Genomic DNA, 50467 nt, shown 5'->3' on the forward strand with positions numbered 1-50467 from the left:
TTAACAAAAAAAAAAAAGGTGGCAAATAAGCAAAGAAACGATGGAGTAGGTCAGATTGATCAAGGATTTAAACGTTGCGAGTTCTAAGACAACATATTCAATGTTATATATACTTGTTCTTTACATACATTCTAGCGTTCAAGTAGAAAGCCATGTCTTCAGTCTGCCACTGGCAAAAGATATTATATCTAGTATGTCAATAATTTCTAAGTTAAGCAATTACTATTAAATATGAGAGACATCATGGTTTGATGAAAGATTAAGCTATTTAATCATGGCAAATTGGCAACCAGCAAAGCATTAACAGAAGAATTCATCAAGAAGCTCAGATTCCATGCAAATTAAATTGAAAGCCTCTAATGGCAACAGAATTTGCAAAGTTTAATCAAGTGCAATAAGCATACTTTCTCCACCTTTTATACCAAGTATTTTAACTAGATACAGAGTTTAAGATGTTAATTTGACATATTCCTATATATTAGAACTATTAGGTATTATGAAAAGTTGTTTAACAATTGGAAAAAAACATATCAAAATTTTGAAAGCCTCTAATGGCAACAAAATTTGCAAACTTTCATCAAGTGCAATAAGCATACTTTCTCCGCCTTATATACTAAGTATTTTAACTAGATACAGAGTTTAAGATGCTAATTCGACATATACATATTATATTAGGTATCATCAAAAGTTGTTTAACAATTGAAAAATCATATCAAAATTCAAAATTTAATTAATTTTAATAAGTTTGTACATAAAAATTGAACAATGTGGAACATTTTGGAACGCATAAATAAGAAAAAATGTCTATAAACTGGAACAAAGAATTTAATCGATAAAAACAAAATAAAATAAACAATCGGCAATTGGCAAAAGAATAAAATCACAGAATAAGCTAGTCCCTCCGTCCCAATTTATGTGGCACCTTTCGGCTTTCAAGAATCAAACAAGTTTTTCTTTGACTGCAAATCACATGCCTTTCATTAAAATATTTTTTTACTAGCTTTTCAAATATAGCACAAATTTTATTTCAAAAAACTTATTCACGGTCAAGATTAAGAATTTTGACTCTCAAAATCCTAACCGTGCCACATAAATTGGTACAGACACACACAATTTCAACTCTTCAAATTGGAATTAATGAAAAAAATGATTTAAATAAGAGGAATAACGAACTTTCGGCACGTGCAAAAGGGACGACGACGGTGGCGACGATTACGTGGTGTTTATAATACGTACGTAACGTAATAATGCATGAACATGATTTTGAATTTTGAAGAAGAAGAAAGGAGATCAGAAAATGCAGAGATCTCCTTTCATCTCAACATTTGCTCAATCAATATGACATTCTTATTCTTATTATGTACGTATGTACCAGCACTGCATGTGAGCCAAACACAATGACTCTATCTACACATTTGTTGTTTGGACAATTTTGGAAAAGTTTGTGCAAAAATTAATGAGTCAAACCAAATGTCTACAGCATTAGTTTATCATGTATATATATATATGGTAGTTATATGTATTATAGATTAATTCAAAATACATACTCCCTCCCCGTTTTATGTGAACCTATTTCCTTATTAGTCGGTGTTAAAAAGAATGATCTATTTCTATATTTGGAAACAATTTATCTTTATGCAATGATTTATAGCCACACAACATATATGTGACTCATTTAACACCACAAATTTAAAGGTCTTTTTTTTCTTGCTTAAACTTCGAACCCAGTCAAATGGGTTCACATAAATTGAAACGGAGAGAGTATTAATTAAACTATGAAATTGCATGTGTAATAAATTGAAACGGAGAGAGTATTAATTAAACTATGGCACTGTGTTCAGATGCAGTGTAAACGTGAAATATCACATCACAAATGGGAGAGAAAAAGAAGCCAAGAATCTCAATTCAAATGGTTAGTTCATTGCAGTCTAAAATTTGATTCATGACCAATTGCAAAACACAGATCAAGCTCAAGTGCAAATTCGTTGCATTCCCAAATTAGTAAGTATTCCTTTATTCATTTGACTACTACTTGTTTTCAAGAAAGAGGTAGCCTAACATACCCTTAGTGTGTTTGGTATGACCAAACTTATTTTTCACAAAAAAAAAAAATTCTTTTCTAAAAAGACATTTTTTTTCAGGAAAAATAATTTTTTATAAAATGTTTTTCCATTTCTGAAAAAAATAGTTTAAACATTAATAATAATATTAGCAATTTGGAGATTGTTTCAATGATATTTTTGAGTGTTTAAGATCAATATTAATGCCTTAATGTGAAGTTTTTGCACGTATTTCCCTTCAAACGTAATGGTCTTTAATTTTTGCCGCTGCTGCTCATTTAATGAAAAATCTAGACCTACTTCGCTCGGCATAAGTTTTGTAACATTTTTGTCTTTGAACACTGAACTTTTGCCTCGCTCAGCAGAAGTTCTATAGGAATTAAGATTATGTGGCATAAGTTGTGTAGTTTTTTTCCAGATTATGTTGAATGTTGAAAGCTTTGTCATATCTCGCATAACTTGAGGGATGCTATGTATATACATATGCCGGGTGAAATGCAAACTTTGCCAAGCGAAATCTAAACTTATGCCCTTTTTTTCGATTATGTTAAGTGTTGATAGTTTTGCTGTGTCCAGCATAACTTGTAGGGTGTTATGATACGTACGCCAATGTAAACTTTTTCGAGCAAAATCTAAACTTATGCCGCCCAAAAAGTGCTGAATGGCAAAAATAAAGACCAAAAATTTTTTAGGGACAAAAATTAAAGACCACCAAGGCCATTTGTCCAAATGACCCCTTAGTGTTGATTGGACCATGTAATGTGAAGTTGAATAAAGTTATAGGGAGAATGATGTATATATACATAGATTAAGGAAATGACTTACACAATTGCACGATTTGGCCTTCAAATGGATTGGTCTTTAATTTTTTTCCATCAAAATCGAAATTATGCCTAGCGGCTTATAAGTTCTCTTAGAGCGCGAGCATAACTTGTAAAAACTATGATGCGTAACTTATACCCCTCTAGGCATACATTTGATTTTGAAGGACAAAAATGAAAGACCAGCACAAAATAGGGACAAAGTGCAGATGACCCACTTCTATTCATTCTGGCCCAATAAAATAGTCTACCAGACTCAAAAAGGCTATTATATAGCCATTTTTTGTGCGGAATGCCCTTCAAAGGCACTGGTTTTTAATTTTTGTCCCTCAAATTACTGGTCTTTAATTTTTGCCTACTTCTCATTTAATGAAAATTTGTGGGCCAAAGTATCCTTATTCGCTGATCTATGAAATCAGAGATTCTGAGTTCGAACCCTAGCAGAGTAAAAAAAATAAAAAATAAAAAATCGCAAGGCAAGGTTTTCATAGAAAATATGCCTTAAGGCATAGTTCTGTAGTATCCTACACAACTATACGTACAAGATATAGTTTCTGTGAAACTACATAAGGCATAGTTCTATATAAATTATCCTACAAAACTATACTTTAAGGCAGAAAAGGCTTAGTTTCTATGTAACTTTGCCCGAATAGGCATTCTTTGCTTTGAAACCTTGCCTTGCAAAATTATTATTCTTTTTACTTTGGTAGGGTTCGAACCCAGAATCTCAGAGATATTTTCGGTCACTTTTTTATTACTTAAAGTGGCAAAAGTCAAAAATTAAAGACCGGCGATTTGAGGGACAAAAATTAAAGACCACCCCAAGATAAGGACAATTGTACGAATTGCGTAGGTTTAGGCTAAGATTTTTTGAGTATATTTAAGATCGAGGCTTTTTAGCTCGGGCCAACCCGTGACTCTTTTAGGGCTAGCTTCCATTTTTAAAGTCCATTCAATTGGTGGGCCAACTTGCCCCAGCACATCTCTAAGGCCCACTTGATATGATCCTAAATGGCACGAGGATGTTTAGAAGGACGTGGGACGTTTGGATGATAACATGGGAAGAGATTGTAGAGGCTTCTACACCAAGTGGCTAAAAGCGCAAAGGGCTAAAAGTGCAAATTGTGGCTATAAGATGCAAATCATGGCCAAGATCCCAAATTAAAGTCTAGGGATGTAATTTGGGCTACAATTGGAAGACAATTGGTGTTTGAAAGATGAAGATCCCATGTTATTATTTTCGCAAAGAGCACAGTGGCCTTTGTTGTAAGAGCTTTTAGTATAAATAAGACACTTAATCTTTCATTTCTTCCTCCGTTTATGAATGATGATGTATTGAGAATATTCTTTGGATATGAGAGTTTGTTTAGCTTGATAGCTATAGGGTTAGTGATAGTTATAGTTCATTACAAGTGGATTCTTTTGTTGGCTATGAACCATTTTCCATTGATTTCATGAAGAGTTGTTCATTTGTGGTTCTCAATTGAATTTCTCTTGCCTTGATTTCAAATAGTATAGGTTCTTTTAGGTTGAATTCAATTGGGAGGGTTTGGATTTCATATATCCAAGTTTGCCCATAAATCCAATCCTAATTGGGTCTTGTTTCTATCCTTCTTTTCTCATCCCCTTTCTTCAATTTTCATCCCTTGATTTCTTCGTTATCTTTATTTCCGCATATTTCTTGTTTGAATCCGTGTCTTCCACAAGCCGGATCGTATCATTTGGTATCAGAGCTTAGGCTAAAGTGTTGTTTTTACAATCATCAATCTTAGGTTCATCTTATTTTAAAAATCTCAACAAAAAAAAATGAAAAAAATCTAAAAATTTGGTTTGTTGTTGGATTTGTGCAAAATTAAGTGTAGATTTGAGTCCTTGCTATCAAATCTACTTAGATCTAAAGTTTTGAAACATTTGGAGGTGTTTTGAGTCATTCACTATTGTTGAGTTTGAAGCTTTTGAAGAACTTGAAAAACAAGCAAGTGGGTCTTCAATTTGTGGTGTTCAATTGGTCTCAATTTGGAGTGGGCTTTGTTCTCTAGGTTGAGGGGAGACTAGATCCGAAATTTGGGATCAATTGGAGTTGCAATTGAAGGGGTTGATAATTTGAATGTTCATAGTGTTCTTGAGCTTTTTCATAAATTCATGAGGAAGAAGACGACAAAAGAAGCCTTTTGATCCAAAATTTTAAGTACCAAAAGTGAAAAGGTATTTGTTGGGTAAAATTTAGCAAAACACATGATATAGTGGGCCCAAGGTACCTCAAATACAAGGAATATTTAGAAAAATCCAGCCTAAAAATCGAGGTACGAAATACAATACGTCATCACCGAAGGATTTTTACGGAGCCAATTTACGGACTGTAAATTGAGGCGTGAATTGGTTCCAAAATTTGAGCTCACTATTATGATTTTACAGTCACAAAATACGGACCGTAAAATGCACTCCTCAAATGCATTTTATGATTATGCTTGTACAGTTCCCATTTTACGGACCGTAGATCAATTTTGACCGTCAACTTGACCCTAAATACTTGTCCACTGTTGCTAATTTAGGGTCACAAAATACAGAGCGTAAAGTACACTCTTCAAATGCATTTTATGCTTCCGCTTGTGGGTCAGTAATGGCCCTTTGTAGGGTCATATTACATGTCATTAGTAATTCATATGCAAAGCCAAGACCCCTAGATGTGGATGGATTTACCGAAATTGCATTGCAAGTTTGTTCTTCAACTCGGTTTCACTTCATTTTAGTTCTAAGTTTCGTTAGGTATTTGTTCATCCTTCCTTGATCTTCCAAACTAATTAACGCTAGTAATTAACCTTACTTAGTTGTTGATTAGTTCTTGAGTCCCATTTCTTTTTGTGCTAATTCTTTTTCAAGCTTTTCTCATTTCAACCTTATTGAAACCTCTTTGTCTCAAGTCCTTTAGTTTGATCGAGTCGTCCGTCTTTCAATTGACAAGAATCTACTCTTCCACAAAGATTAACAACCTTGTGAATTGATTTGGATAAGGGGTTCCTGACCAACTTTGGAAGAAGCTTTAGGTTTAGAGGTAAGCTTAAGTGCAAATACTAGTGACGTGAGGAACTTTACTACTAATCTTGTTTCATCGTTTTGTAGGTACAAGAAGGGCAGTCATAAGGATAGGAAATATAAGGATGTGATCCGTAGCTTCGGAATATTGTGGTGATGATTTGGAGAGTTATGCCTCTAGCAATAGAGGGTATGACTATGATAGTGAAGGAGGTTATGAGGGAGATGATGTGACTTATGACAATAGTCTATATGAGGGTGAAGAGTACTATTTCGAAGGTGAATATGAGATAAGTGGATCTCATGGGCCTTATGAAGATGATGATGGAGTAGAGGAGCTTAATGAAGAGTCCTATAGTGAAGACGAGAGCAATGAAGAGCCTCATGTTACACACCATGGACATGGAGGCGACTTGAGGTATATTCCTTCCTCACACTTACGATATGAAATAATTGGTGGAAACTTGCATGAATTAGAAAGTTGTGATGAATATGAACCTTATGGTTATGCGCTTTGTGGTGACTATATCTTTAAAGATAGTAATGTTGAACATGATAATTGTGAAGAATCTTCTAGTGGCTATTCACGTACATTGAATTGTGAGACCTCCTATTCTAAGCAAAGTGGTATAAATGTGTGGGTTAGACCAAGTAGGAGTCGTACTAGAAAGAGTAGAGAGTATACATTTCCTACTTCAAGAAATACAATGAATCATACTTCTAATCCTAATACGAAGGTAACATGTTCTCAATATGGTTATGATGTCGAAGGAAGGAGGAGTAGAAGGGAGGTATTGAAAGGTGATAGAAGTGGAAGAAATGTAAGGTCTCAAGTGAGAAATGACTCGAAGAGGCGAATTCTTGAGACAAAAGTGAACTTACTTGGTAGTGTGGGTTATGTCCTTGTGTTGGATGATTGTAGCTACGGTAACTACTTTGTCCCTCAAGTGGTTGAGACATTCGGTATAGAGTGTGTGATGAAATGATACCCTTACTATGATCAATTAGGGTACTTGGTTGATAGGAGCGTAAGGGTGTTCTTTACCCATGGCAAATACCAAGAAGAGCTTTGGTGTGATGTACTTCCACGAGACAATTGTCACTTGTGTTTGGGGAATCCTTGGTTCCAAGAACATAAGGTTTCATATGAGCAAAAATGGTACAAGTAAGTAGTGGACAAACAATGAAGACCTCTCTTTCCACCTGTACTTCCTAAAGATGAAGCAATTGCAAGTGAACCTCGTCCTATAGAGAGTGGTCCCGAAATCCCACAATGGGCGAAGAAGAATTTCTAAGAGATTCACTTAATGATGGAATGCTTATGCAAGTAACAACAAATGAGGTGAAAAAATCTAATCCTTGTGAAGCAAAAGAGAAGAGCGAAGTGGAGGAATCCCTTAATCCTTCTAAAGAAATACTTGGCACTTGTCCAGCTCCCATGAAATTGAGAGAGAAAAGATTGAGAGCAGTAAGGGAGTGAAAAGTGACAACTCTAGAGTGGAAAAAGGAGAGGTTGTGAGGAGTGATGTGACTCATATAACTTTGCTTTCTTCTCTAATTGAGCTTAATGATGGTGCAGGTATTCTTGGAAGTAAACTAAATAATGAGCCTCAAATTTTGAAAGTTATGAGGTATTTGAAAGCTTCCTGAATGATCAAATGGACTCCTAAGTTGAAATCTGAGGTAAAGAAGATACTTTCTGTGCACTTCGAGGTAAAATAGCTAAACTTAACACTCCAAATGATGTGAATGATCATACTGTTGAATTGAGTGTGAGTGAAAGCTTGTCTTTAAGTGAGCTTAATAGGTCTTTACCATGTGATAAGCTTAGTTCTTTTAAGATTGTTGACAATGTTGTTGATATGGGTGATCCAATACTAGTTGATCTTATTGATGACCGAATTGCTTCTTCTTGTGAGGTCCATTTGTGTCCACCTCGTGTTGACCCTTATGATTTTCATGTTAGTACATTGTCATGTGATATTGTATCTCACCCACTAGTTGATCCTAGTGATGACCGAATTGATTCTTCTAGCAAGATCGATTTACATCCAACTAGTGTGGATACTCGTGTTGATCAATTTATTGGCTATGATAGTCTACTAACTGAGGAATCTTGTGATGTGTTTTATGAGACTCAATTTAGTGATGAATTTAGCCAAGTCAATAGTATGGAAAAAAGTGAATATGACACACCACCCTTATTTGATACATATGGAGATGAGTCCCATGATCTTACTTTGTTAACATTTGATAAGACTCAAGATTTTGATAGTGTTGTGTGTCATGTACATAGTCATATGAAGGAAACTACATTGGAAAATGACGTTTATCTTTCCAAGAGTGAAACCACATGTTTTAAATCTTCATCATTTATTGATTGTTCTCTCTTTAAATATAATGTCTTATTTGATGTTGACATGACTATTGTAGATGATGTGCCTAGTGGGACATATGGTAATGTTGACAAAGTAGTCGCCTTTGGAGACTACAAGGTGTTTAGTAACCCACTATGGAATGATAACACTCTTCCCTGTAATGAAAATCTTTCCTTGAAGAATTGTAATACACTTATGGGAAAGGGAAGTGTTGAAAAAGAAGGTAATGCTTGCCTACAAATTGCTAATTCTTCATTGCATGTTCGAAATTTTGGTAGCCCAATACATGATATTGTTCTTGAACCTAGTGAGGCTACATTGGAGGATGACATAGGTGAAGAAGTTGTTTTCGTGACACCTTTCTTTATAACTAATTTGCATATGATGGCACTCTTGTGTGTGATAGGGGTGCATCTTATGTTCAAAGGGGTCTTTATGGACTAGATGATTTTGCTCTTAACTGAGATATGTGTATACTCTTCGCTTTTGATCCCGGTGATACCTTGTGTGATCTGGTCTTGACACTACCTTAAAGGAATCAACTTCTTGATGCCTCATATGTGGAACTTTTATTTTCGGTAGTGGTTGATGTGTGGTTGCACCACAAGTTTATCCCTCTTTGGGGTGAGATTATGATTTTTGCCTTTTGTGCTAACCCTTATGCGTTGAGGATATGTCTTCGTATGTCTTCCCTTGGATTTTGCTAAGTTTGGATTCGAGGACGGATCCTTTTGAAGAAGGGGAGGATGATATGATCCTAAATGGCACAAATGGCACAAGGATGCTTAGAAGGATGTGGGACGTTTGGATGATAACATGGGAAGAGATTGTGGAGGCTTCTACACCAAGTGACTAAAAGCGCAAAGGGCTAAAAGTTCAAATTGTGGCTATAAGATGCAAATCATGGCCAAGATCCCAAATTCAAGGCTAGGGATGTAATTTGGGATACAATTGGAAGACAAGTGGTGTTTGAAAGATGAAGATCCCATGTTGGGCTATTTTCGCAAAGAGCCACTTAGGGCCTTTGTTGTAAGAGCTTTTAGTATAAATAAGACACTTAGTCTTTCATTTCTTCCTCCGTTTATCAATGATGATGTATTGAGAACACTCTTTGGATATGAGAGTTTGTTTAGCTTGATAGCTATAGGGTTAGTGATAGTTATAGTTCATCATAGGTGGATTCCTTTGTTGGCTATGAACCATTTTTCATTGATTTTATGAAGAGTTGTTCATTTGTGGATCTCAATTGAATTTCTCTTGCCTTGATTTCAAATAGTATAGGTTATCTTAGGTTGAATTCAATTGGGAAGGTTTGGATTTCATATATCCAAGTTTGCCCATAAATCCAATTTTAATTGGGTCTTGCTTCTATCTCTCTTTTCTCATCCCCTTTATTCACTTCTCATCCCTTTATTTCTATCTATCTTAATTTTCCGCGTTTCATTGTTGATTCGGTGTTTATCCCAATCCGAATCTTATCATTTAGGCTGGGCTGACCCATAGTGACAAATCTACTCAAACTCTTGGATTCTCTTGCCTCATCTTTTCCTCATGTTCGACCTGCTCTTTCTTCTTGCGAACTATCGGATCAAGTTCGATTGGGTCTTATAACTATAGATAATAATAACAAGTTATATATATTGGCATAATATAGCTTATTAGTTACAACAACAATACTAAATTAAGGTTTATCATATTGTATAGTAGCAAATTTAAACACCATCTAAAAAAGGTCTCTTTGTGAAACAGTAATAACAGCTAGCAAAAAAGTACTCTACTTATTACCTATTTTTCACTTATGACTAGCGCATCCAAATTTTTTAAAGACGGCAAACAAAGTAAACTTTGTAAGGAGCTTACAAGAATTCAAAAAAATGGCAATGTGGTCAAATACAAAGTAACTATGAAATATCACATCAAATATGGAAGAGAAAAACATGCCAAGTATATCAAAATTCAAATAGTTAGCTAATACTTAATTGCAGTCTCAATTTGGTTCATGAGCAATTGCAAAATGCAGATTTTCAAGTGCAAATTCATTGCATTCCCAAATTAAGTATTCCTTTATTCATTTGACTACTACTTGTTTTCAAGAGGTTGCCTAACATTACCTTAGAGTGTGTTAGGTATGACCAAATTTATTTTGATTAAAAAAAAAAAAAAAAACTTTCTAAGCAATCATGTTTTTCATTCCTGAAGAAAATCGATTTTCAAGGTTAATAATCATATTAGAAAATTGGAGATTGTTTTGATGATATTTTTGAGTTTTTAAGATTAATATTAACGCCTTAATATTGGTTGGACCATGTAACGTGAAGTTGAATAAAGTTATTAAGGAAAACGAATTTAACTCCTTTGACAAAAAAAAAAAAAATTATGATAATCAAACACTAAAAAATGACTTTTCCGATGAAAATATTTCTCCAAAAAATGACTTTCATCATATCAAATACGCCCTAGTGAATTTCTTTTTCTCTTTTTGTTCTTTTAATTTTTAAATTAATTGTAACCAGGTTCATGAGCATTTTTAGTGGTTAAGCTTGATATACCGTAAACGTAAATGATATTTTACACCATCAGGTCATCTAAAAGATATTTATAGATAAGTTTTCTTAAAATGTGAAGTTTAAAATTTATAAATAGAATCATTACTAGCTACAACAAGTAAACTAACCTGATAGTATTACAATTATTTATATTAATGATACATATTACTTAAACTCTTACTTTCTCTGTCCCAAAAAGATTGTTTTAATCTGATTTGACAAAGAATTTAAGAAATAAAAGAAGACTTTTGAAATGTGTGATCCAAAACAAGTCTTAGATAATTATGTGGCTGCGAATCATCTCACAAAGTTAAATTGTTTCTAACTATAGAAATGCGCCAAATTTTTTGGATAAACTAATAAGGAAAGTAAGATAATTTTTGGGGACGGAGGGACTATTTTTAAGTACTAATAACACTCTTAGGGCTCGTTTGGTATGATGGATAAGCAAAAATAGTCTGGGATAAAATTTAGTGCCGCCTTATCCCACGTTTGGTTGGAATAAAAACTCGGGATAACTAATCTCGGGATTAGTTATCCAGGGATTATAGTGTTTTTTTATCCCACCTTGAGGGTGGAATAAGTTATCTCGGGATAAGTTGTTTCCGACCAAACGAGCCCTTATACATAAAAGTACATACGTCATGTGTTCAGGATCCATCATTAGTCGACCTAGTTTGATGCCGTGAGCATGTTCTTTTTCTTTCTTAGCACAGTGAGCATGTTCTTGCATAGACACATAAATAGGAAAATATAAATAAAAAAATTGCAAAAGTTACAAATATGATTTGGGAGTTACGTTGCAACATGAAGAATATTATTTCATTCCCTTATGAATAAAGGATGCATGACCAAGAGTCAAATATGGAGCCTACACGCATCTTTTGAAAGAATTATAAAGCATAGACAAATTTAAAGTTAATAAGTTTATACAATAATATTGAATTAATTATAATAATAATAATAATAATAAATATTTATAGATATTTAATAAATTAGAGAATTCTCTACACTCATAAATTATAAGCAAGTAATGGAGTTTAATTAAGTATATTAAAAGAGAACTAGAAATTTAATGCAACAAGGTCGGTTATTGTACGAGGAAGAAGAATCATTTAATTGCTTCAAAGGTTTTGAATGAAAACTCATTGAATCAAAGGTCGGTCACATGCACATGCTTTATATGAATTTCTTTTTCTTTTCTACTATTAGAGCAACATACTAAAAATAGAAAGCATTTAAATATTAAGTTTTAACGAATAGGAATCCTTTTTTTTTTTTTTTTTTTTAATTTCGAACTATGTCCATTAATTTGAGTTAATCTAATGTTGCTGTCGAGACATGTATCATGTCAACGCCTCGATGGGCCAAGACTAATTTAATTTGCTTAGTTTTCATTTATGTTTCACTTATATATTAATTAAAATATTATTCTTACTTTCAAGTTTGGTCGGCAACTATAACATCAATAGGAATTTTTGGAACAAATTAATAGATTGACAATCAAGTGAAGCATAGCAAACATGTAACATAAGAAAGATTATATTGTTTGTAATCTTGGTTCTAGTCCTATTTCTAGATGAATTCATTGTTTCCAAGTCAAAGGATTTGATTGCTTAATCAAATAGATTTATTTATTACTATCTTTTTCAAGTGCAATTCTTGACTTTTCTTAATTTCATTTTAGGAAATATTCATATGTATTCCATCAAACAAATTTGAGAATAAATTAGGAATTTCTTTATTAGGGCTTTAAATTATAGTAGTAAGTTTTTTGAATTTTGAGATATAAATGAATTTAAAAAAATAACTTCAATTGTTTGAATTATTAGTAAATAATTTTGAAGTAGGAAACAAAAGAGTATTGTCATCTAGATACAACTAGCACACAATTCATTGTCCCTTGAAGTCGCAACTTTTATCCCCGATTTTGAATTCTTCATTGGCCAATGGGTATTTAGGTTGTTAAATGAAGGTTGAAATGATTTGAAATTATAAAAAGGTCCAAGACTTAGATTATTAGAATTAGTGTGTTTTTTATATCATATGGTTAGTAAAAAGTTTAAATTGCAATTGTTGGAGGTAAATACCACCAAGAAGTGTGGGTGGAATATTGAGATTCTTCTGCCCTTAAAAGATCTCGGATTCAAATTTTAGGAATGAAGATCTTGGCGCTTATCCTTGATTGGATCTACCGAACGCGAAGTATATTAGCCGACAGTGAACGTTGAATACCGTATGGTTAAATCAAAAAAAAAAAAAAAACAAATTATCAAAGATTGTGATGGGAGCTGTTAACTAGCGATTTTGAGTTTAAGTTTTAAGAAATCGAATTGTCTTTAATAAAAAAATGTTTTTACAAAATGAGTCTTTTTGGCCCAAATTCATATTAGAATGGGAACCAAAAAAAGAAATTGAAAGAAGGAAAAAGGTTGAAATGATTTGAAATTATGTCGGAGGCTTTAGTCGGTCTGAAATAACTACTCCCTCTCTTTCAATTTGTTTGAACCTATTTTTTTTAATCTGTATCAAAATAAATAATCTCTTTCCTAATTTGAAAATAAATTCACTTTATGAATAATTTACAGCCACACAAATTTTCAAGACTTATTTTGAACCATAAATTTTAAAAAAATTCCCTTTTTTTTAAATATCATGCTCAATTAAATGAGTTCATATAAATTGAAACGGAATGAGTATTTTTTTCTTTTTCTTTTGTTCTTTGGAAAAGACAAGGGGACAAGACGAAAGACTGGTGGAAGGGTGTAAGAAACAAGTTGTCTAGGGGTGAAGAACCTTGGACAAGGTGAGACATCCCTTATTTTACCAGATACAATCAACATGCAAATCATGTTGCCCCACTTGATTTCTTAATTCACTGAATCCACCCAAATTCCACCCCGACACCACTCCAGCCCCCTACCCCACGCCTCTCTATTTTCTCCTATCTCTCTCTAATACTATAATGAGGCATACTATATAATAATAGCAGAAACCAAACCAGTATACTATATTCTTCTCAAAGATACAGTGTAACCACTATTGATCCATCAAATCTCAACCAAAGGCCAGATCCAAGAATCCCCCCAAACCAAGAAACATCACTGTCAAAAAAAAAATCAACATTTTAAATCAAGAAAAGACCAAATACCTGCTCCATCTATTCTTTCACCTTCCTCATTCCAAATCTTCAACTTTCCTTCTCTTTCCTTTAAATCATACACTTTAGTGAATACAGCAAACAACACTTATTAGTTTCTCCATTTAATTCTATATATCTGCTGGTCTGTGATTGAATTTTCAAGAATCTTGCTGAAGATTAGATTTTTGGAGTTGATTTTAAGGAAATACAAGGGAATGGTGGAGAATCTTGGTCATTTTCTACACCCTTACTGGTTTTCAAGTTGATTTTTGCATTTCTTGCAAATTCAGCTATACAATTTTATATGTAGTAGCTGTTTGAAGAGAAACTAGTTGTTGCTACGGCAGATTCATTTCGTCAATATACTGGAGGTTTACATTTTCTTTGCTCTCTTTCAAAGAAAGACAAGATTTTTAGGAAATCACAAAGATTCAACATCAAATTTGAAGATATTGGTTCAAGTCAAAGAAGTACAAGAATCTAATACAGAATTGTTCACTGTACCGACTAATTCAGATTTGTGTTGCAACTGGTAACTGTTGTTAAGAATCTGAGCTGGAACTCAGAACTCTGGTTAAGGGCTGCAACTATAATTGAAATAAGCATGCACATGGAATCATCTGAGGCAAAGTTGAGATCATCTAAAGGCTTTATTAATTTGGAACAACATCAATATTTCAACAACATGATGGATTTGAAGACAGTGAAGAACTCTGGTGCTGTCCAAATGCAAGGGAAAAAGATGGAATATAGCAGATCATTCACACAAGGGCATAGCAAAAAGATGTTATCAATGAGTTATTTCAGTTTAGAGTCAATGATTTTGCTACTTTGTCTCACAGCATCTTTGTTACTCCTGCCATTGATCCTTCCACCATTGCCACCACCACCTTTTATGCTATTGCTAGTCCCAATTTTTATTCTTGTTGTTCTATTGATCTTAGCTTTTATGCCTTCAAATGTTAGAGAAATGTAACTTATTCATACTTGTAATATTGCTTAGAAGGAATCATCAAATAGAGCTCTTGTTTTAACATAATGTAAACACATTTTTTCATCTCTCATTCATCTATATTTTTAATAAATGTGGTGTGCGAGTCAATTTGAGTGCACTTCCATTAATTACACCGGTACCTGCTGTAATAATCTAATTTTTAAATAAGGGTTTATGTGGTAATTTTAGCTAAAAGAAATTAAAAAAAAATTGAAATTAGCAAAAAAAAAAATTGAAAAGAGGAAATTTAGGGGGCCAAGCCCAAAAAGGAAAAGGAAAAAAAAAATTGAGACTTTAAAAGTCTAATGGTCTAAGCCATTAGACGTGACAACTAACTGAAATAAAAAAAAAAAAAAAAAAGGACGAGCAACAGAAAAGGGAAAAACGTGACAACTAACTGAAATAAACAAAAAAAAAAAAAGGACGAGCAACAGAAAAGGGCAAAACAGTAGAAGAAAAGAAAAAGAAAGGGAGAAAAAAAGGAAAAAAAAGGGTATAAAAATAAAACCTTTCATCCTAAATTATCAAGGTAATGATTCTAATCTTTTATTTAAGTTTATTATATAATTATGGGTGAATCTTTATGGTGAAAATATGGAAATATTTTGAGAAATTGAGAAAGTTTAGCTCTAGAGTTCTTCAATTAAATCATTGATTTAAAAGGGCAAATAGCGTCAGATTTTAGACTTCTATATATCTTTGGAATCCTCTCGTTAAAGCCTTTCCGAAAACATAAGTCTTGTCGGGTTTTAAACACATTGACCAGAGGGCATTTTTGTCCTTTAAAATTTGACTTTAACCGTTTAAGCCTCTAAAAATATAGAAGTGGTTTACCCTAAGGGTTTTGATCATTCTAAATCCGTTTTTGAGTAGTTTGAGACAATCCGGAGACTCGAGAATGCAGTTTTGAATTATTGGGAAGTGTGCTTGAATTGTGAATTTGAGATAAGTGAGACTTTAAGCTTTGGATACTTGTTTTTCAAAACCCGTTTTAAAAATATGTTTTGTCTGCCTGGTCCATGTATTGGGGCGAGCGTGTGCTTAGCAGAATCGTGGTCCTTAAGGCCAGCCGCATATATTTTATTTTCAAATAATCTAAAACTCTCTTTATAAATTATTTTGTGATGTGATATAGGCTGTGAGCCATGATATTGGGACATTGTGTATCTTCCCTTAGCATTGTGTATTTGTATCTTCTTGATGATATTGGGCATTGTGTATGCTTTTGGACATATTTGGATTCATGGTGTTGATTAATTCTTTAACTGCTATTTATGACAGGTCCTTAGTGTAAACTGTGTTGAGATATATAATATACTTAATAAACAGTGGTTTGGGCTTTGGTTGCTATTATATAATGATATATTCATGAGCGTAATATTTTGTGCTTGTTATGTGTTTGTATTTTCTAACACTTGTTCCAGGGGTATTTAAAGTGGCAGGTCGATGATCTTATTGGGTTATATTTATGTATAACTCACTCCTTACCTGTATGTCCATGCAGATACTATCATTGAGAACGAGGCTAGTAGTTGAAGATTTCGTGAGTGGATTCATTCTTTGAGGTGAACACCGCATTATTCGTGAGAGCGAACATTTCAAACTTTATTTAGTTTACTTCTAGTTATTTCTTTTATCTTGGGATTACATGCCCGACATTCATGCTCATGTAATTATGTTAGATGCTCCATGGTCTTAGCGTGGGATGTGGGCTAGAGATTCTTTTTATCTTAGCGTTGGTTGGTTTTCATAAATTGATTATGGATTTGGTTGGCGACTATTTCGCATTTTTATCATTAATAACGTTGTTGGACTTGCACTTATTTTCTTTTAGTGCTTTCGTAAATGATTAAGGATATGATATATGGTTCGCCTAGCGGGTGGTGTTTGCTAGGTGCCAATCACGTCTAGCGGGTATTTTGGGACGTGACAAAGTTGGTATCAGAGCTTAGGCTTTAAGTCCCGGGTCATGGAGCGGTTGTTTAGTAGAGTCTTGTTCATGGGTATGTAAGAGCCCATACTTATGACCTCGAGGCTGCGAACGTCTAGGAAGTTTCCCTTTTTTCATTCCTTGTTCGTGCGTGAGTTAAATCAAGTCTAACCTTGTAATATTTATTTCGCATGAGATGGCTAAGAAACGCGTATCTTAAATGCCGCTAAACGTGGTCTTTGGATAAAGTGCTACCCACGGTAGTAACAAGTACTAAATCGGACTAGAGCTGTACTAGGACTCGGGCTACTCATCGGCCCCGAAGTTGTGAATGAGGGTCACCACGAGTTGCGTGAGCAAGTGCGAGAACAAGTGCTTGAACACTCGCAAAGACCACTTGCGCACCTACTATTTCTTTGCCTACAGATGTGGCGACCAGATTGTTGAATGTGTTGGAGGCATTGGCGCCCAATCATGGTGAAATTCCAGGTCCTCAGGCTACTTCACAAGCACAAGCTCAAGTTCAGTTGAATGTTGCAGCTAATCAGACACCTCAGTTGGCCCCTCAATAGGTTGTCCAGTCTGTAGGCAATCCAAGGATTTTAAGAATTTCATGGATCTTAAGCCACCAGAGTTTGATGCTTCACCAACTTCTATTGAGCCTCAGAAGTTTATTGATCGCTGTGAAAAGATTTTGACTACGTTGGGGCTGAAGGAGACTCGTGGTGTGAAATTTGCCACTTTCTTATTCTCAGGGTCTGCAGAGTCTTGGTGGATTTCGATTCGAGAGGTAGACAACGGGGTTACCACCTATTACTTGGTCGGAATTTTTAGCACCTTTGTTTAAGGACAAGTTTATTCCATTAAGCAAGCAAGATGACATGAGACGTCGGTTCGATAATGTCTGCGAGGGGAACTATGACCATTACGAGTATGAGGCCAAGTTTAACCGATTTATCCGGGTATGTGCCTTCTTTGGTTGAGGATCCGAGAGAGAAGGTGAGACAATTCGTGGATGGACTTGAGCATCGCTATCGTGGTCCTGTAGTATGAGATGTGCGATATGGTACCTATTCAGATGTAGTTGACACTGCTCTCTGTTACGAGTCCTATCTAGAGATGGACAAAGTTAAGCGTGAAAGCAAAATGTCACGTAACACGGGTAGGTTTAGTGGTGCTCCGTACGGGGGCAAGAGTGGTTTTTATCGTGGGCGGTCCGGACTGCTCGGTCGGGAATCGGTGGTGCGATCTTCTAGTGGTTTTCGGTTAGACGGGGCCGGCGGATGCGAGAGGAAGGGTAGCGGCTCTGTCGGTTGGGTTATCATCCGAAGTGTTCTAAGCGTGGTAGAAATCACAATGGTCGTTGCTTTGGGGCAGATGGGGCTTGTTTTACTTGTGGTGAAAAGGGGCATATTACTAAATACCGTCCTAAAGGAAATTAGGGTGCTAGTCGAGCTACGGCGTTGCGAGGGGAACTACGGCTACGCGGGGGTCGGATTCGGCCCGGTAGGGGCGGCTCGGGGTGCTCGTGGACAAGGTCGATAGGGTGCTCAGGTTGCTCAGGGAGGTGGTGGACCGCCGAGATTCTTTACTATGACCCGACAGGATATCGAGGCATCTAATGCAGTAGTCACAGGTATTATTACTATCGATTCTCATGGTGCATATGCTCTTATTGATCCCGATTCTACGTATTTGTATGTATCTCCTTCTTTTGCTATATTCTTAGAACGGGGAGTTGAGTCTATTAATGTGCCATATGTGGTGGAAACCCCAGTGGGGGAGAGCATATTAGTGGATAGAGTTTATAGAGATTGTGTGATCTATTCGGGGCGGGACACGTAGTTGATCTATGTGTGTTACCGATGTCGCTTTCGATGTGATTATGGGCATGGATTGGTTGGCATCATGTTATGCATCGGTTGATTGCTATGCTAAGCTTATACGTTTTAATTTTCTTGAAGAACCTTTAGTGTGGAAAGGAATGACTCCTGTGACTCAAGGAAAAATAATATCTTATGTAAAGGCACGCCGAATGATTAATCATGGGTGTTTGGGTTTTATTGCTACCGTTCATGATACTCGAGCGGAGAATGTTACTATTGACAGTGTTCCTGTTGTTCGTGAATTTGCGGATGTGTTTCCGGAAGATTTACCAGCTTTACCCCGATAAGAGAAATCGAGTTCGACATTGATTTAGTTCCGGGGACTCGACCTATCTCTGATTCCTCCCGCTATCGTATGGCTCTTGAAATTTGTGAGAGAATTAAAGGTTCAACTCAAGAGTTACTTGATAAGGGTTCATTAGGCCTAGTGTATCGCCTTGGGGTGCGCTTTGTGTTATTTGTGAAAAGAAAGATGGCACGATGAGAATGTGCATTGACTACGAAATGAACAAGGCGACGATCAAGAATAAGTATCATTGCCTCGTATTGATGATTTGTTTGATCGGCTACGGGGTGCTTCTCATTTTTCCAAAATCGACTTGAGATCGAGTTATCGTCGATTAAGAATCGAGGCAGGGATATCTCGAGAACTTTTCGGACCGAGATATAAGCACTTCGAATTTTTGGTGATGTCATTCGGGGTGACTAATGCCCCCATGAGCATTTATGGACCTATGAACGGGGTGTTCAAGTCATACTTAGACCATTTTGTGATTGTGTTCATTGATGATATTTTGGTTTACTTCTCTTGGAGTGGTGAGCATGGACAATACTTGAGAATTGTGCTACGAGACCACTTTAAGGAACAAAAGCTTTATGCCAAGTTCTCAAAATGTGAGTTCTAGTTGAGCAACTTGTTTCCTTTTTAGGACACGTGGTGTCCGAGATGGGATTCAAGTTGATCCAAAGAAAATTGAGCCGATTCGAGATTGGCCTCGACCCAGCTACTCCCGAGAGATACGCGGCTTCGTGGGACTAGCCGGATATTACGGGAGGTTTGTGGAGGGTTTCTCGAAGATAGCCGCTCCGTTGACACGTTTAACTCGGAAAGGTGTGGTATTCCGGTGGTCGGATGAATGTTGGAAAGCTTTCAAAAATTAAAACTGCATTGACTACGACTCGATTTTGACCTTACTGCGATAAGGGTGGTTTCACCATTTATTGTGATGCATCTCGAGTCGTATTGGGTTGTGTCTTGATGCAGAATGGCAAGGTGGTAGCTTATGTGTCTCAATAACTAAAGAAACATGAGAAGAATTATCCGACTACGCTGACTTAGAATTGGCCGCAATTTTATTTGCACTCAAGATCTGGCGTCACTATCTTTATGGTGAGCCATGCGAAATCTATGCGATCACAAGAGTACGCAATACATATTCAAGCAAAGAGATGCGAATTTGAGACGACGACGGTGGTTAGAGTTACTTAAAGATTATGATCTTACGATTTTGTATCATCTTTGGTAAGGCGGATGTGGTGGCAGATGGCTTGAGTAGAAAGTCTATGGGTAGCTTGGCCCGATTTACTGCTGAAGAACGACCTATGGCTAAGGATATTCAAGCATTGGCCAAACGCGGAGTTCGGATTGATCATACAATACAGGGCAGGTTACTTGCAGGTATGGTGGCACAATCGTCCTTGGTGGGACAAGTCGAGGCTTGCCCGATATGAAGATCCCGTCTTGCTAGACTACGAGATCGAGTGCAAAATAGGGGCGCTAAGTCATTCTCTATTGATGGCGAAGGTATGTTACGTTGTCATGGTAGGCGTTGTGTATTCTATGGTGGGTGATGTGAAAGAACTAATTCTTGAAGAGGCTCGTAGCTCGCGATACTCCGTCCGCCCCGGGTGCTACTAAGATGTGTACCAAGACTTGCGTGGATTATATTGGTGGAAAGGTATGAAGGCGATATTTTGAAACATGTGACAAGTTGCTTAAATTGTCGGCGAGGTCAAATATGAACATCAAAAACCCGGTGGAGTAATGCAAAACTTGATTATCCCAGAGTGGAAGTGGGAAAGGATTACGATGGATTTCGTAGTAGGGTTTCCGAATACTTTCAAGAAACATGACTCAGTCTGGGTGATTATAGATAGACTTACAAAATCCGCTCATTTTATACGGTTCGGGTTACTCGTACGCAACGGATCGGTTAGCAAATATTTCCTTCGTGAGATAGTACGACTTCATGGTGTGCCTATTTCTATAATATCGATCGAGGTGCACGATTTACTAATGAGTTTTAGAAGTCTTTTCAAAAGTCATTGGGTTTCACGAAGTCGAGTTGAGTACGACTTTTCATCCACGGCCCGATGGACGTCGAGCGAGTTATTCGATTTTAGAGGACATGCTTAGAGCTTGCGCGATTGATTTTGGTGGTCATTGGGACGATCAGTTACCTTTGACAGAGTTTGCTTATAATAACAGCTATCAATCGAGTATACAGATGGCGCCGTTTGAGGCTCTATATGGTTTCAAATGTCGTTCACCAGTTGGATGGTTCGAACCGGCGAAGCACAACTATTAGGTCCGATTTGGTTCGACAAGCCTTGGAAAAAGTTGCATTGATACGAGAACGGCCGGACAAGACAAAACGAGACAAAAAGTCCTATGCGAGATAAGAAAGTACGTGATATGGAGTTCATGAAGGGGAAAAAGTCTTTCTAAAAGTATCCACATGAAAGGAGTTATGAGATTCGGTCGGAAAAGGTAAGTTAAGTCCAGGTACATTGGTCTTATGAGATTTTGGATGGAATTGGGTTGGTGGCATATAGACTTGCTTTACCACGAGGCGTTTGTTGTTAAATCGTATTTCACGTGTCTATGCTAAGACGATATGTTGGTGATGATAGCCATAAGATTCAGCCAGAGGATGTGGAGCTCGATGAGAATTTGACTTATGAGGAGGGTCCCATATCTATTCTTGATAGGCAAGTACGACAATTGAGATCGAAGAAGGTAGATTCAGTCAAAGTGTTATGGCGTAATCAGGCAGAGGAGGCTACTTGGGAGTCCAAGTCGGATATGCAAGATAAATATCCTCATTTATTTGACGCGACATGTATGATCTAGATCCGTTCGAGGATGAGCGTTATTTTAAGTGGTGGAGAATGTACTAACCCAATTTTTAAATAAGGGTTTATTTAGTAATTTTAGCTAAAAGGAATTAAAAAGAAAAAAAAATCGAAATTAGCAAAAAAAAAATTGAAAAGAGGAAATTTAGTGGGCCAAGCCCAAAAAGGAAAAGGAAAAAAAAAAAGAGGGGCTTTAAAAGTCTGATGGTCTAAGCCATTAGACGTGACAACTAACTGAAAGAAACAAAAAAAAAAAAAAAAAAGGACGAGCAACAGAGAAGGGAAAAACAGTAGAAGAAAAGAAAAGAAAGGGAGAAAAAGAAAGGAAAAGAGAGTATAAAAATAAGACCTTTCATCCCAAATCATCAAGGTAATGACTCTAATCTTTTATTTAAGTTTATTACATAATTATGGGTGAATCTTTATGGTGAAAACATAGGGATATTTTGAGGAATTGAGAAAGTTTAGCTCTAGGGTTCTTCAATCAAATCATTGATTTGAAAGGGCAAATAGCGTCAGATTTTAGACTTCTATATCGTTGGAATCCTCTCGTTAAGGCCTTTCCGAAAACATATCGGGTTTTAAACACATTGACTAGAGGGCGTTTTCGCTCTTTAAAATTTGACTTTAACCATTTAAGCCTCTAAAAATATAGAAGTGGTTTACCCTAAGGGTTTTGACCATTCTAAATCCATTTTTGCGTAGTTTAAGGAAATCCGGAGACTCGAGAACGCAGTTTTGAATTATTGGAAAGTGTGCTTGAATTGTGAATTTGAGGTAAGTGAGACTTTAAGCTTTGGATACTTGCTTTTCAAAACCCGTTTTAAAAATATGTTTTGTCTGCCTGGTCCATGTGTTGGGGTAAGCGTGTGCTTGGTAGAATCGGTGGTCCTTAAGGCGTAGCATATATTTTATTTTCAAATAATCTAAAACTCTCTTTATAAATTATTTTGTGATGTGATATATTTGTGAACCATGATATTGGGACATTGTGTATGCTTCCCTTAGCATTGGTGTATGCTTCTTGATTATATTGGGGACATTGTGTATGCTTCCTTAGCATTGTGTATGCTTCTTGATGATATTGGGGCATTATGTATGCTTCCATAGCATTGTGTATGCTTCAAGCATATTTGGCACATTGTGTATGTTGTGGATTCATAATGTTGATTAATTCTTTATTTGCTTTGTTTATGACAGGTCCTTAGTGTAAACTGTGTTGAGATATATAATATACTTGATAAATAGTGGTTTGGGCCTTGGTTGCTATTATATAATGATATATTCATGTGCGTAATATTTTGTGCTTGTTGTGTGTTTGTATTTTTTAACACTTGTTTCAAGAGTATTTAAAGTGGCGGGTCGAGGATCTTCTTTGGATTATATTTATGTATAACATCACTCACTCGCATGTCCGTATGCGAATACTATCATTGAGAATGAGGCTAGTAGTTGAAGATTTCGTGAGTGGATACATTCTTGGTGGAGCCCACCGCATTGTTCGTGGAGGTAGGCATTTCGACTTTATCTAGTTTACTTCAGTTATTTTTTTTATCTTGGGTTTACATGCCCGACATTCATGCTCATGTAACTATGTTAGATGCTCCATGGCCTTAGCGTGGGATGTGGGCTAGAGATTCTTTTTATCTTAGCGTTGGTTGGTTTTGATAAATCGATTATGGATTTGGTTGGCGACTATTTCGCATTTTTATCATTAATAACGTTGTTGGACTTGCACTTATTTTCTTTGAGTGCTTTCGTAAATGATTAAGGGTATGATATATGGTTCTCCTGGCGGGTGGTGTTTGCTGGGTGCCAATCACGTCTAGCGGGTATTTTGGGACGTGACACCTGCTACCTTCACCATTACAGGCTCAACTAATTCCGTGGGGATATCCTACCTCTGCTATGACATGTACTAGGTTTGAACAGATGAGAAGAAATCAACTACTATTATTTTACCGTCATTGAAATTTGAACTCGAACTCTCACGATTCTTAATCCACTTCATTAATCACTAGGTCACACTTTTCCATCTTCATCTACCTTGCCAGCAATTTAATAGAGTAGTGTGTACATTCTATTTCGTAGTTCCTCAATACTGTGATGTTTGTGGCAATGTTAAAAGGAAGACCATTAGAAAATTATCAAGTTCTTAGGATTAGGGTGCTATCCTCCGATATTCTACGTTTCTTCCTTTGCATTAAAGTAGAGCATCAAGAACCAAATCATTAAGGCCATATTCAATATGGTCAAATATTCTTTGATTCGAGGGTTTGTTTATGATTTTTCAGTCAAATTCTCCTCACCATGTGCACTTGTCTATATATCAATCACGGCAAATCTTGTGAAGAGGCTACGGGTTCATTCGGTTAAGTAACTTTGGCTTAGACTATTTAAGATCCACTAAATAAGCACAAATAATAGATTTTGAACTCAGTAAATTAGACGAGATAGGGTAGAATACTTAATTCTAACCCATGAAGTTCAAATTTTTGGATCCTCCTCTACAGATCATTCACTAAACGGACGAACAACGAAATTGATTTCGGAGAATTTTTTTTTTTTTTTTAAAGTGAAATTATAAGAAGTAATGCTAAGGCTATAAAGTAACTCCATTCAAGCCTTCAATGATGCGTGATGCATAGTAGTACGTAACAAAATCAAAAAGCTAAAGACAGGGACTCAATTGAAATAACAAATAGAAGGCAGAGCTAATGTGCACTAATTAGAACTTGTATCCAAAACTCGGTAGGATCAAAGTGTAAGACAGGCAAACTTATATTTAACTAACTCCCAACGGCTACAAGCCACCTAGCAAGCCTGTGGTACAACCTCCTAAAGCTTAACAGTTAATCAATCTTCTTCAAAATTCAACATTATACATTTACCGTACACAATGTATATACAATCCAGCATAAATTATTACATCCGCATATCCAACTTTTTTTTTTTTTTTTTTTGCAACGGTGTTTATACACACAATATTCAACATTATACATTTACCGTAGACAATATATCAACCTTGCATAAGAGTGTATGATAATGTAAGAAAGGGCCATTTCGGATAATTTTAGAAATATGGGCCATTTCGGGTAGATTTTATCCAAATAGACATAGAGTGTTATTTTCCCTTCATATTTCACATGCTGAAATATTGCTGTTAGATTTTGCCGTGTGATTTGAGAGTTCTAATGTTTTGTAATTTGCGTGGGAATTAAAAAATTGATCTCATTTATATAGTGCATATTCTCATAATACATGGTTACAAACAGATTATCAATATTGTTAATTCCCTCTAATATAAGGGAAAGACAAAGAATCTCAACCTGCTTGGACTTTGGCACCCAACTGGCAATCCTTCTGTTCCAGAACGTTAGCCCAATAGGCTTATCCACAGCTGCAGGTCAAAAATATATATAGTTGAAAATCATAGTCTATTTAAAAGCCAAAATTGCATGAATGGATCTTGCATTTCCCAGTTAACTCAATGATGATACAACTTCAATGGCACTGCCTAATGGCCATGCTGCTTCAACAAGGGAATTCTTGTATTCAACTTTTTTCACCAACGTCATTTCTTGCTGAGGATCGAGCCCTGCTCAGTAAAAAATGGAAGCGAATCACTCAAAACGTACTGAAATGATAGTTGTGTACTTAAAACTAAAATATGAACCGAGTTTACTCACCAAAGCCATCTACAAGTAGAGTGTACTGATAGACGAGATCCAGGCACAAGTATGGCAAGTTATCAGGGTCTACATGAGGAAAATCAGATTTGCCAGCCTCAAGGTTAGTTTCACAAGCACGCTTAGCTGCACTTCCATAATCAGCTGGGCGAACTTTTGCAACGGCTAAACTTGGATTAATAATACCGGCCTATGTCCACAACATATTACATTTGTGTCAGAGACATAAAAAGAAGAGAACTTCTCCAATTCAGAACATTAAAAAACTTTTCATTAGATTTCTATAAGCATCATAAATCGAGTGATTCATACCTCAGCAGCTCTGTCAAAGAAAAATGAAGCAACAAACATATTCTTCTGGCCATCTCCTCCTCCACCATTCCACACGCCACCAAAGGTGCATTTCATGTGGGTACATGCTGGTTCGTTCACTTTCAGAGCCTTTAGAGTTACCTCCCTACAACCACTCATGTTTGAACCTTGAGCCATGGCCGATGCTGGGTGTTCTGCTCCTCCATACTTGTATGACCCTACAAAAAAATATTTTTCATCTTCAGTGATATACTTGGTAATACCGGAAAATAAGAACATATTTTTCAAATTACAGCATAACAGGCTCAATGTAAATTAAGGATCCAATGCTCCTACTTTCTGCACCTTATCTGTGAATAAGATAAGATATGAAGATTCAGGTCAGGAAGGAGGGCATTTTTACTCTTGTTCACCTCTTTTTCACTTCTTACAGAGAGAAATGATGCTCCCAGAAAGCACTGCCATCAAGAGAAGCAAGCATAGAATGATCATTGCACCAGGAGAGAAAGAGTAAATACCATGATGGCCTCCCAAGATGCAAGGATTTCCAGATTCATCGGTCACCTTCAAGATCTCAGCTCGAGCTGCTAGTAAGCCATAGTGCAAATAGCTGTAAGCAATATACATAGATCACATTAAGCTAGTAGAGGATAAAGATAACAAAACACAAGATAAGCCAACTCTGAATAACAAGAGATGTATGTTCTTGCCAAATAGATGGATCAGAGATTTATCATGATCAAAAAGTTGGATCAAAGATTCAAGGAATAATTTGGAGAGCACAAAATGGGTATGGTGACATGCTCTAATATCATCACATAATTCTGTATAGAGGATGAGAAGGACCTGTGAACGTAAAGGTAGTATTTTGTCCCCTTTAAATACATTTCCTGAACATATGTATCCTCTCCATCTGATACCTTTAGAGCTTTTTGGGCATCTGACTCTGAGATGGCATACGCCATTTGCACAGATCCACCGCCAAGATCAACCACTCCAACTGTATCAGAGTATTTCTTTCCCAATTTGCCTAATAAATAATTGATGGTTACCTGCATTGATAGCGGAAACTAAGAGATCAGCTAGCTATACAATTGGTTGACCCACATGTCAGACCGAAATACGAGGTGACACAAATTGTATAATCCATATGGTTGGGTTGAAGATCAAGAAAGAGTAATAAAAGTAAAACATTTTTATTCAAATGTGCAAATAATCCTAAATAGTAGAACATTTTAGTTTAAAAAGTAGCCTCCACAACCTTTTCTAATATATTCTCCAAATTGCATCCAAAGACAACTTCATTTTCAGATCTCAAATCTTTTTTTTCAGTTGTTCAGAAAGTACTTTTTGTAAATATTTCTAAACAAAACACTCCAAATGTGCAACGCCTCTCTAGTGTTTCAAAAGATAAAAGTGAACGGGAGATTCATTGATTTGCTTTTTGTCATGCAGGATTATTGCAACACAACTACATTTTAATCCAAGCAAGTAAGGTTAGCTATATGAATCCTCTCTGATCGTGTCGCTTTTTCAAACTCATCTTAGACTAAAGTTATACAAATAAAAGTAAATATAGAAGTTCTTTATATCTTCCACTAACATATAAATCTCTGATAGGAGTAAATACTCCTAGAAAACATTGGAATTAAAGTAAGCGTACTAACATGACTAAAACATATTCTCAACCAATTGGTATCTCCTATATAGAGTTTTTCCTTCCATTGTGCCCTATTTTTTGCTACTTTTGCATGGATCCAAGAGATTGTAGGTAGATCGAGATAATTCCCTTTCATTTGATTTTAGGTCTACCTTGTCCCTCTTTAACATCCTCATTCTCTGGGTTCTCGTGCAGGATTACTGGTATCACCAAAATGACCTAAGGCAATGTTCAATTGCATAGGATTGAGTAGGGAATTCATTGTATTTGCTTATTCTCTCTTTTAATTCAACCAGCATAGGGTAGAAATAGAATAAACTTAAAAATCACTCTACCTTCCCTTTAGGATAGGAATATATCCAATTATCAGTTTTATGTAAAACTCTCCTTATTTTCTCACTCAATTAGGATAAAATCCCACCTTTAAGATTGGACGAATTACTCCACACGTAATCCTATCTTACAGTATCAAAGCAAGCCAAAAGGCTTTTAATACCAGAACTTGAGGAAGAGGGTAGCTTAATTAGCTAAGTTTTTCATGGGCTAGACCGCTGGAGGGCAAGGAAATGTGATCCACTTGATAGTTCATTGTCAGGTCTGCACCGACTGTGTGGAGCACTGTTTGGATTATGTTTGGTACTGAGTGGTTTATCCGCTCCCTTATGCTTAAAAAGGAGAAAAGAAAATCTACTGTTGTCATCCTTTTTCGTGAACTTGAGCTCAAATTCACTCTTTATCATGCTCATAATGCTAAATCTTAGCAAAAAGATCCAATAAACTTGACTTAACTAATCAACATCACATCAGAGGTAACTATACTCACTAACTAGCAGAAAATGAATTCAAGTCCAGAGAGCACAAACATTCTCCCTCAGTTTTTGCTTATCTCCTAATCTATAAAGAGCTAAAATTTATATTAAGGAAGCAACTCTTGTGTTGAATAATAGTTTAATTTCTACTATATTAGAAGAGTGGGTTGGATCGTCGTCCACCCACTCTTCTAGAATAGTAAATTAATCTACTATATTAGAAGAGTGGGTTGGATCGTCGTCCACCCACTCTTCTAGATCAGTAAATTTTTTTAAAAAATAAGGTGGGGCCCACTCTTCGATAATAGTAGAAATAAATTTCTACTATATTAGAAGAGTGGGTTGGATTGTCGTCCACCCACTCTTCTAGAATAGTACATTAATCTACTATATTAGAAGTGTGGGTTGGATCGTCGTCCACCCACTCTTCTAGAATAGTAAAATTTAAAAAAAAAAAAAATTAAGGTGGATGGGACTAGAATACTAAATCACCCACTCTTCTATAATAAGCAGAAATAAATTTCTACTATATTAGAAGAGTGGGTTGGATCATCGTCCACCCACTCTTAGAATAGTAAATTAATCTACTATATTAGAAGAAGTGGGTTGGATCTGGTGGACGATTTATCCAACCTTAATTTTTCTAATATAGTAGAAATTTTTTTTATTTCTACTATTATAAAAGAGTGGGCCCCACCTTAATTTTTTTTTTTTTTTTTAAATTTACTATTCTAGAAGAGTGGGTGGGTACTTATATATATCCAACCCATTTAATTCTTTTTTTTTTGTTGAAGTCCAACCCACTCTTCTAATATAGTAGATTAATTTACTATTCTAGAAGAGTGGGTGTCTTGACAATCCACCTTAATTTTTTTATATATATATTTCTACTATTATAGGAGAGTGGGCCCCACCTTAATTTTTTTTTTTTTTTAATTTACTACTATTATAGAACCCCCACTTTGGAAAAAAGTCTAAAAATATCCCCACCTTAATTTTTTTTTTTTAATTTACTATTCTAGAAGAGTGGGTGGACGACGATCCAACCCACTCTTCTAATATAGTAGAAATTTATTTCTACTATTATAGAAGAGTGGGCCCCACCTTAATTTTTTTTTTTTTAATTTACTATTCTAGAAGAGTGGGTGGACGACGATCCAACCCACTCTTTTAATATGGTAGATTAATTTACTATTCTAGAAGAGTGGGTGGACGACGATCCAACCCATATAGTAGAAAAAAAAATTAAAAAAAAAAAAATTAAGGTGGGGCCCACTCTTCTATAATAGTAGAAATATAAAAAAAAAAAATTAACGTAGGATCCGCGTGAAGAAGTAGGAGACAATTGCAACAAAAAAAAAAAAGGACATTTAAATAATGATAATAAGTTCAGAAAATGATAAAGGTACGCGTAGAGAAAATTTAAAGAAGAGAAATTCAGGAAAAAAGAAATAACGATTTACATTAATCTATAATAGTAAATTAAAAAAAAAAAATACGGTGGGGCCCACTCTTCTACAATGGTAGAAATAAAAAATTTAAGGTGGGGTTCACGTGAAGAATTAGGAGACAATTGCAAAAAAAAAAAAAAAGGACATTTGGATAATGATAATAAGTTCAGAAGATGGTAAAGGTGCACTTAGAGAAAATTTAAAGAAGAGAAATTCAGAAAAAAAAAAAATAACGATTTAAATTGAACACAAAAACCGCTAACGAAGTCATAAAACCAAAAGATTTTAAACTTATACCCAACATACGTCTCACACAAATAATGAGGAATAACATCAAGAAGACGAAATATAAACGGTCAAGAAACGTATACACATATTTTCTTAAAATGATGAAGTTGGTCTATACTTAAAAATTTAAGACTACAGCAGATGCTGACACATGAAAGCGCTTTTCAGTGTTGTTGAGTAGAAAGAGATGATGGCATGAAACTCGGTAGGAGAAGGTGTATTTCAAATCTTTCAATTGGAGAACCAAACCAGAAAAGTCATATATGGGAGAAGCGGACTAAGTAAAATAATTTATTGATATTTTCAATTAATCGAATTATAATACTTTCTATAATAAAAATTCCATAATTATTTTACTAAAAGATACTCTTTCTGTCCTAATTTATGTAATATAGTTTGACTAGACACGAAGTTTAAAAAAGAAAGGAAAGATCTTTGAAACTTGTGGTCTAAAACAAGTCATAGATATTTGTGTGGATTTAAATCATTTCATTAAAGGTAAAAAGGGAAGTTTCAAGTTAAATGATTTCTAAACATAAAAATATATCATTCTTTTTTAGACAGACTAAAAAAAAAAAAAGTGTGGTACTATTTTTTGTGTTGGGCCCGTGCTAGCACGGGCTTTCATCATCTAGTCTATAGAGAAGCTCATAGCAGCTTGAAGTTCATTCACATACCCATTGGTAAGCACCCTCCTGATTTCCATCAAGAACCACTACCGCATCCGCTTTCACTTTGAAGCTGCTTTTGCTCTTCAGAAAATCCCTCACCTTCAAAACACATTTACATAATTTCTAAGTACTGACAAGATTAAGTAGAAAAAGCCACTTAAAATTCTAACATAAGACATGCCCAAACAGATGAAGGTCTAGGATATAATCAATCAATCTTACCGCTTGAAGAATCCTGTCAGATGCATCACCTTCCAACTGCCTCAAACCTGCAGTTGCCTATATAGACCACCTATCAGTATTGAGCATATGGGCAGGCTAAAAGGCTTGAACTTCAACTATACGAAATTAGTTGAATAGCAATGTTCACTAACCCCAACTCTCACTGGTGTATTACTACGCAAATTGCGCGGGACGACATTCTCTGCGTCCTTCAGAAGTGATAAAAGAGACTCCGCAGCAGCCGCAGGATCACTAGCATGTGCACTCAAACCTGGTTTTTTCTGCAGCATCAAAGCCAATTATAGATGAACATCTGCTGCGAATAGAAAGCATTTACACAAAATCTAGGAATTCATATGCAACCAACTAGAAAGAGGGGAACAGATTGGCTGTCGACTTCACTGGAGATACATTTCAATCAATCAATCAACTACATTTCAATCAAAACATGATCAACAGATACAAGATTTAGAGAAAGGGGATTCAGAATTCCACAGTCAATCGGCCTATGACATTTTTAAGACCTGTCTAATTAGCCTTGCACTTTTTCATTCATGAAGAATGAAACCTCAGAAGAAGAAAAAATATCCCCTCCCTTTTACTAAACCAGGCAGAACCTCGAGTAGTTTATCAGGACAAATTGAGTAGTCACATTCCACCAGTCATGTTGATTTACCAAACTAGGTAAGCTAGTCATTACGACTGCTTGTTTAGCACGAAGTTAGCTCTTTTCCACAGTAAACTCTAAGTTAAACTGATGTAGATTCTCTCATAGAGACCGCAACCCAAGCAGTGGATTTGTCTAGGTGCATTTACTTATTTTCATTTTCATTTCCACTTATACATATAAGAAGTGTCTCACAGTCAGACGCAATGGACTCAGCTCTTTATGCATATACAACAACAACATGCCGTGTAATCCCACAAAATACCCAGCTCTTTATAAAAATATATTTATATATATTTACTTATTCGTTATCAAAATGTATTTTACTTTTTTCAACTTATATGTAAGGTCTTATAGCCAAACACAATAAGTTTGACCAACTCACTACGTCCAAACTAGATTCTATTGGGATCAACATTATGAATCATCTATAAGCTAGTCAAATAACAAGCTACAGACCAAATTTCCTTGCTTGCTTAGTAAACTTCGACTATACTAACAAGGCACATATACACATTACACAGTACTCCACAATCTTCTCACTGTCCTATATGCCAGACCAGTAGGTTCGGCAGAGCTCACTGTTTCCAAACTAGATCTCACTGGAATCGACAATATGAATACACTATAATGTTCGGGGGGAAAATGATGATATCCTGCACGAAAAGTTCAAATTCATTGCCAATAGGAACGAGATCCAAATTCTCATCAAAGCAGAAAACATGAACTCTACTACCAGAACTCCCAGCATCAAGTATAACCGCATACTTCATAGATCCGATATTATTTGGCGAAAATTTCCTATTCAACGATTCCATAGAATCACTCGGGAATTGCGTAGGCATTACATAAAGCACGAGAGAAACAAGGAATAAAGGAACACAGATCACAAGGATAAGGCCTTTATGCCTTTGGATCTTATCGGTGAATGATTCATTTCCGTACTGTTGTTTTCGATTCAGTGTTTTCTCCATTTGAAGTGGATTTAGTAAAATAATTAATTAGTTGTTACATTATAGGAGGAGTCTAGTAGTTGATTTAGTACATATTCAGTTTCTCTACTACTTTGTTTATGTGCCTATAAAAAGGTTCGTGATTAATAAAATTTATATGGGACAGTTTTTTTCATTCGTAATTTCTACCTCCAAAAAATCATAATGTTCAGCGAAAAATGATTAAATTAAGGCAAAACATAAAATTACCTGGATGAAAAGTTCGAGTTCATTGCCAATAGGAAGAAGATCCAAATTCTCATCAAAACAAAAAAACATGAACTCCACTACCAGAACTTCCAGCATCAAATATAACCGCATACTTCACAGATCCGAAATTATTCGGCGAAAATTTCCTATTCAACGATTCCATAGAATCACTCGGCGATCGCGTAGGCATTACATAAAGCACCAGAGAAACAAGGAATAAAGGAACACAGATCACAAGGATAAGGCCTTTATGCCTCTGGATCTTATCGGTGAATGATTCAATTGAAATCAACAATAGGAATCATCTATAAGCTAGTCAATCGCAATATAGATTTCAATTGCCTAAATCTTATAGTTTAAAATTTGCCAAAAAAAATAAGTTGGGGTAGTCTTATTTTTTTTGGCTTATAAGCTGTTTTCAGCTTATAAGCTCGCTTTAGATAAATTAAGTTAAATGGGTCCAATTATTTTTTTGAGCTTATTTTAAGCACAAAATGATTTACCCAAACACTCAAAAAAGTTGAAAACCTAAGCCAACTTATAAGCCAATCCAAACGGGCTCCTAGTAAACTATGACTACACTAACAAGGCATATATACACACTACAATTTTCTCATTTTCTGGTCAACTGACACATAATGTTCGGCAAAAAATGATTAAATTAAGGCAAAACATAAAATTACCTGAACGAAAAGCTCGAGTTCATTACCAATAGGAACGAGATCCAAATTCTCATCAAAACAAAAAACATGAACTCTATTACCGGAACTTCCAGCATCAAATATAACCGCATATTTCATAGATCCGATATTATTCGGAGAGAATTTCCTATTCACTGAATCCGAAGGCGAACGTGTCGGCATTGCATAAGGCACGAGAGAAACGAGAAATAACGGAACGCAAATCACAAGGATAACGCCTTTATGCCTCTGGATCTTATCGGTAAAAAATTTCACCTCTGTATTGTCTTCGCTTCAGTGTTTTCTCCATTTGAAGTGGATTTAGTACAAAAATTAATTAATTAGTTGTTTAATTATAGGAGGAGTCTAACAGTTGATTTAGTAAAATATTCAGTTTCTCTGCTATTTCGTTTATATGATTAACAAAGCTTATATGAAACAGTTTTTCATTCATATTTTCGGCGAAAATGATTAAATTAAGGCAAAATAAGAGAAAATTACCTGAACGAAAAGTTCGAGTTCATTGCCAATAGGAACGAGATCCAAATTCTCATCAAAACAAAAAACATGAACTCTACTCCCCGAACTTCCAGCATCAAATATAACCGCATACTTCATAGATCCAACATTTGGCGAAAATTTCCTATTCAGCGATTCCATAGAATCACTAGGCGAACGTGTAGGCATTACATAAAGCACGAGAGAAACGAGGAATAAAGGAACACAAATCACAAGGATAACGCCTTTATGTCTCTGGATCTTATCGGTGAATGATTCACCAGTGTATTGTCTACGCTTAAGTGATTTATCCATTTGAAGTGGATCGTCGAGCTGTGCTTCTAAGAGTTCGGCAGCCGAGGGTGATCTGTATCGGATCTTGCCGTTTCCCGGCGCCGGACTACTCTCTTGGGTCTCCAGCTCGAATTCGGATCACACTATCGGGTCGGATCGGATCGGATCACAATGTGGCGCGATCCGAAACTATAGGATAAGCAAATGGGAAATTCCACTGGGAAGGAAAGAGAGGCTTTTTTCTAATTTCTGTACGGACTATTATACATCTCTGAACTGTACAGAGACGATATAACTGCTAAACCGGCCGGTCTAGCAAATGCGTTTCGTACCCAAAAAAAAAAAAAAAAAATACTCCATAAGGTATTTTTGTGATTTTTTTCCCCCTTATTTTGTTAGTAACTGAAAAAGATATTTTGGCTCGTCTCAATTTATGTGACATTTTCTTATTTTTAATCGGTTTAAAAAATAATTTTTTCTTTGTATTGTGTTAAATTCGTAGAATACAGCTGGATGAATGTCGGGATGACACGTGTCAGTGGATATGACTCAAGTACAAGTCAGCATTCGAAGCCTCCGGAAGAAGCTTAGTGGCTCCGAAGACACTGAAGTGTCCAGATGTCCGTTGGAGTAGCACCGGCTGGAAGGCTAACAGTCAACTATTACAAATAGGTCTGTAACTTTCACGGGGCATTAATCAGCATTATTGTCCTATTTATTGCCTATCATTGCTATGGCATTAATTGGTATTATTAATGGGGGCATAATCATGGAATGTGTACCCCTTAGGTCAATTATAAATAGGACTTGTCATTTCATTGTAAAGGACACGAAAGAGAAAAGACATACACGACATACATTTCACAATTGCTTTGTTCTTAAGTTTTTACTAATGTGGTTCGCATCCAATGAGAATCTAGTTAGTAGCTTGCCTGGAGTCACCAGCTCAAAGCTACTCCAAGGCTCAGGCTACCCTTAATTTTCTACTTTGCTTATATTTAATTTATATTGATTTTGACGGTAGGTTACATTGCTTTTTTTGTCACTTTGATCCACGTGTTCTTAACCACGTATGCAAATTCAATTGAACCGATTTTTATGGAACTTCAACTGAATCGATTTTTGGGTAAACAATCTTTTCATATTTAGCAAGTAACAATCTAAATTCTATTTTATTTTATTCTTAATGAAATGATTCTTTATCACAAAATTTCTATGCTTATTTTAGACCATAAGTTTCAAAGTCTTTTATTTTTCTCTTAAGCTCCGTATTCCATCAAACATCTTCACATTACTATTATATATAAGAGGGAATGTGAGGACTTTTGTAGTCCTCACAATAATTTCCCAAATTTTTAAAAACTTTTTCATTAATTACTTTTATTTTATTTATTTAAGTCAATTTTTTTGTTTTTTGTTTTTAAAGTCTACTTTTCAAAAGCTATGTTGAAAATTTTACAATAATTTTCAAATTTTTTTAAAACTTTTTAATTAATTACTTTTAGGTCCTAATCTTATTTATTTATGTCAATTTTTTTTGTTTTTGTTTTTAAAGTCTACTTTTCAAAAGAACTATCGAACCTCTTACCTCATTTTTCACGTTCTTTGAATCGGGTGCTCGATATCCGCATTCGAGGTATAATTCGACCGCATCGCGCCTATTCGGGGGGAGCGTCTTCCTCCAAAGATTTTTTTCCATATCCATGTTCGAACCCCTAATCCCTTTATAGAGGAGTGCCTCCATCCGTCGCACAAGTTAAATTATGTATTTGTCTTAAAAGTTCATTAACTATGTATAGATTATTTATTTAGAATTAAATAACTTTAAAAATTAGGATACATAAGTTATAATGTCAAATTCGGTTCCAAATTTGATTTGAATTAAATAATTTCATCAAAATGGAAGTTAAAATATTAAAGGAGTGGGAATGAAAATTTTGCTTTTATATAACTACCCACTTGTGACTACAACGGGTATATGGTTGTTGTTGTTGTTATTGACATCTTGTACTAACACAAATTATATAGTTAAAATATCCGCTTTTATATCTTTTTTCGGGCTTAGCACGGGCCTCACATAACTAGTAATTGATACAGAGGAGGATTTTTTGATAATCAAATATCAAAAGAATTATTTCTCCACGAGGAACGAAAATAGCAGTAAAAAGACCACGGAAAATATACATCATTAGAGAGATCATTGCTTCTTATTTCTTCACAAACTTGTTAAGTTGGTTCTCCATAAGAACTAAGAAATTATACAAGCTTGCTTGGTTATGTGAAAAGCATTCATTTTTTAGGTCAGCTGTATCTGAAATTCAATACTCAGTGTGATTCGAATTCATCTAAGTAGGATCCATTGAAGAAACGTACCCACTAGAAATTTCTCCATTTTTACACTAAAAAGGCATTCATCAATGTTGAGACATGTACTTCCTCGAGTAAATATCTCAAAAGGCCACTCAACTTTGAGTGCTTATGTGGCAAAATCACTAAACTTTGCTATATATCAATAAAATCACTCAACTTCGGCCTTTGCTCTCATAAAATCACTCAACTAAATGTGTCATCAAAGAAATTTGACATGGCAATATTAATCAATTTTTTTATGCCATGTAGACATGGACCCCACAAATAAAATAAAATAAATTCATATTTTAATTTTGGAGATACATTTCGGGTTTTTCTAAAAATTAATCTACTACTTTAGAAAAAATTAATCTACTACTTTAGACACTTTACGTGAGAGCTAAGTTGTTAAATTTCAATTGACTCATTGAAAACACTAATGCCAACGGATTTATTTTTAACCTTAGTTCCAACGTATATTAACCAAAAAAATTGTAAAAAAAAATGTTGTTGCTTACAAAAGGCAAAGGTCCAACCGATCCTATGTGGCCTCTTCCTTTCAGCCAGGCCAATAATAACATTCACGTGTTTCTATATATTCTTTAATTATGATTAATTAATATGTATTTTTATTTTATTTATTTCTTAATTATAATAAAATTCATACATATTGATTTGGTGTAAATATCTTGTATGAGTCGTATCTTATCTATTAAATAGATATACGTAAACAAAGTAGAAAGATAAGAAAATAGAGACAATAGAAGCTAAAAAGAAGGAGAGTGCAATAAATAAATAAGAAAATAATTTCAAGAAAAAGAATAAGAGCACACATAAAAAAAATAAGGTAGAAACAACAAAGAAAATGAGTTTTAAATGAAAAGTTGCTGGGTGGATGTTGAGGTATTAAAATATGATTTTTTTTTTTTAATTTATGGGGTCCATGTCTACATGACATAAAAAAATTAATTAATATTGTCATGTCATATTTTTTTTTATGACATATTTAGTTGAGTGATTTTATGAGAGTAAAGGCCAAAGTTAAATGATTTTATTGATATGCAAAGTTCAAATGATTTCTTAAATAATTCTCAAAGTTGAGTCACTTTTTAAGATATTTACTCGTACTTCCTCCCTCCATTTTTACTTATTCACTATACAAAAAATAGATATCTATTTTTGCTTGTTTAGTTTGAAAAATTAAAGATAAATTTATCACATAGTTTTTAATTTACCTTTATTATTAAATATAATCATTTTCCAAAACGTTGATTATATTCAAAGGATGATATAGTAAAATTGTCATATTATTTTGTTGCTCCTTAAGAATAAGTATTAAAGATTTGAATTAAAGTCGCACATCTCCATCTCGAAAGAATGAGCCTAATTTTCTTCGTGGTTATATTCTCTCATTACTAAAAATGATTGGTGTGGTTAACCCACTTTGACCTTTTTTCAGCATGATGACAACTAGAAATATTGGCACTTCGCGCTCCTGTAAAATCACAATTTTGTATTTGCACCGTATTACTTCTTCATGGATGTGTTTGGTACCAAGGATAATGTTTTCATAAAACGAAAAATGATTATTTATTTATTTATTAGTTGGTAAGTAAATAAAAAGCGATATCTCAAAAGCATGGGAGTATATAAGTTAGGCAAAAACCACAGGGCTGGAGGTAAAGTGGGCAAGGGGGCAGTGGAGGGTGGAGGCTATGGAAATAGGAGTGAGCTGTGATGTATTGAAGTAGAGACGAATTCAAAATTTTGAATCTATGGGTTCTTAATTCTAGAAAAAATTGTTTACTAGGTTATGTATAAACTATTTACACATATTAAGTGAATCTTTTACCACAAATACAAAGTTTTGATCATAGCTACAAGGCTCTGCCGAATTAGTAACCAATACTCTAGCTTTGCCTCTAAATTTAAATTTAAATTTTTAAATTTAATATAAAAATTTAAAAAATATTTTCTTTCGTACCAAATACATCCTATGTCTTTAAAAAATAAATAAATTTGAAAGCAATAAAAATAAGACTAGAAATTCCTTATGGAAAAGAAATCTTTTTTGGAAATATGGGAGACTGAGACACAATTTACTTGCATTTAATATTCTGAAAAATCTTTCTCCTTGTGTGGCTATCATTGGTTCCACACGACAAGAAGCATCACAAGTCTCTTACTACATTTCAACAAAAACTACATGTGTCTCTAATGCATCCCACTCCTTCTTCTCTACAAATATTCCCACTTCCCAAACACCAAAATCACTCACAAAAATGGCTTTACAGCAACCATTTCTCTCTGAATTACTCCACTCAAATTCAAAAAGATCACTCCCAAACACTACATTAACCACAAAAAGTTCAGTTTTTTATCTACAAACACCTCAACGACCCAACTTTTATGTTCAAAATAAGCAGTTGAAGAAAAAAGAGAGGAGTTGTTATGCAATAGCAGAAAATCTTGGAGCTGAAGTTGTTGATGAGGATCAAAGTGTGATTTTGGAAAATTCAAGCTTAGATGAATTGAGGGGACAAAGAGAAATTGTTGGTTATGATTGGACTGAAGAATGGTATCCTTTGTATTTGACCAAGAATGTACCTGATGATGCACCTTTGGGTCTTACTGTTTTTGATAAACAAGTTGTTTTGTATAAGGATGGTAGTGGTGAACTTAGATGCTTTGAAGATCGCTGTCCACATAGGTAAGTATTTACTTTGTATAAATGTTTACGCCATCAGATCACCTTTGTAGCAGACAACCTGTCTTATTTTCAATATTACAAATCCCACGTGTAAATATTCTTTAGACCTGACTGTGTATACAATGGTGTAGCGACATAGAATGAAAGGGTGGTTAGTTGAACACCCTTCATCGGCTTAATTGGAAAATTATAGGTTATATATAGGAAATTGTTTCATGTATATAGTTGAATAATCACTTTTTATACCTATATATTTAATTTTGAACACCCTCACAGTGAAATTCCTGAATTTGTCTCTGGGTCCATATAACTTAAATTCTCGTGTGATATATTGAAATTTCAATTGTATTTTCACTGTCCTTATGAGTATTCTTTGAATTGATATCCATTGGTTGTTTAATCTAAATTAGGTTAGAGTGAGGATAACTATATGGAATTGGTATGGTGGATAAACTAACAAATTCGAGTCAAGAATTTAGTATATAGAGTCAGTGGGTTCACAATGAGCATGATCTTATTATGCGTTATACTCCCTCTGTTTCAATTTATGTGAACCTATTTCTTTTTTAGTCCGTGCCAAAATGAATGACATCTTTCCTAATTTGAAAACAAATTCACTTTATGAAATGCTTTACGTACCACACAAATATTGAAGACTTATTTTGAACCACAAGTTTTAAAAGTCTTCACTTTTTCTTAAATGTTGTGCCCAATCAAATGGGTTCATATAAATTGAAACGGAGGGAGTAAATAGTTTGAGCTGAAAACAAATGAGTTCAGGCAGAGCTCGCCCTAGATCCGCTTCTCTAATCAGACTGCAAACCAAGGTGGACAAAGAAGAAAATGTTTCAAGAAATACTAGTTTTTTATACTCAATATTTGAACTTGTTGCAAGGAACCTTAGAACCTTAGCCATGAAGTAGGGAATGAAGACAAGACAACTATGGGTAAATACCCAATGCTCCTTTAGGTTTTTTCTGGTTAAGCTGCTGAATGAATGTTAGGTGGTAGGGATCTAGTAGCTTAGTTGGTTGGCTACCTGAACTCTCACCTTATTGGTGAGGGTTCGAATCCCCACGTTGTAATCCCCTTCCTCTACCCCCTATGTAATAGTAAAAAATAAAACTAAAAAAGAACGCTAGGTGAATTTTCCACTCGTCCAGAACTCCATAGTGAAATATGATCCTTACTTGTAGAACCCCATAGTGAAATATGATCCTTACTAGTAGTATTTTAGTACAAGTATATGCTGTCTATTTTTATGAATGAAGCTTGATCTTTACACTTCTCTCATATTTTCTCTCCATTTGATGCTCTAATTCCAAACACTCCTCCATCTGTGTGCTAACTAAATCACTTGCCTGCCCATCCATCTCCGTGATGATTCATATAGCCGATCCCAACTTGTTTTGGACTAAGGCTTAGTTGTTGGCGGCCCATCCATCTGTGTCATATAGTTGAGGTGTTCTCACCATTTCAGCCACGGCATTTACATTCTTATCGAACTGTTGTGCTTTGTTCTAAGTACTACACTCCCCTTCCAGTGGTCAAACTTTTGCATTTGGTTTTGGCAGTTCATTGTCTAGTTAGGTGGGCATGACTTCTCTTTCCATATCCATCATCTGGAAAGATGAATGTGCAAAGTACACACTCTGAATATCTTGAATTGCAGCAAGGTTGATAGATCTTTGAATTAAATGTAGAAAATAAAAGGATGCACATTTCTTAGATCAGGTAAATATAGTATTCAGGGTCAGTACATCATGGCATAGTAATATATTTTGAAGAAAGTTGCCTATTATTAATATGAGTTGCATAGTGAAATTGAACCAATGATTTTCCTCTCCTTTTCTACAAGAGTGGGAAGAATCCATTTAATGACCAGTGGAGTATTGAAGATTGATACATATCAAATTGTGGAATGTAGTATGAACTTGTGGCTGGTACCTATGTTGCTCGGACCCTTCACTTTTGCTGCCGCACCCGTGTCCGACACGACACGACACCGACACCGACACCGGATTCGTGTCGGATCTGGTCAAACGACATTGGATACTTTGACCAAATCCATGGACCAATCTGAGAAAAAATTTGAGGCCAAATTGAAAGAAACGGAGAGCTCTTGAAGAGTGGACACTTATTGTTACATCTAGAAGAGTTTCAAGTTAATTAAAAATTAATATTTAACTATAAATGAAACATAACTATAAAAAAATATTTTTCTTTTTTATTTCTAGGCATAGATTTAGTTATTTTTCTTATAATTTTGAATTATTTTAGCCGAATCCCCACACCCGTATCCGTGGATCCATAACCCCCGAATCTTAAAATTTAGATTATGCCGAATCCGACCTCTAGATCCGTACCCGTATCCGACACTCGACACCGAGTCCGAGCAACATAGGCTGGTACAGTAAAGAAGTATATAAGTCAGTCTTCTATGTTTTAATTCCTCAAATCTGTGTCAAGGGTCGCGTCACATGTGAAGTTGGTGGAATCATGGGCTTTTGTTTGTAACTTTTTTGTGCTTTTCTAGAAATAATTTTGATACTCCTCTTTTTGTTGAGCCATTCAGACTTCGAATTTTCTCATCCATGAAGAATATGCCATTCCCTAAGAGAGCTTCTAAGTGCCACTGAAGCTAAAGCTATTCTGCCTATTTACATCAACCAATGAACTGTTGCCTTAGAACTTGTTAAAAGCTTTATTGAACCATAAATTCGTTGATAATGTGGGGAATAATTCTCCTTTAATGCAAATTCCTGCATTTCACTCTCTAGTGTATCTTTTGTCTCTCTGTCTATTATTTAAGGATTCAACTAGACTGACTTCCGGATTGTCACAAAATCACCTCTTGCGGCTTTACTTCTACGCATTTCAAAAATTTCACTTTAGAATCCTGACCATAAATTCCTTCTCAATTCAGATTAGCCAAACTCTCTGAAGGACAACTGTACGATGGCAAACTGGAATGCTTGTATCATGGTTGGCAGTTTGATGGAGATGGTAAATGTGTGAAGATACCACAGGTTGGTTTTATGCATCTTCAGTTGTTTTTCATGTTGCTAATCTTATATACTCAATTTTCATTATTGTCTTTGATTTTTTTTCCTACTAGCTACCTGAAAATGCTAGAATTCCTCGATCAGCTTGTACCAAGACATATGAAATTAGGGATTCCCAGGGAGTAATCTGGATATGGATGTCTCACAAAACACCACCTAATATTAACAAAATCCCCTGGTTCGAAAACTTCGAGAGGACAGGATTTCGAGATATTTCCACTATTCACGAGCTCCCATATGACCACTCTATTCTTCTGGAAAACCTCATGGATCCTGCTCATGTACCAATATCACACGATAGGACAGATTTTACAGCAAAAAGGGAAGATGCTGGACCGCTCTTTTTTGAGGTGACAGAAAGGACTAACCGGGGGTTTGCGGGCTGGTGGGGTAAGGAAAAGGATCAAGGCAAAGCAAACTATACACCAAACTTCTTACGGTTTGAAGCTCCTTGTGTTCTTCACAATAGTAGAGAATTTGTTGATGAGAATGGAGAGAAGCATTACTTTTCAGGTCTCTTTCTTTGTAGACCATCTGGTCAAGGGAAATCCATGCTTATCGTCCGGTTTGGAAACACAAGAAAAAGAACCGGGATACTTAAACTTATCCCGAACTGGTTCTTGCATCAGAATGCAAGCAAGGTCTTCGAGCAAGATATGGGGTTCCTTTCGTCCCAAAACGAAATCCTAATGAAAGAAAAGGTTCCAACCAAGAAACTCTACTTGAATCTAAGGTCGTCGGATACATGGGTAGCTGAGTACAGGAAGTGGATGGACAAAGTTGGGCACGGAATGCCTTATCATTTTGGTCACAGCACTATTTTCCTGCCCCAAGAACCTGCTGTCGTCGAGCACGCTCCTGCTGGTTTCGTTGCCAATTTTTCAGCTGCTCAGCCAGCTAAGGGAGGAATCGGAGGAATGTATGCTCCGAACCCCGCCAACAGATACTTCAGGCATGTAGTCCATTGCAGGGATTGCAGCAATGTTGTTAAAGCTTTTGAGACTTGGAAAAAGGCCCTCTCTGTTATCGCTTTAGTGTCGACGGCATTTGCAATTCTAGTGTCTGGAAGACAGTGGAAGGCCCTATTTTTGCTTTCGACATCGCTATGTTTAGCTGGAGCATATGCCTGCTCAACAGCCATTGCAATGAATACAACCAACTTCATAAGGACTCACAGAAGATTGTAAACCTGAAGTTCTGAATTATTCATTGGTCTATTCAGTATGTTTTCCTTTCACTTCTCTTTTTGCTGCTGTGATTATTCTTCTTAGGACTAGAGATTTTGTGGACTCTGAAACTAAGTTTCTTTTCACACTGTTAAAATATGTATATATATATATATATATATATATATATACCTAAGCTCAAATTGATATCTTATGTAAAATAGGATTAAGTTTTATATGTTTTTCATATATATTATTGCATACTAATAAGTAAAGCTCATATTTTCCCCCTACTGTGCTTGACCGATCCATTTGCTTCTTAAGCAAATTGATTGTTCGTGGGATGTTGCTGCAACTATCTACCTGGACGAGGTGCGGGCAAGCTAGTCTGGACACCAATGTCATAGAAAAAATAAGCTTTGGATGATTGTTCTAATGGGCAGAGTTAGTTGGTACATGTGCTGCTGGGAGAAAATAAGTACTCAATCGAAGTCGAGGTGCGTGAAAACCGCCATTGCTATTGTAAATATACTTGGGCTGATTGCTACATCTTTAAAAGCATGTCATTGTTCTCTTGTCCTGGGGTGTTGTAATAAGATTTAGCCATGATTTCACTAAGTTTTCTATTTCCATTGTCCATGAGATCTCATAGGAGGTATGTAGAAGTAACTAAAGATGCAAGCCAATTAGCACAGCAATCCTTTAGACCTCCATTATTTGATAGAATTGGCCTATTATTCAAAAACAAAACTTTACATACATTTCTCATGATGTTGCACATTATACAGCCCTCTAATAGATCATAAGAATCGAGTGGTAACTTTGCATCTCATAGGTACAAGGTTCAACTTTTACCAAACCTTAATATTTCCCTTCTTCTCCCAAGGGATGTAGCGTAGGATTGCCATATTGTAGGGGGTGTAAAGTGTTTGATTTTTAAATACAAGGATGTATCCGTAACTGAGTCATATTACTGGAGGTGTTTAGTGTAATTAACCCTTATAAAAATGAAACATGTTTCCTTAATTTAAAGACAGACTTATCCAACAACTTCTTGAATATATAATCCAATGGCTATCCAACCATCTTTTAGCTTGTTCAGATAATTTCAACTTCAAAACTTATTTCCTTTGACAAAATAATGAAATTTTGTTGTTGTTTTTTAAAAATTTTAAATTGTAGTCAAGTATGAGTCAACCCATTTTTAGCTCATTTTATTACGGGTTGGGAACGACTTAACCTATATTAACACATTTTTCAAAACTGGCGATTTAAATATAGTTTTGTTATACGCTGTTTGGGCAGGTCAAACAAATTTGTGTTGAAATTGCTACCATTACATGCGAGAGAATGAGAAACATACCATAGTTAGAAGGATGTTTGACAGTAATTTTGAAATTGAAAGCGTATTAGAGATGAGGTCTTTGTGTTCATTATTCTGCCAATATACCAAATGAATTTGGGCTCTTACTAAAGTCTTTCAATTTAAATTGGCTATATTATATGATTAGCAAAATATATTCAAATAAATCATATTTATGCTTACAGTTTTAAAGTATCTAATCCGACGTGATAGATTAAATATAAATGTTGAAGTCTTATACATGAGACTCTCACATTTTACCATCCAACTAATACTTATATGTCTAAGAGACATTGAAAAACTCAATGGCAATAGAATTGGGAGATTCTTTTGCAAAGTGTGTTGACTGAAAATGCCAAATGAACGACTTTAACTTTTGTTGCATATATATTTACATCTTTTTACTTATGTATTTGACTTGATATTATGTTATATGCTAGAGCACAGATTTGAGTCGATGTGCTGAATTGAGAGGAAAGTGAGAAAAGGAAAAATTAAATGAAACTTTGAATATTAGCGCATAAGTCTATTATTCAATATGTCCGTGGAAATTCCGGGAGAATTCCGGGAGTTCAAGAATAAGAAGTAGGCATGTACCAAAATCATGAACGAAACTGCAATGAATTCTGAGGCTTTCTCAATTGCCTCGGATTCACTTATGAAGTTTATTTTGAGATTTGGGTATCGCCTCTTCACCGAAACTACACCTTGGTTGTAAATGCGTGTTGCATAACTAACGGATGATCTGAAAGTAGGATTAGATGCTGCCCGCTTTTTTATTACTTTAGCAAGCTTTTGTGTCGATGAATAAAAAATGTGCTTTTAGATGTGACCTAACATCATTGCAAAATTTAGAGCCTGTTTGGAAAGCCACCTGGTAGTTGGAATTGGTGTAATTACTACCCTAGTAATTACACAGCCTAGTAATTACACAGTATTGTAATTAAAACGACCTGTTTGTTTGTCATAATGTAATTACAAGTGTGTTGTTTGGTTGCACAAGTGTAATTACATAGTTAGTTTAATTTAAAAATAAAATTTAATTATAAAAAATTTAAAATTAATATTTAAAAAATATGTGCCTTTATAAATGATATTAAATTAGTTATTTAATAATACATTGTTTCTTGAAAATATGTTAATTACTAATCATACATTTGTAACTAATATTGTAAAAAATAATTGATATATAATTTCAAATTAATAATATTTTAATTGATTATAAAAATTAAAAGCATACCTTTTTTGTGAGAACATCATGGGATTGGACGTTTGACAAAAAAAGAATATTTATAAATATAATGCCATAACACTATTCAAATGTTTGACAATAATTCTATGTTGTAAGTGAAAAATAAACAAAAGAATGTGAAATAACAAGTTAATAGTACTAAAGCAAATATTTTTAAAATTAAAAATATAACCTAAATTCAAAATTCGAAAGAATATTTTTAACATAATACTCTTATGTCAAATTCTAACGTTACATAAGGAAGTTTCAACATAACATAAGTAAATACTCCTATAATTCAAAAGAAAGGGAAAATATAAGTCAATAACCTCATTCACAACGAAATTCTACTTTAATAACTTCACTTTTTATATGCCAATTTTGCTAATGACTCATTCTTTCTAATATTAAGAGATGTAGTTTAAAAAACTAGAATATTAACACGTTTATGCTAAATGAATAAAATAAAAAACTAAAAAAAAATACGAGCAATTACATGGAACCACAAGAAGTAAAGGTTGGGAATGAGAAGAAAGGAAATGAAATATAAATTCTATAAAAAGAAAAATATATTTTAAAAAATACAAATAATTAAAAAGTAAAATTAAATAATAGAAATAAAAAAATTATAAAAGAAAAGAAATTAAATAATACAAAATAAAAATAAATTAAAAAAGAAAAGAAATTAAAATAAAATTAAAAAGAAATAAACTAAAAAGTAACCCTGTAATTACAGGGTGTAATTACACCCAATTCTCAGCCCCCTCCCCCCTCTCTTGAGAATTGGAGAGTGTAATTACACCCTCTCAATTACACCCAATTCCCACCTAACAGTGTAATTACCTGGTCAAACAAACAGACCAAACTGTGTAATTACAGTCAATTACACCCAATTCCAATTACCTGAGTGGCTTTCCAAACAGGCCCTTATGAAGGGTTTATAATCACAGGGTTTATGCTTAGGAATTAGGTTAGGTGGAGGGAACAATGTTTTTTTCTTCTTTTTTATTTTGTTAAAGCAGAGGATCTTTGTTGGTAGTTCATACATTGTTCACTAGATTGAAAGACCTCGAAGAACCACCCACAGTTTGCGCTCTCAAGATGGATAATTCAACCTTTTGACACATTCAAATCACAACATATCCAAACCAAAGCATGCAAGGCTCAAGAAAAGGAGAAGAGAACAACATGCACTCTCAAGATGGATAATTCAACCTTTTGACACATTCAAATCACAACAAATCCAAACCAAAGCATCCAAGGCTCAAGAAAAGGAGAAGAGAACAACAGTGATAAAAAAAATCAACAGGATGTGGAAGCTAAACAAATTCATTACAATATCTTGAAGTTCTAAGGAACAAGAAAGAAGTGAAGGAAAGAAAGGGGTCTATGAGGAAAGAAAGGGAGAAGGAGTGCAACTTCATCAACAATCAAGAGGATGGACAGACTGCCAACAACTGAATATGTAAAATTGAAGAAGTATATATTTCGTTAAAAACTAAAAAGGCCGAATACTTTAATGACATCATTTGACATCTTTTTCTGTTGAAAAGTTGACACTGATATAACGGTTATATCTCTATAATTCTGATTGTAGCATTAATGAATTAAAATACATATATTTTGAAAGAAAAAAAAGATGCATTGCTCACCACGATGACACATACACATTCTTTTTGGTCAAAATACACAATCACAAAAAAAGTATGATTTCCCAAATACATCCTAGACATTGCCAATATTGATTTCGAAACACATAATCACATCCTTCTCTTCATCACAAACTTCATCTTCATCACAAACTTCATCACAAAAGAAGTAGAATTCTTCATGCCAAAGAAATGTGTACACCGATTGTTGCAATCCCACAAGCCTCTCAAGAGTGGCCAAAAAGGTGTCACCCTCAATGTATCACATTTTGTAAGACTAGGTGCCACCTTTTCAAGAGGAACACTACAAGAAAGTATAGAAATGGCAACAAAAAAATTTAATATTTGGCAACAACTTAGTTTTATTGTTGGCAAATGAACTTTTTTGTTGCCATAGTATTGATTATTGTTGCAAAAAATACTTTTGGCAACAACAAAAAAAGTTGTTGCGCGTTGTTGCAATAACAGCCGTTGGGAAAAGTCTATGCAACAATTTTTTTTTGTTGCCAAAAGTACTTTTTGCAACAATTTTTTTTTGTTGCCAAAAGTCTATGGAAATAAAAAAAAAAAAAATTGTTGTCAAATACGAGTATATTTTTTCTTGTAGTGGAAGTAGAGTTCTTTCATTAGATTTTTCACTTGTATCATCACCACAACATACTTCTACTTCCTCATCAGAGAGTTTTAGCCTCACTCTTCTCAATTGAGGAACGGTATATTTACGTTAACTAATAAAAATGAAGAGTTCATAAGAATGTTCATCAAATACTTGTGGTTGGTCGAGTCACTTTCTAGGACTCATGATGAGAATACGTGCAGAGAAGTAAAAAGTATTTATAAGTGAAATAACGTTTCCCTTAATAACATTGTGCTCGTCTATGAATATTGATACACTTCTAAACCTTCTCAAATATCTATGAAATGCCATTGAGTGAATTCATTAATTTTCCTTAAAATAACTTGTTAGGAAAAGGTATAAGTGCACTCTCTTGTTATTGCATGTCCCTATAATATACTAATAAGAAAAGACACCAATCACTTGCGTTCATGATAAACATCACCAATAATGTATGTAATAAATCATGGGCAAAAACATTTATTTCAGCTAGTTAACCGGTAGGTCTGAGCAAATAACTGAAACAAAGATTCAATATTTAGTATAGCAGCGCAATGAAATAGTAGTAAGAAAAAGGTCCATGAGAAGAAACCATTATAACCAACCACCTGGTACAAAGATTCACCATTGGGAATGCGTTGATATCATTTACATACAAAATGCAGATTGCTTTGGTAGCTCAACGTGCACAATACATGCATGATGCCTACATCACAACCATCAAAATGCACAACAAATGTCCACCAATAATATACTATATATTTTGTAAAAGAAGCCACACAACCTAAAATAATATAATAATATTAAAGACATAAACAATACAAAAAATTACATATTATAAAATAAACAATACAAATTAATAGAGTTAAACATTCACATTTCAGGTCGTATTTGAACTTAAAGATTGATACACATCGAAATTTTTTAGAAGGATCTTCATCGAATGAAGAAGAAGATGATGATAAGAATAAAAGAAAGGATGGCAGCAACAAGAAAGGGAGAGAGAGAAGTCCGCAAGCTATTAAATCCCTAATTTAATAGGACATTAGTTGGCTATTAGTACCATTTATTTATTAGAATTTTTTTAAAGATGATACTTATGTTATATAAATTGTTATTATTGAAAGATTCCAAAAATTCTATTATTTTTGTGAATAACTCAAAAGAAAATGACATATTGGGTAGAAACTCTACAATTTACTAGAAAATTACGCTCAATGACCTTGAAAATGAGTAATTTTAAACTTTTGACCCTGTTTGCTTCATAGACAAACCTTCAAGGTCAAAGTCAAAACTTGTTAAACTGAATTTTTGTCCATGAGACGCGCGAGGTCAAAAGCTCAACACCACTCACTTTTGAGACCATTCTTGTAAACCATCCATAATTTATGGTTGAAACGAAGAAATTGTATGGTTTTCCTTCAAATGGAATGGTCGTTAATTTTTGCCCTTCAAAATTGAACTTATGCCTAGAGCAGCATAAGTTCTTTAAGGATGTTGGTATAACTTGTATGATATTATGATGCCAAAATATAAACTTATTCCTCGCAAAAATTTTCCTCCATTTGCTTTGAGGGCCAAAAACTAAAGACCACCACAAAGACAATAGTGCAAAAGAGATAGTATAACGTATAACTAGGGCTGTTCAAAACCAAACCGTAATCGATAACCCAATCGCAAAATTGGCTTATTGGTATTGGGTTATCGCATTAAGTGTTGGTGAACGGATTAAAATTTTATAATTAACGGTTTATCGGTGCGGGCGCGGATTACTCAATTTTCTTATTGGATAAAACTGTTAACCCGTTAAGAATTATCATATTTATATATTTTTATCACTAGGTATATAAAATATCTCTTGTAAATCCTAGAGCTAAAGCCCCATTTAGTATTCTATTCTATTCACTTCTTAGCGTATTTCTTGAATTGGTTGTGACGATTCCGTGAGAG

At 34.9% G+C, this 50467-nt stretch overlaps 4 protein-coding genes across 7 annotated transcripts in view; 2 read left to right on the plus strand and 2 right to left on the minus strand.

Moving 5' to 3' along the window:
* LOC132040586 (potassium transporter 4-like) overlaps positions 1-1448 on the minus strand; it is a 6466-nt gene extending 5018 nt beyond the window's left edge. Inside the window, exon 1 of one of the 2 annotated variants that reach the window (XM_059431237.1) lies at positions 1373-1448. The gene's annotated coding sequence lies outside the window, so the exon portion shown is untranslated. Of the gene's footprint in view, positions 1-1173; positions 1343-1372 lie in introns of those variants that run through there. The other variant, XM_059431236.1, reaches the window with a different exon arrangement.
* A 13043-nt stretch (positions 1449-14491) lies between these two features.
* Positions 14492-15042, plus strand: LOC132039293 (ARGOS-like protein; the record flags this gene model as incomplete). Its single annotated transcript, XM_059429804.1, has 1 exon — positions 14492-15042. A coding segment is annotated over one exon (465 nt), but the record flags the coding sequence as incomplete, so codon positions are not given.
* A 10096-nt stretch (positions 15043-25138) lies between these two features.
* Positions 25139-34632, minus strand: LOC132041208 (apyrase 2-like). Of its 3 annotated transcripts, none has more exons than XM_059432044.1 (9): positions 34078-34632; positions 31180-31308; positions 31028-31084; positions 30812-30904; positions 26773-26978; positions 26445-26536; positions 25927-26144; positions 25615-25804; positions 25139-25523 (listed from the first exon to the last, which is right to left on the minus strand). In XM_059432044.1, the coding sequence occupies exons 1-9, from the start codon at positions 34387-34389 to the stop codon at positions 25408-25410; spliced, it is 1413 nt and encodes a 470-aa protein (XP_059288027.1). In that variant the 5' UTR covers positions 34390-34632; the 3' UTR covers positions 25139-25407. The 3 variants fall into 3 exon arrangements, with proteins under 3 accessions (XP_059288027.1, XP_059288028.1, XP_059288029.1); XM_059432045.1 differs by lacking the exon at positions 34078-34632 and adding an exon at positions 33580-33725; XM_059432046.1 differs by lacking the exon at positions 34078-34632 and adding an exon at positions 32897-33046.
* A 4248-nt stretch (positions 34633-38880) lies between these two features.
* LOC132041184 (protein TIC 55, chloroplastic) lies at positions 38881-44295 on the plus strand. Its single transcript, XM_059432010.1, has 4 exons — positions 38881-39427; positions 42354-42456; positions 42546-43713; positions 43983-44295. Exons 1-3 carry the CDS (start codon positions 39000-39002, stop codon positions 43677-43679), a joined length of 1665 nt encoding a protein of 554 aa, XP_059287993.1. The 5' UTR covers positions 38881-38999; the 3' UTR covers positions 43680-43713; positions 43983-44295.
* The last annotated feature ends 6172 nt before the right edge of the window (positions 44296-50467 follow it).

The sequence above is a fragment of the Lycium ferocissimum genome, chromosome 12, assembly GCF_029784015.1.
Source record: "Lycium ferocissimum isolate CSIRO_LF1 chromosome 12, AGI_CSIRO_Lferr_CH_V1, whole genome shotgun sequence".
In the NCBI taxonomy this organism is placed as follows: Eukaryota; Viridiplantae; Streptophyta; class Magnoliopsida; order Solanales; family Solanaceae; genus Lycium; species Lycium ferocissimum.

Excerpts from the sequence above, each read along its gene's own strand:
- LOC132041208 (XM_059432044.1), bottom strand. The coding sequence starts at position 34,389 with ATGGATAAATCACTTAAGCGTAGACAATACACTGGTGAATCATTCACC. Across the intron at positions 31,309-34,077 it reads AACTCGAACTTTTCGTTCAG|AAAAAACCAGGTTTGAGTGC; the intron begins GTAATTTTCTCT and ends TTGATGCTGCAG. Across the intron at positions 26,537-26,772 it reads TACTACCTTTACGTTCACAG|CTATTTGCACTATGGCTTAC; the intron begins GTCCTTCTCATC and ends TATTGCTTACAG.
- LOC132041184 (XM_059432010.1), top strand. The coding sequence starts at position 39,000 with ATGGCTTTACAGCAACCATTTCTCTCTGAATTACTCCACTCAAATTCA. Across the intron at positions 39,428-42,353 it reads GAAGATCGCTGTCCACATAG|ATTAGCCAAACTCTCTGAAG; the intron begins GTAAGTATTTAC and ends TTCTCAATTCAG. Across the intron at positions 42,457-42,545 it reads AATGTGTGAAGATACCACAG|CTACCTGAAAATGCTAGAAT; the intron begins GTTGGTTTTATG and ends TTTTCCTACTAG.